We start from the raw sequence: 60,852 nt of genomic DNA, 5'->3' as shown, positions 1-60,852 counted from the left end.
TCTGATGTAAGCTCTTTGATTTCTCTTTTAAAACCTAGGAAAACACCTGAGCCTGACCATTTTACGCCCAAGATCCTGAAAGTCAATGCTTCCTCTTTTGGCAGCACTATTTATCCAATAAAGAGAATAAGTTGTTGAACTTCATCCTGAATACAAGCAACCCCTAATTATAAAAAAATATATAATTTTTTTAAAGCTTTGCCACAGCTTCTATGCAATATCCTTGTTCTCCAATAGAAACGTGTATTTCCTTGTTCCTTCATACTATCTTTTGTATTCCTAAAGTATGGTTACATCTCTTTTACACCTAGCAGCAGGAGAATGCAGAGCATGGACTTTGCCTGTTGAGTAAAACTGGCCAATAACAACCCTAGCAATGCGCATTACAATTCACTCTCTTATTCCAATTTTAACTATAATAGACATTATTTCTATAATCCATTTCAACTTAATAATCAAAATTCAAAACTATAGCTGCATTTTTTTCAATTACAAACAAAAAAAGCCAAAAGCAATTCTCTACCGAAGGAAAATTTTATACTAAATATTAACACACATTTCTATAGTCAATTTCACCTTCTCTGCCAAATCTACTTAATTTTATCTTATTGTTCCCCAGATACTACCTTCCATCGCTATACATAAAATATCTACAGTAACTCTTAATATATAAAAATACATATCAAACTATAATTTCAAACTAAATATTCAACAAACGAGGGATAAATTCTGTTATATATTCAGTTTAAAAATCTTTAGCATCACAATACATACCTTTCCCCAATTTCTAGGCGTTTCTTATAATAACCAACCAGTGAAGAAGCAATAGGAGAACTATGGGTCATTGACCTTTCTTGTAACTTTTAGAAATGGGGTGGACTGCTTTGGAATCTGTTTTCAGCTTCAGCACAGCTTAGGAAGAGATGACAACTCCGCCTCCCAGCAGATCACTGACCAGTCAATCGCGAAACACCATTTTGCGGTCTTCTGGCTGCAACCAGCCATCCAGAGAGCACATGGAGTGATTCCTGGGGTTCTCTTTAATCCGGAGAACACTTCTGGGCTCTAGGGAAACCTGCTTGCACCCAAAAAACAATCCGCTCTGACCAGTCTATCATGGAGATCGTGAAGACACAGCTCAAGGCACCATTCCCCCACCAGAAGTCCCTTTCTTGTAACTTTTATAGGGATGTGAGATTTAGATTTATTCTTTATTGGTTAAATACTCTTTTACAATAATCACAAAAATGTGGCTGAATCCATTGCTAACTTTTTGGCAATAGACATGTAAGAGAATAATTTATCACAGGGCTGAGCTGTAGAGTAGTTTTATGGGGGTCAATAAATTAGTAGCATCTTACACTATAACATTTGTAGTAACTGTTTATAAACTACAGGTCCTTGACCTACAATGATTTGTTCAGTGACTGAAGTTAGGATGGCGCTGAACAAATGGTTGTTACAACTGGTCCTTGGAGTTCCAGCTGTTCCAGCACCCCTGAGGTCACATGACTGCAATCCAGTGCTTGGTAACCCATTCGAACTTATGACTGGCTACAGTGCCCTGCAATCACATGATCACCATTTGGAACCTTCCCTGTCAGCTTTCCCAGAAAGTCAATGGGGAAGCCAGCAGGAAAGGTCGCAAGTTGCTGGGGTAAGCCTCCCCCACCCATACACCATTCCCCAACCCCTCTCTGCTTGCACTGCACCAACCACTTGTGCACATCCTTGCACCCCCTCCCCAGCCTGCACCTTGCCCATACACCCCCTTGCTCCCTCCCCCACTAAGCAGCAGCCACTTACCTGCCTGCCAGCCTGGGATTTGCAACTTCCTGTCGGCTTCTCCATTGACTTTGGTTGTGGGAAGCTGGCAGGAAGTTGCCTTGTTTAACAATTGTGGGATTCTGTTAATGACAGCAACCAGGACTGTAGGGATTGCCATTGCTAAGCGATGCAGCTGTGCTCTATGACCACAACTTACAATGGTTCCAATTGCCATTGTAAGTTGAGGACTATATGTATTAGTGGAGTTTAAAAGGAAAACGATTATGAATTAGCATATTAGTGTATTTGGGGTCTTATTTCTGTTTTATTACATGTTATAAAATGTACAGAACTAAAACTTTCTTATTTTAATTGGTTCATTATTATTTTTGTATAATCTTTTTGTGTGTGTCTGTGGCTGCAATGATGATATTCATGTCATGTTTTAAAATTAAATTAATAACAGTTAAATCCACTTACTTTCACATTAAAAAAATGTGCAATTGAACATCCAAACCAGTATAATAGTCTAAACTGCTAAATAATCCCCCAAAGAAAACTCCCAGTGGTAAAATGTTTGTTCTAATATGGAAAGAGAAGTGATTTCTTTAAAATGTTATATAATTGATAGAAAATTCAATGCTTCCAGCTTTATAACTACAATTATTTTGCAATCAGAAAAGTGCACAGTGTTCATTTCCACTGTACTTATCTTTGTTTCCAAACATTTAAAAGAATATAAGCATTTACAAAAATAATTACGGGACTGTGCAGAACTTATTTCACACATTAATTTTCAAGGCTGTGCGATGCACGCAAAAGAGATGCCTACTTTGCCAAATGCATCAGCAAGAATGAAATACCTCCCTTTGATGTGTTGCAGCAGCAACATCTTTTACAAGCAGCTGTCTCTGCATGTATGGGCATGTTCAGCCATTTCACTTTGTGGCAGTCCCTCTAGAAACATGGCCTGTCCATGCATGTACACATGAGGACAGCTTGCAGAGCAGGGAAGAGGGCAAGTAGACCGGCTCTTTGTAATTCCTCTCCAGACAAGGAGAGGACCGGAGATCACCTACAAGTGCTCTAGACAGTTACTCCTCATGACTGCAAGACAGCCATCTCCGGCAGGTTTAGAGCTCTGGGAAATGAGGGAATAGACATCTTGCTCAACCTAGAGTCGGAGCCTTTAAGGACACTGGGTTCGCATACTTCCTTTTCTTTTTTTTAATGTAAAGCTTTATTAATTTTTTCAACATATACTGTACATAAAACACATACAAACTAAAAAGAATGAAACGAAGAATACTACAAGAAAAAAGAAAGCTAAAAAAGTGTGAAAATACAGAGAAGACTATTACATGGTGGCTTCTGACTTTCTACAACAGGGATATATATAGCTCATTATCAATCCCTTACGCTAATTTAAACTAAGATAAACATTATTTCTACAAAGCATTTCCATCTCTATATGACATTCTCCTCTAAAACAAACTCTCTCTCCCTCTTAAAAAAATAAAAAAACCCTTTTCTAACATAATTATTCGCCTAGTAAGCAAATATTCAAATATTATCCTACTTCACTAAAATTTTACTCCTCTCTGCCTACCAAAATAAAAAAAAGTAAATTATCTACATTTGGTTAATGTCCTTTTACCCAAGGTAAAATCATTATCCCCAAAACAAAAGCATCAGTCTAAACTTTTAAGAGACCATCCTGATAAATGCATTTAAACAATTATCCGACTTCAAAATAGACTAAGGCATTTACGTATCTCAGTATTAGACCCAAAGCTTCCCCCTTAGTAGTCTCAGATTCAGCAGCCAGCCGTGATTCTTGGTCTCGAGGAACTCAGCCAGTCGTATCGCTCCCTTTGCACCCAAAACTCTTCTTCCTTCAGAATCAAAGCTAACTCTCCACAGTCCAATTTTCCTCCCTTCACTTTTTGACTTGGAAACGTTAATCCTCATTTCCTTCTTTCAAGAAGGAGCACTGCTCTCAAAGTAGTTTTCACTCTTGCCTTCTTTTCCAAGCTGTTGGTAGGCTTTCGACTCCACGGGTTCTAGGAGACGATCCGGGGCTCGGGTGACGTCAAGGTAAGAGTCCTTTAAAGACCGCTTTCATTTCCTCCATGTCTCTCCACAGCGTGTTGTCAGGAGAAAAAAGATGCAAACAAGAGCCGTTCTCACAGGAAAGCAGAGGCAGGTAGCTCAAAATCCAACTCCGCAGATTCAGCGAACGAGGTAAATCTTTTGTAATCCTCCAAACAGTAAGAAAATCTTTAAATCCCAATATTAGAATTTAAATATTAAAAAAGCCAACTTTCCAAATTAATAAATTACAAAAATAATGAAGATCACCAAGAGCTTTGCACTTCTTTGTTGCAAAAGGCCTCTCTTCGGTTAACAAATAACAACCAAAAAAACCCTTGGTGTTTAAGAAATGGGGTGGCAGGATTTAGTGTCCATTTTACGGCTTCAGTGTAGCCCCGAACTTGGTGACATCTGTGCCTCCCAGCATTCTCAACCACGGACTGATCTCAGGGACTCCGTTCTGCGACCCCCCCATGAGAGAATGCTCTCCGGAGAGCAAAAGGGAGGATCTCCTGGATTCTCCTTACCTGGAGAATTCTTCGGCTGCAGGGACCCAGCCCACGCCCAGAAAATGCTGCACTGTCAGCGCTGCTTAAAAGAGCAGTACCACTCAGTCTGCCATTCCCCACAGGAAGCCACATACTTCACTTTCTAATCATTTTAGGAAATTGCTTGTTAACTGTTTTTCAGTTATAAGGAGCCTTTGGATTGACAAGTTTTACAGCACCAGATGAGTTTCCTTCAATCCTTAGCAAAAGAAGTTTTAAATACAAGTTAAAGTTTAAAACTTTTTTTCTGGAATAAATAACAAAAGGGTGATTAAAACTTTGATTTTAGAAAGTTACAAAGGGACTAAGGGTCCAAATAAATTTGAAATAAGATTTTGGAATTCATTATAAGAATCCTTGCCATGGATAAATGCTTTGGTTTTGAATTCTTTAAATCAAATGATAGGATGAAACTTTGAAGGTTGGACACTAGAGGGAATTAGAAAGAACTAAAATTACAATTAAAGGAGAAGAACACTTACACTTGACCTACTCATAGAGAATGAAGCAAAATATTTTAATCTTTGACATATTGAAGGATATTTTTGAACAATGGACCCAGAAGTTAATTTTAAGGGTGTCTGCCTCTCTAGATAGACTGCATTTAAAAGATGTTATAGAAGAGCAACAAGTTTTACTGGACAAGACTGAGATTGATCTGAAAGTGGATTTAAAAATGACAAGTTACAAGAATAATAAGGAAAAAGATGCTATACTGGACATACAAAAGAAACTGGCTGATGCCCTAATAATTAAAAGGGATATACAAATAACAAACCAAGAAAGTGACCTGGATAATCTTCCTAAACTGGATTTACAAAAGAGGCTTGTTAAAGCTTTGAAGAATTTTGTTAGAAGGGAGAAAGAAAAAAAAAGGAAAAGAAATAAAAGTTTTAGGACATTATTTGAAGGGACTAAAGATCAACCCTGTTAAAAGTAAAAGGAAGGAATATAAAGTAGGTTTATTTGATCAAGATTAAAATAGATATGTTGTTATCTCTGGTAACCCTTAATGGACTTTTGCTGATCAGGGCTGAAATGACAAGGTTTTTAAGGATTGTTTACAAATAAGAGATGGGATATGGGAAGAAGAGATCATTTGTTGTATTTTAAGAGACGGTGATAAGTTACTAAAATTGTTTATACTTGTGATGAAGGGGGAAGTCACTTCTTTATATATTTCTTTTCTTTTTCTTTACTATATTATTTTTCTTTCTTTTCTATTACTTTTCTATTTTCTTTTACTTTTCTGCACTTATTTTTTCTTTTTTAGTTTGTATTATAGTTTTTTATCATTGTAGTTTTAATTTTATTTAAAAATTATAAGAAAAATAAATAAATAAAATGAACGAGCTATAATTTGGCAATTGGTGTAGAATTAAGAGAGAAATAGTGAGGAAAGTGATGTGTTAACTGATCCTTTCAGAATAAAACATGGTGATATATTCCATCCCTAATTTTTACATGGAGTTTTAAGTCTCCATGTTGTGTGTAGAGTTAGTCCTCAATCTACGACCATTCATTTAGAAACCATTCAAAGTTACAAGGGTGCTGACAAAAGTAACTTATGACCAGTCCTCGCACTTACAACTGTCACAGTGTCCCCGTGGTCACGTAATCAAAATTTGGGCGCTTGGCAACCAGCATGGATTTACAACAGTTGCAGTGTCCCGGGATCATGTGATCACCATTTGCGACCTTACCAGCCAGCTTCCAACAGGCTAAATCAATGGGGAACTGCATGATTCACTTAATGATCACATGATTCACTTAACAATTACATGCTTCACTTAATAACCGCCACAAAAATGTTGTAAAATCAGGTGCAGTCATGTGCTGCCTCGCTTAACGACCGCACTGCTTAACAATGAATTTTCCGGTCCCTACTGTAGTTCGTAAGCAGAGGACTTTGTTGTTTATTCGTTTAGTCGCTTCCGACTCTTCGTGACTTCATGGACCAGCCCACGCCAGAGCTTCCTGTCACTCAACACCCCCAGCTCCCCCAGGGACGAGTCCATCACCTCTAGAATACCATCTATCCATCTTGCCCTTGGTCGGCCCCTCTTCCTTTTGCCCTCCACTCCCCCTAGCATCAGCATCTTCTCCAGGGTGTCCTGTCTTCTCATTATGTGGCCAAAGTATTTCAGTTTTGCCTTTAATATCATTCCCTCAAGTGAGCAGTCTGGCTTTATTTCCTGGAGGATGAACTGGTTTGATCTTCTTGCAGTCTAAGGCACTCTCAGAATTTTCCTCCAGCACCACAGTTCCAAAGCATCTATCTTCCTTCTCTCAGCCTTCCTTATGATCCAGCTCTCGCAGCCATATGTTCCTACGGGGAACACCATTGCTTTAACTATGCGGACCTTTGTTGTCAGCGTGATGTCTCTGCTCTTAACTCTTTTATTGAGATTTGTCATTGCTCTTCTTCCAAGGATTAAGCGTCTTCTGATTTCCTGACTGCAGTCAGCATCTGCAGTAATCTTTGCACCTAGAAATACAAAGTCTTTCACTGCTTCTACATTTTCTCCCTCCATTTGCCTGTTATCAATCAAGCTGGTTGCCATAATCTTGGTTTTTTTGAGGTTTAGCTGCAAGCCAGCTTTTGCACTTTCTTCTTTCACCTTCATCATAAGGCTCCTCAGTTCCTCTTCGCTTTCAGCCATCCAAGTGGTATCATCTGCATATCTGAGATTGTTAATGTTTCTTCCAGTGATTTTAACTCCAGCCTTGGATTCCTCAAGCCCAGCATGTCGCATGATGTGTTCTGTGTACAAGTTGAATAGGTAGGGTGAGAGTATACAGCCCTGCCGTACTCCTTTCCCAATCTTAAACCAGTCCGTTGTTCTGTGGTCTGTTCTTACTGTTGCTACTTGGTCGTTATACAGATTCTTCAGGAGGCAGACAAGATGACTTGGTATCGCCATACCGCTAAGAACTTGCCACAATTTCTTATGGTCCACACAGTCAAAGGCTTTAGAATAGTCAATAAAACAGAAATAGATGTTTTTCTGAAACTCCCTGGCTTTTTCCATTATCCAGCGGATATTGGCAATTTGGTCCCGAGTTCCTCTGCCTTTTCTAAACCCAGCTTGTACATCTGGCAATTCTCGCTCCATGAATTGCTGAAGCCTGCCTTGCAGGATCTTGAGCATTACCTTACTGGCATGTGAAATGAGTGCCACTGTTCGATAGTTTGAACATTCTTTAGTGTTTCCCTTTTTTGGTATGGGGATATAAGTTGATTTTTTCCAATCTGATGGCCATTCTTGTGTTTTCCAAATTTGCTGGCATATAGCATGCATTACCTTGACAGCATCATCTGGCAAGATTTTGAACAGTTCAGCTGGGATGCCGTCATCTCCTGCTGCCTTATTAGCAATGCTTCTTAAGGCCCATTCAACCTCACTCTTCAGGATGTCTGGCTCTAGCTCACTGACCACACTGTCAAAGCTATCCCCAATATTGTTATCCTTCCTATACAGGTCTTCTGTATATTCTTGCCACCTTTTCTTGATCTCTTCTTCTTCTGTTAGGTCCTTGCCATCTTTGTTTTTGATCATACCCATTTTTGCCTGGAATTTACCTCCAATGTTTCTAATTTTCTGGAAGAGGTCTCTTGTCCTTCTTATTCTATTGTCTTCTTCCACTTCCACACATTGCTTGTTTAAAAATAATTCCTTATCTCTTCTGGCTAACCTCTGGAATTTTGCATTTAATTGGGCATATCTCCTGCTATCACTGTTGCCTTTTGCTTTCCTTCTTTCTTGGGCTACTTCTAGTGTCTGAGCAGACAGCCATTTTGCCTTCTTGGTTTTCTCTTTCTTTGGGATGTATTTTGTTGCCGCCTCCTGAACAATGTTGCAAACTTCTGTCCAGAGTTCTTCCGGGACCCTATCTCCTAAGTCCATTCCGTTAAATCTATTCTTCACCTCCACTGCATATTCCTTAGGAATATTAGTGAGCTCATATCTAGCTGATCTGTGGGACTTCCCTAATCTCTTTAGTCTGATCCTAAATTGTGCAAGAAGAAGTTCGTGATCTGAACTACAGTCAGCTCCAGGTCTTGTTTTTACCAACTGTATAGATGTCCGCCACCTTTGGCTGCAAAGGATGTAGTCAATCTGATTTCGGTGTTGTCCATCTGGGGAAGTCCATGTATAAAGCCGTCTCTTAGGTTGTTGGAAGAGAGTGTTTGTTATGCAGAGTGAGTTGTCTTGGCAAAATTCTATCCGCCTATGTCCTGCTTCGTTTTGTTCTCCCAGGCCATGCTTACCTGTAATTCCAGGTGTCATTTGACTGCCCACCTTAGTATTCCAGTCTCCCGTGATGAAAATAACATCTCTTTTAGGCATGTTGTCCAGTAGATGTTGCAGATCCTCATAGAACTGCTCTACTTCAGCTTCTTCAGCATCTGTGGTTGGGGCATATATTTGGATCACTGTGATGTTAGATGGCTTGCCCTGAATTCGAACTGAGATCATTCTGTCGTTTTTTGGATTGTATCCAAGCACTGCTTTAGCCACTTTACTATTAATTATGAAGGCTACTCCATTTCTTCTGTGGTCCTCTTGTCCACAGTAGTAGATCTGGTGGTCATCTTATGTGAAGTGGCCCATTCCAGTCCATTTCAGTTCACTGATGCCCAAAATGTCTATCTTTAATCTTGACATCTCACCAATAACCACATCCAATTTGCCCTGGCTCACAGATCTTACATTCCAGGTTCCAATGGTGTGTTGATCCTTAGAACATCGGATTCGCCGTTCACCACCAGCACCGTCGGCCGCTAGCCGTCCTTTCGGCTTTGAGCTAGCTGCGTCATCACGTCTGGGGCTAGTTGAACTCATCCTCTGTTCCTCCCCAGTAGCATTTTGACCATCTTCCGATCTGGGGGTCTCATCTTCCGATGGTATACCAACATATCTCTGGTTGTACTGATCCATTTAGTTTTCACGGCAAGAATACTGGGGTGGGTTGCCATTACCTTCCCCAGGGCTCGCGTTTAGTCTGACCTCTCTGTCATGACCTTCCCGTCTTGGGTGGCCCTTCACGGTTTAGCTCACGGCATCATTGAGGTGCTCAAGCTCCAGCACCACGACAAGGTAACGATCCTTTGCTGAAGAAGTAGAAGACTACCTATACTCAATTTTTTCACATCAACTACTGTACTACTGTCTAATAAAATACAGTACTGATGAAATTGAACCAGCTCACTGCTGTTAAAGCAGTTGAGTTACAAATAAAATAATTACTGGAAGAAATCAACTTAATTTTCAAATGAATTTATTCAGGATATGTGTAAAATTTATTTTCCCTGAGAACAAGGGAAAATTGGACTTGTCAATTTCACGCTGGTGAAATAAATAATTGTGACAGTTCTGTAGTTGTAAAGCTTTGAGCTGTGAAAATATCTGTGTTATAATACCTTGCATCCACTTGATGGCAGTGTGGACAGGCTAGGCCTGTTTCCTCTATTCAGGCTGGAAATTGTCAGGTAGAACACAAAGTGCTACTGGTCCAAAATTCTTGTTTAGATTACTGGAAATAACATGATTGCCACCCCTGATCTGTGAACTTGTGCAAATCCCATATATTATGTCATAATAGTTCCAGAATTCATATTACTTCAATATACCTGAAACATAATTTTAAAAAGTTAGGTTGAAAACAATAAAAGCAAGTTTAAATTTTTTAAAAATGGAACTTTTTGAAACTATTAACAAAGATAATATTTTATAGAGATATTAGCTCTATCTTCTTAGTTTTACAATCTATATTTTAGTGGTTTAATTGTGAGATCTGTTGACTGAATATATGGAGCTGAACATTTTCATTAATTCTACTTTACTATCAGTTAGTTAAAATTTATCCATGGTATACATCTCCCTCCTACTGAGCCAAGAGAGACAGAGCTATATTCATCCCTTATAAAGACAGCTTATATGGAATCATCTCAATCATATTCTTACAATAATCTTATCAGATAGGCATTATTTTGGGTTAAAAAAATCCTGTTGGATTCATAGCTAAACAGGAACCAGATACAGATTTCATACAAATTATCAGAATGCTGTAGTCACAGTCCAATAACCTCATTTACTAATTTTATATTTAAAAATGCACTAAATCAGCAAATGCAAATGAATCACAGCAAGTAAGGCAGTAATTACTAGAAGTCAGCATGAATAGGAGAGATATGTTAGATTAACCTTATCCCAGTTTTTGATTAGGTAACTTCCTTGGCATATTGTTTCAGTGCTGTAGACATAATATATCATAATTTCAGCAAACCATTTAATAAATAGCCCATGACATTCTGATTAGTATACTGGCTAAGTATAGGCTAGATAGCATGATAATTAAGTGGATACATAGCTGGCTAAAAATCACACCCAAAGAGTGCTTGCCTCATTATAATTTTTATTAACAAGATTCAATCCTGGGCCCTGTACTGTCCAATATATTTTAAGAATTTGAACAAAGAGGTAGAGGGGATTCTTGACAAATTTCCAGATGGTATGAAACTGGGTGGGAGTTAATACTCTAGAAAATGGAAACAAGATTCAAAATGAACTTGATAGGTTAGAAAAATGAATTGAGACTAACATAACAAAATTTAACAGAGATAAATGCAAAGTTCTTCACTTAGAAAAGAAGATTCAAATTAATAGGTACAGCTTGGGGATATGTAGCTTGGCAACAGTATTTGTGAAAAAGATATTGGAACAGTAACTGATAACAAACTTGGCAATAATGGCAAATGAAATTTTAGGCTGCATCAACGAACGTTAATTTCCAAAATCAAGGGAAGTGATACCCTGACTTTATTTTGAGATTGTCAAACATTCCTTGAGTATTGTGTCTACATTGAGCATCATTTTTAAAAAAAATCAGGGAAACTCCTTGTAGAACATCTTCAAAGCAGAGTACTGTAACAAGTGTGATCGAGAGACTAAAAATTCCTATTAAGAGAAATCAAGAGAAATGGAAGGTGCTGAAGTGTTTAGCCTTGTGCAGAAAAGCCTGAGGGGAATATGATAACATTCACTCTTTGAGTGAGATGGGTGGTGACGAAATTCAAAATATAAATATATATTTTTTTCAAATATCCATAACCATCCTTGGATATGATTTAGAAATTGGACATGTTTTGGATGCTGCCCAAATCTGACCATTCTATAAGATGACAAGATGACTACTTTAACTCAATTGCAGTATTATTATAGGAGACTTAAGGCGAGAATATTTGACTTTATATATTTTGATCATCAAACGGCAGAATTCCACATTTTACCCTAGGCCAATCTCTTTCATAGAGAACTTAAAGGGAGCATTTCACCTCAATGCATTTTAGCTTCTTGAAAAAGCCTACTTCCCTTATGCCAACTTCAAGAACTTGTAAATTTATGAAACCAATGCCAGCTCAGCATCTTTAAAACATACATAAACACCAAGCATCAAGTATTTATTTTTATTTATTCAAATTTATATCACCGCCCATCTCCCCCCCAAAATAGCTTTCTATTTAAATGTCCCAATTAAACATTATCCTGACACTAAGAAAGCACACATTTTTTAAAATGAAAAAATTGAGCAATAATAACACTATATTCTTTAACATACAACAGTGGATAACAGTGCTAGCCTGTGTCAGTATCATTAACGTTTTTCCCCCTCTTCATAAAGCCTTATTGCTGTGCGCCTAATAACTGATTTTGCATGTTTAATTTGTTTTAACTTTATATTACATCTTTCTTATTGTATATACACTATGTGTATTAAGACTCCAAGAAGTACTGAACCCTCAAAGAGGACAACCTCTTCAGAAAGGGATCTGTGCATGCAAGGTCGTTGCACAGCCTGTGGCTGGACACCAAGAAAATGTCCAGCCACCGAACTAGATTAGCTGGGCAGGGACCTATCACAGGGTATGAAGTCACATTGAACAAAGTCAAGATTTCTTCTCTACCGCTCCAGAGTGCAGGATATGGAATAATGAATTTAAATTACAGAAAGGGTGATTCTCATTAAACGTTAGAAAAAGCTTCCTGGCAGGATGAGCAATTTGACAGTAAAACCAATTAGCCAGAGAAATGATGAGTTTCCCTTCACTGAACGTATTCAAGCAGAGGTTGGTCAACCACCTGTCAGGATACATTTGCTTTTTATCGTCATAACAACAACTCTGTTAGGTAAGTCAGGCTGAGAGAGAATGACTGGTCCAAAATCACCCAGTGAGTTTCCCTGGTTGAGAGAGGATCTGAACTTGGGTTTCCCCAGGTCTAATCCAATACCAGCATGTCAAACCTGCTGAAGCTTTGCTGAATCTGATATCTGATTGCATTTCACTGTGCACAGTCCTGCATCTTGACCTATCTTCACCTTTATTCTCTTTGTCATTCATTTGCAAGGTTTGGTATACTAAGATTATGCCCAAAGTAGCTCACATCATATTAAAAAAAGAATATAACAAGTTAAATACTGTAATAATAACAATAAAAATATTATAGAACAACTCATGTAACTAAAACAATAAACAACCTGAATCCAGCAGTTTAGAGCTAAGCAGCAGAGAGAATAAAGCCTAACATAAATTTTAAAAACAAAACAAACAAGGACAGACTTCTGTTCCACAGGAGAAGCCCTCCAAAATTAACCTATGATTATTTCATTCTATATCCCAATTACCTAAAACAATCACTAACATTATCTCCCCCCACAACTTCTACCTGGCTCCTTCAGACCCCTCCCCAGTCTCTATCTCAGTCATGGAGCACAGACTTGGGAAGTAAGGGAGCTCAAATTTCAACTGCAGCATTTCTAATAGAAGTCACTATTCTGCGTCCCCAATCAAGTTATTAAAACCTGCCCATCTGGTTCCCACTATTCAATTAAAATTGCTCTTTTCAAATTAGGAACAGTGCTAGGAGGCATCTCTTCAAAGTCAACAAGCCAACAAGGACAGCCAAGAAATGCTATTTATGGGGAAGCTGTTTCATTCATCTCTCAGCCTTCAAGCAGAACATCCCAAAAGCTCATCAAGCAGCAAAGGCAACTTCATACTGTCCATAATGCAGGCCTAAGCTTGAAGGAACAATTATACCGTTGATATCAGTTCAGTTTTTACACAAAAAAATACTGAAGTGGCAAAACCTGCATAGCAAATTATTCTACTAGGTTTACTTATTCAATTTTGCAATTAATGTTGCTTGGCAGTAACACTAAACGGAAAACGAAAATCAGCCAGCATCAGCACAAAGCTCTGATGAAAGTTGCAGTAAGAATGGACAGGGCAGTCTCCTATAGCTGTAATGATGAAGCAGATACGCTGCAGAGCCACGGAAGGTGGAATCTGTTTATTACAGTCATGTAGCAGTTGCTACTTCCGTTCTCAGTGGCAACGGGTAACAAAAATACTTCACAGATCTTGGTGCTGTAATAATCTATAGCACACAACTTACCAGGAAAGAGGGAAGCAAGTACTAAAATAATTGCTATAAAATTGAGGCCCAAATCACCTTTAATAGCTTTCAAACTATCCAAAAGGACATATAGAATGTTATTTCTAACATTTATTGGACTTCCAGTTAATTTTTTGGCTTAATAGAACTTTACCCTGCCATACATTAAAAAGTCACCCAAATTGGAAACACGCAAATTTTGCAACAATTTGTTTGTTATTAAACCCAATAAAGAAAAGCAACATTTGCAGCAAAAAATGTAAAACATATAAATCAAGCTGATAGCAGCAAGCATAAAACAAGAGGAAGAAATGTGCCAACTGGAAAGAAAATCAACACAAATATTACACTGATTTTGTAAGTACAGACATATCCTGGCATCTGAATATCTTTTCCAAGGTCTTCATTGCTAACCTGCAGCATATTTCTTGACTCCTTATTCCTTTATTGTTGATCCTAAATCTACTCCTCCTCCACCACAGTCAGTCCTACGCCTGATTAATCTAAATTTAATTCATTCAGTTTAGGCACTGCCCAGCTCCAAACAGTGGTTGCTATACCTGCTGTCATTAGTTTGGTCTTTTTTATACGGAATCTTAGTCCTATTTTTTTACTGAGGTTCTTAACTTTCATTATTAGAGTGTCCTAACAGTCAGAAATCATGCTGAGATGAGGAGTAGGTCTCTAGTGTTTATTACTGCTACATAAGACAGAATCCTAACAAACTGAAGAAGTGTGGGAAAAACCCAGACAGATAAACCCCAAAGTTAAGGCGGGTCTGATCTGTGTCTCTTTGAATGGCTGCTTAATTCCTCAGCACTACGCATGCGTTTTCCCCCCTGGATAGAGGCCCCTTCCAGCTCACCATCAGTACTCATGACATAGAGCTTGCAAATTGTTTGCATGTTCAGCTATCAGAGTAGTGTAATCAGCATAGCAGGGGTTATTTATGTTTCTTCCTTCAATTTTAAAATCACACTCTTCTTCCATTCCAGCCTCCCTTAATATATATTCAGCATATTGGTTGAATAAATAAGGTGAGAATACACAGCCTTGTCTCACTCCTTTGCCAGCCTGGAACCAGTCTGTTTCACCATGTTCTGTCTGCACTGTGGCTTTTTCTAAGCACATTCCACAGTTTTACATGACTGACACAAACGCCTTTCTATAATCAATGAAGAACGTACTGACTTCTTTTTGGTATTCTTTGGTTTTCTCAATTATCCAGCATGCATCAACAATAATCCCCGTATTCCCAGTACCGTTTTAAAGCCAGCTTGAACAGCTGGCATCTCTTTTCCATGCAGGGCTCTAATCTGTGCTGGATGATCCTAAGCATTATTTTGCTGTTGTTGTTTATTCGTTTAGTCGCTTCCGACTCTTCGTGACTTCATGGACCAGCCCACACCAGAGCTTCCTGTCGGTCGTCAACACCCCCAGCTCCCCCAGGGACAAGTCCGTCACCTCTAGAATATCTTCCATACACCTTGCCCTTGGTCGGCCCCTGTTCCTTTTGCCCTCCACTCTCCCTAGCATCAGCATCTTCTCCAGGGTGTCCTGTCTTCTCATTATGTGGCCAAAGTACTTCAGTTTTGCCTTTAATATCATTCCCTCAAGTGAGCAGTCTGGCTTTATTTCCTGGAGGATGGACTGGTTTGATCTTCTTGCAGTCCAAGGCACCCTCAGAATTTTCCTCCAGCACCACAGTTCCAAAGCATCGATCTTCCTTCGCTCAGCCTTCCTTATGGTCCAGCTCTTGCAGCCATATGTTCCTACGGGGAACACCATTGCTTTAACTATGCGGACCTTTGTTGTCAGCGTGATGTCTCTGCTCTTAACTCTTTTATTGAGATTTGTCATTGCTCTTCTTCCAAGGATTAAGCGTCTTCTGATTTCCTGACTGCAGTCAGCATCTGCAGTAATCTTCGCACCTAGAAATACAAAGTCTTTCACTGCTTCTACATTTTCTCCCTCTATCTGCCAGTTATCAATCAAGCTGGTTGCCATAATCTTGGTTTTTTTGAGGTTCAGCTGCAAGCCAGCTTTTGCACTTTCTTCTTTCACCTTCATCATAAGGCTCCTCAGTTCCTCTTCGCTTTCAGCCATCAAAGTGGTATCATCTGCATATCTGAGATTGTTAATGTTTCTTCCAGAGATTTTAACTCCAGCCTTGGATTCCTCAAGCCCAGCACGTTGCATGATGTGTTCTGTGTACAAGTTGAATAGGTAGGGTGAGAGTATACAGCCCTGCCGTACTCCTTTCCCAATCTTAAACCAGTCCGTTGTTCCGTGGTCTGTTCTTACTGTTGCTACTTGGTCGTTATACAGATTCTTCAGGAGGCAGACAAGATGACTTGGTATCCCCATACCGCTAAGAACTTGCCACAATTTGTTATGGTCCACACAGTCAAAGGCTTTAGAATAGTCAATAAAACAGAAATAGATGTTTTTCTGAAACTCCCTGGCTTTTTCCATTATCCAGTGGATATTGGCAATTTGGTCCCTAGTTCCTCTGCCTTTTCTAAACCCAGCTTGTACATCTGGCAATTCTCGCTCCATGAATTGTTGAAGACTGCCTTGCAGGATCTTGAGCATTACCTTACTGGCATGTGAAATGAGTGCCACTGTTTGATAGTTTGAACATTCTTCAGTGTTTCCCTTTTTTGGTATGGGGATATACATTGATTTTTTTTCAATCTGATGGCCATTCCTGTGTTTTCCAAATTTGCTGGTGTATGAAATTAAAGATATTGTACAATAGTTTGCACACTCTGCTAAGTCTCCTTTTTTTGTTACTGAGAACTTCTTCCCATCTGTCGGCCACTGTGTCGTTCTTCAGATTTGCTGGCACAGCTTAGTTAATCTTTATTGATTCTTCTTCTGTTGCTTGCCATATTTCTGTGGGTATTCCATCAGCTCCTGTAGCTTTCTGACTTGGTAATGACGAGAGTGCTGATCCAACTTCATCTTCCAGTACTAGAGGTTCCTGTAGATAGGAATTATCTTCTAAGGCATGGGTGTCCAACCTTTTGGCTTCCCTGGGCCACACTGAGTGAAGAGGAATTGTCTTGGGCCACACATAAAATATATAATATAGTTAATGTATATAAGTAATAAAACTTCATTTATTTTTTTAATATTTTTATTATAAAATTTAAAAAAAGAGGGCAACATAAAACTAGTGGGATATTTGACTTTGTTTTTGTGAAACTAATGCATCAATGTCTGGTTCGATGAAAGTGGTTGCAATTCTCAGTGAGTTCTCAAGGTGCTCGTCAGAAATTTTAATTCTAATTTTACTCTTCATGTGCTTCATCCTTGGGGCCGCATTATTCAGGGCCACATGCGGCCCAGAGGCCGCAGGTTGGACACGCCTGTTCTAAGGTATTTTTATCCCTCCAGCTTCTAAAGACCAATTTGGAAGTGACATGCAGTTGGGTGCATCCAGTGGGGTTGGCCTATTTGAGAGAAGTAGTGGTTCCATCTGCATTGAAGGAGGTGGTGGTACAACCCCCTCTCAAATGCAGTCTCTAAGCTTCCCTTCTGGGGAAGGTTGTTGAAAAGGTAGTAGAGTTGCAGTTACAGAAGATCCTGGATGAAACTAATTATCTGTATCTCTTTCAGCTGGGCTTCAGGTTGGGACATAGTACTGAAACAGCATTGGTCACACTTGTTGATTCCCTTTTGTGGAACTGGGGTGATGTGGTGTAACAATCCTGACCCTCCTAGATCTATCAGAAGCTTTCAATACCATCAGCTTGGGGATAAGCTACCACTATTAGGGATAAGCTATCACTCTTCAAGGGTAAAATGGGAAAGATACAATGGCCCTCTGTCTCAGCCCTTCTCTCATAGAACAGGGCAGAAATAATTTTCTAATCCAGTTTTCAGGATAAATCTTCACAAAGTGGCATAGAAAATATTATGAGCAACCCTGATATGAGCAATGTCTCTCATTAACCTTGTATCTACAAATAGTATACCTACATTCACCTAGCATGGAAGATTAATAGACTGCCCTATAAGCTGAATGGATGGGACATGCACAAGCTACTCCATGAAGGATGTGATAAAAAATGGCTTACCTAACAATGAATAATTCAACATTCTTCCTAGCATGTATGTTACATTTCACTAATGTAAAAGAAAATTTGCACCCTTCTATCATTGGAGTAAGAGGTAAGGAATTAATTGCTTAATTTCCCTCCAACCTCAAAAATACTGATTATATGACAGACAAATTCAAAACAATTGTCACAGTTTGATAGTAACCAATATACATTACTATTTGCTTGGATGATATAACCAATAAATAATCAAATAGACAATAAGGTTGAAAGGCATTTCTCTTATAAAACCTTGTACCAACTATAGTTAACAGTGCTTCTGAACGTATCGATAGAATGTTTCAGAGTATAACATTAATTATCTTTTATAGTTGTAAACTGTGCAATATATTGCTATTTTTAATTAGCATATGTGACTATAAACAATGGCACACATTTATCTTTGATAATCCTAAACACATTAAAGCTTCAAAATTATTATGGCTGCAGTAATAAACATAATGCAAAGAAGTGGCTGCTTGGGAAGAAAATATCACAGGGAGCTTAATTGGCTTTCATTTTTATGCAAAGCAGCTTCTGAGTTGAGTGAACTTCATAAATTGGCAAACCAGCTGGACAATAGTTTTATTCTAGCTGACTAAATGGCAGTGCAAAGCTGACGCATCAGGTCTTACATTTTTTTTTCTACTCATCCGTTCCTAGCATGACCGTCAGAGAGAACTGAAATAGTCTATAAAGGCCACTGGAAAAAAGATCGTTCAAATTAAAGAATCAGCAAAACAGGCCAATTATGTTAATTAGTTAACAAAGCATACGCTTTATCCAGTGGAAATGTAGTTTAATGGAAAAATGCAGTCTTGAAAGTTAATCTGCCTATAAAACATGTTTAAGTACAGCATTCTAGAATTCATCCCATTTTTTCGTCTCCTTTAATACACACTAGATCAGATAAAATATGATTGGGATAACTAGAATTAAAATCTTCCAATTAATATAGCCATATTAACACTGCAGTGGAATTCCTTAGAGATCAGGCTGAAACCAGACATACGTTGTTATCATTACAATAAAAGTCTGATCTCCCTCAGTCTATCTGATGTGTGCTAGTGAAAAACTCGTATCAAAACAATAAGTTACCTTAATCCTGCTCAGGTTCATGTGCACCAGCAGCCACGTATGTTCTGTTAAATCAGCAAAATGAAGGAAGATAGATCCTTTTTTTCTTCCCACATTGAAAAGTCTGTTGTCAACATTACATTCATAAGGTTACAGCTGTTACTTAAAGTCTTCAAATCAAAAGTGAGTCAAATATCATTTTTATATTCTGACTTCTGTTCAAAATACTACTATGCTTTAAATTAGCCTCTCTAGAAGTCATATGTATATATGTAAATGTATATGTAAAATACTAAAATACTAAAATTATTCATTCCTATAGAAACTATGTCTTCTCCTGAAAACCACATGCATTATTACAAAGATTTCATATTTTTATTTATTAATAAGTACAATAATTTTCACCAGGGAAGTTCCTCTTATTTATTAAAAAAAACTTCAACTCAGTTTTTATTTCAATTTTTTCTTGTCAAATCAATTGATAGAAAAATGGTGCATCCTGAATAAAGACAGAAAAATATTATTCAAAGTTTGACCAATCTTCTCAGGGGCAAATACGTGAGTTCTAGTCCTGCCTTAGGCATGAAAGACAGCTGGTGACCTTGGGCTAGTCCCTCTCTCTCAGCCCAGCTCGGTGCAATGTAGTCTAGCCTCCTTGCTGTGCACCCTGGGAAATGTGACTTGTCACGGCTAAATAGTCTACACATCTGGCTGCTGGACCTCACGAGGATTTCCCAGGAAGAAAAAGCAGCATGAACACCGAACTGCTATGCCATACAATTAAAAAAACAAACAAACCAGTATTACTAAGCTGGGCATCAGCATGGTCAGATAATTTCACATGATTTAGTGTTAAGGTAAGTGGTACATTTGGCTACCTGTGTGTTTCATTTCCTCTGGCAATTAGGGCAAGTAAAAAAAAAAAAGACAGCGAGACCATTTTTTCCTTCCCCATATTCAACACAGGGCTGCAACTGGGGGGGGGGGGAAGTGGGGCATGTGCCCCGGGCACAGCGCTGGGGGGCACCAAAATGAGCACTGGGGGGGCGCCAAAATGGGCTTGGAATCCATGTTTGCCCTGGGTGACACAGACCCTAGTTGTGGGCCTGATCCAACATTAGTAAGAGAAGGCCCTGCCTTTTTTACAAGCTGGCTAGTTCCATTCCTCTAGTACCATTACAATGAGGTTCACAGTCTGGAAGCCCTTCAGCTTTCAATATATCTGCCACTAAGTGGTAATGGTGACAAAGAGCACATTTCTACAATTGCCTTTTATGTGCCAAATGTAACCACTCCTGAGCTGGTCAGATACTGTATGGGTACAGATAACCATCCCTTCGTTACCTTACACTACAAATAGATCATTTTTATGGGATTATACATGGATACAGATAGTCCTTGTTTAGTGACTACCTTGGATAGCAACTGTTCAGTTACAATGGTGATGAAAAAGTAACTTTGTGACCAATGTGCACATTTACAACCTTTGCAGTGTCCCTCTCAGTCACATGTTGGCCATTACAGTCAATTAGTATATGAAGACCTAGCTTTCTGGAGAAGGCTCTGATGCTGGGAAAAGTAGAAGAAAAGAGAAGAAGAGGATGACCAGCAGCAAGGTGGATGAACTCAGGTACAGTGGCAATGAGTCCACCATTGGAAGACCTGAAAGGCCAGGTTAGGGACAAGTCGTCATGGAGAAAATCTATATATGTAGTTGATCACAGTCAAAAACAACTTGATGGCACATAATCAAGAGAGGAAGTGAAACAAATGCTATAAAAGTTAGTGTAAAAAAAAAAACTGATGAAAAAGAGATCATCAGTGCTGTGAAGATTAAAAAAAAATTGTAAAGCTTTAGGTGTTGATGGTGCAACTGGAGAAATGTTTGGATATGGTTTGCTTAAGAAGTAGCATGTAACTTACCGTGTACAGAGTCCTCGGAGTTTGCAGTTACAATGGTGATGAAAAAGTAACTTTGCGACCAAGGCCCACATTTACAACCTTCTTAGTCACGTGTTGGCCATTACAGTCTATTAGTACACATTGTCCTATGCTTGACTTGTTCTTAGTCTCCCCCCCACACACACCCCTTGCAGGGCAGAGAGATTGCTTAAACAAGCTAACTCTTCCGGATCTGTTTTTCTCCACAGCGCAGTGTGTCCCTAAAAAGTGCTTGTATTTTTATAATGGTTTTGTATTTTCTTTTTCTCTTATTCTTGATATAGTCCAAAGGCTATAAATCAATAAAGTATGTATCTGTCTGTCTGTCTAAAAAGTTCAAGCAAGTTAATAAGCTCAGTTCTGTGACCTTAATTAGGCAGCTCAGGCTGCTGCCTGTAACTGACAAGATCCTAATCAGCTTCACCCTAAAGGCTTTCTTTTGCCTTCTAAGGGGCTCAGGGCCCCATGGGCGCTAAGCAAACAGCACATTCCTTTCAGTGTGTATTCCTCATTGTGTGTCTGCTTACTCTCTTGTAATCCCTTCCTCTCCAATGAATGTAAATACAAACATCAATTCTCTTCTTGCTAAATTATTCCAGCACTAGGGTGAGCGTTCCCAAGAACAGGGGGGTAGGGAAAAAGGGCTATAAGATTTGCTCTTTTAAACCAGCTGCCTCATGAGTCAAGTTCTGGAAACCTTCCCTGCTGTTTGGGCTCACTCAGGTGTTTGGGGGTTATATCCTGCTGTAAAGCAAAGGAAAGCTGAAGTAAAATTGTAAGCACAGTCACGGTCACATGATTTTTTACTGCAACTGCTTTGCTTAACGACTGAGTCGTGGGTCTGAATTGTAGTCGCTAAACGAAACTACCTGTATATCTGAAAGCTTAAGCTGCTGATAGATGAATAATACTAATGTCCTATTAAGTCTTTGTTGAAAGATCTGTACCTGTTACCAATTACTTTTAGGGCATGTCAACGGGTTACTATTAATCTTTTAAAAAGTAAATGGTTTAACGCCTGACTAGCTATGGGACCAATTCTTGTCATAAATCTGTCCAGAGAGTAAAATTTCCATAAGCAACTTTCTTAAACATTCACCCACTTTCAGAAATCCATCTGACAGATTCACAAAGAAAACGGTGTCACTCCTGAGCTTTCTCTCTTTTAGAAAAGAATTACGATTCATCTCTTGAATAGGGTCTTTTGAATTGTTTTTATAAGGTTTTAATATTTATATAGGCATATTCATTATGCTGGGTTTTTTACTTTTGTTAGCTTCTTTGATCATACTTGTGGGACAATCAATCAATCAATCAATAAATGCTTTACCTGGGCTTATTCACATCACAGAGCAAATTAGGGCATGATGAGATAGAATGCTCATCTGCTGGAGTTCCCTTATTATACAAAAATCTGTTTCAGTCTGAAGAGGGAAAGGAGGGAACATAGCAACAACCAAAACAGCCTGGAAAAAGGATAGGCAAGTGTTGTGTAATATTTCATCCTTTATATATTGGAAAACAGTTCAGGGTTGGGAGGGAGGGAGGAGAATTGCAGTAGCTAAAAGAAGCACTTCCAAAGGAAAACAGTTATTCTTTTAACAGCGTCTCTCTTACATATCTTAGTGCTAAAATAGAAGTGTGCCCAATTAATATGCAGTTATGTTGTTTTGAACAGAATGTGGAGTTCACCTGAGGAAAATTATACAGATCTACCTAACCCATTTTAAGGTCTAAGAATGGATCTAGCAATTATAAGAATGGAGAAGGAGTCCTGCTGGATTAGATATATGCTCTTCTAATTAAGCATCCTATTTTCCAGAATGGAGATGCACTCTCTCTCTCTCTCCCCACAATGAAAAATTTCTGTTCACCTACATAGCTGTAGCTGTACTTCAAAAAGTAATCTAAACTCCCTTTAAAGCTGTCTAACCCTATATCCATTTAAAGCAGTGGACTTCCATAAATTAATTATACACTAAGGAAGCAACTGCTTTCCTTTGTTCTGAATCAATTGTTCATCAATTTGATTAGGTTAATTTCTCTTACTATTAGAAAAGTAGTAATAAGGAATCTTTATCTATTTTCTTCTCATCATGAATAATTTTTAAATCATACTCGTTTTTTCAAAACCTCATTTGTCATTTTCTTTCTTTAACCAAAGTCTCCAAACAATTTAGCCTTTTTGCGTAGTGATCCCGATTTTAAGTTTCTGTCATTTACTTTCTTAAAAGCTTTATTTTTTCATGTGTCCTCATGGCCACTTGATCGCCATTTGGGTGCTTTGCAACCAGTTCTCATTTACGACGGTGGCAGTGTCCCACGGTCACATGATCGCCATTCGTGAGCTTCACAGCTGGCTTCTGACAAGCAAAGTCAATGAAGACAGTAGTAAGACACAAGTTGTTGTCATGTGATGACTGTGGGTGATTCGCTTAACGACCACAGTGGAACTGACATTGTAAATCCTGCAGGTCACGTGGTGTTTCACTTAAGAACCACATCTCTTAACAACAGAGTTTTATTTTTATTTATTTATTTATTTGATTTCTATAGCTGCCCATCTCAACAAGTAACTGCTGGGAGTTGCTGATCCCAATTGTGGTTGTTAAATAAGGGCTACCTGTATAGACTCCAGAAACAGGAAGGATGGGGAGTTCCATTTCTAAAATTATATTATCAAGTAGCAAATTTGGGACCTATTATTCCCTTTGTATTGGAAGATCCAAGAAGACAGTGGATATGGCTAGAAAACATATAGGAAGTAGATAGATCCAAATTTATAAAAATAGTTAATATAAACAGAATGTTTGCAAAATCTGTTTTAGGTTGGGGAAAAATAGCCATGCAGCATTGATAGAGGTATCTCCCTCAACATCTTTAATGGTATATTAAGGTGTCCTAACTTAGAGCAAAGAACCACACTGAGACAGTGACTTGGTCTCTAGTGTTTATTGAACTGCTCGAGTAGATAGAAAATCCTGCCAAACTGAAAGAGTGTGGGAAATCCACACAGATAAACCCAAAACTCAAGGTGGGTCTGCTCTGAGTTTCTTTGAAGGAAAGTTCAAAGCCTCTAAACTATGCATGCGTTTTCCCCCCTGGATAGGGGCCCCCACCTGCTCACCATCAGTACTCATGACATAAGGATTCTATAATCAAGATCAGTCAAGACAGTTGAAGCCTTGGCGAGATCTCAATTGGTACAGAGTCAGTAGCTTCTCTAAGAAAAAGACACTACATGATTAGAAATTGGATGCCATCTGTCTTTGCTAAAATGGCTGCTGGTGTTAGGCTACCTTTGACAAATGACTAACTAATTATCCTTCCCAAGCTAAAGGAACAATCCCAAAAATTTATAGATTATTACTGGAATTGGAATTAGGTGACCTCTACAGTAGGTTTAAACAAAATTTGTAATATCAATTTAGGAAAACAAATAGATGAAATGAAGTTATTTTATATCAGCATCCATACAAAAGATGCAGTGGAAGTGCATTGTTGGCATTTAACTTCAATTAGAATAGTACAAATATCTCATAATTATGTATCAAAATGTTGGAGGAGCTATAATCAGAAGGGAACATCTTTTCATATGCAGTGAACTTGTGAAGTGGTTGTTCCTTTCTGAAGAACGTATTTGAATTAGTCAGAATAATAACTAAACAAAGAGTTGTATGTGTTCCAGAATGGTGATTATTATATGTTTTCGAGGGAGCTAACAAAAAGCTCCTTGCTGCTAAAGCAATAATTACTCAGAAGTGGAAATTCATAGATAATTTATCATTTGATAGTTGGCATGTTAAAGTATGGCCAACTGTACTTCTTTAAAAAGTCACCAATAAAATTTGAATATTAAATTCACTGAGAGATGAGTCATATTTTTATTGGTTCTGAAAATATTACATATGTCATGTTAACAATAATTGTAGCTCTAATTTTGACTAATCTAGCAATATATGGGAAATATAACTGAATCTTGAGATATACTGTTCTTGGATGTTACCTTTTATTCTTTTCCTTGTCTTACAGAATGTTAAAAGCGAGAAAAAAAAATTAAAGATGTAAAAAAACCAACCATCAGCACAATTTTTTTTAAAGCCTTAATTTGTTGCAGAATGCTGGGAAAGCCGTTAGCCCAGGAGAGATCAGAAAAGTCACACACCAGGCATTTCTATAAAAATAATTTATTTACAAAAAGCAAAACAAAAGCAAAACATATTTAAAGGACTTAGCTCTCATTGAGAGCTACCTAGCTTGGCTACATATCGGCACAGAGAAAAAAAAGAGGAAGTGAAACAAGTCCGGGCAGGTTTCCTCCCCCCAGGCGATTTGCATCAAGCACGTGAAAGGAGACAATCAAATACAACCTCTTCACCCGGCCAAAATGATTAGGTACAATAGCAGTCTTAATCGTTAGTAGGAAAATATCAACATAATTTTCCACTCAAGAAACAAAAAACCAGAAGGATCTTTGCCTAAAAATTTGCTGATGAACAATCTCATCCTTGCTGTAAAAAGGTAAAATCTCTGACCTGAGCATAATTCCTAGTAACTTCATAAACATGACTTTCTCCCCTTAGCAACAGTAGTGACTTTCCATTGCCTTCTTCAATGATATTTTTTCAGCTTCCCAAACCAGCCTACAGCTTTGGGGTTCTCTGGCAGTCTCCCTCCAAATACTAACCCAGCTCAGTCCTGCTTAGCTTCTGAGCCCAGAGATCAGCCAGGTGCAGCCACCTGCAACATATCTGGTGAGGCAACATCCTTCACATACCCATTCCATAAATGTTGAAAACTGAACAGAGGCATTTATTCTAGCAGTTTTTAAAAAATATTTTCAGATATCAGCTAAACCATAAACTGTTCCTGGTGGAAGAAAGTAGGAATAATTTCAGGGACGACAGTTTTTCTCTGGAGTAACATGGTCAACTATGTGCTGTTACATCACAACTCAAGTAAGGCCATTCCACAGACAAAATGCAGTGGTGATATATACGTGTTCTTAACCAAAGAACTCATCACTCAATATTAAAACTCCTCCTATTTCCTTGTGAAAGTGATGTTAGTTCCTAAACAGGAATTTAATCTTCAAAATACTATATAATTGTTGACCTAATCAGCAATACTCGAGATTGAAGTTTATTATCTCCGCTTGTATTACTTAAGGAACACAGTTCTTCACAATGCTTTTCTCATTATACCAATTATTAGAAGAAAGTTCAACATCAGTAATATACTGTATAATAGGATTCTTTTTTACAATATGTTCTGCTTCCAGTACTAGCAATATTCAGAGGACTTCTAGATGAATGCTTTATTGTGCCACCAGAATAAATTTGTACATAATGAATTTTACACAGAGTTTATTGTTAGTTTATTCCTTCCATAATAGCAGAAAATCTGGTTTAATTCAGAAACAACTCCTCCTCCTCCATTTCATAATGCTATCTTCCTGTAGGCTAGTCCTTCTGTGAGGTCATGTCCAAGGAGTCAATTTGCTCCTTGGACGTGATATTCTGATCATGCCATTTCTCCCCTCCCACCTTGCCCTACAATTCAAATGTTAGGCACCATCTGAAGGGTTTTATTGTGATTCATTAGAGAAAAAGATGAACTGGACAGGATGAGAATAGAAACTACTTTCTTGGATTTCTATGGAGGGAAGTTTATGAGCTTCAGGGCCTGGAAATACTCAGATGCAACTGGTGAGATTTGCAGATACGTGGCAAAGGTAACAACTGTTTAGCTTGGATGACAGAAAGGAGAACCACTGAGTCAGTTTGATAAGCCAACATCCTAGCATTCCCACCCCTAAAGTGGATGGGACCTAGTGACAGACATAACAGGACATCAATAAAGGTACAAACATCCCAAACTAATGCAATAGCATTCAGTCCTGTGTCAGGATGGTAGCATGAACTAGTCATGTAGAATATATGGAAGTTTGAGAGCCAGAAAAAAGGGAGTCGCCAGCAGATGCCCTAAAAGCTCCTGATAGGGTTTATAAGGAAATGAGCAAGTTCCAGCTCACAAGGCTCTAAAGCTGGGGCAAACTATGTGGAGCCCAGATCGCATAGCTACACATCAACATCTAATCATTCTAATACTGGCCCTGGAATATAACCACAGGACATAATAGATTCTGGCATGAAGCAACTCCATTGACTCATTCACTACACACAAATATGTTCTCTGTACTCAACCTGTCCGTTCTGCTTTTATGGTTGAGACTACTGATAGCTGACATCTATGTTCGTCCCAATACAGGAAGCACTAAACCTTTACAATTCACAGCTGGCAACTATCAAGAGCTCCTATAACTTTATTCAGTTTTATATTTGCCAGTAGTCCTGGGAGAATATACTGGCTAAAAACTGACAATCAAGTTATTCAATGGAACCATGATATCACCTTCAAACTCCCAGGATACAAGACTTACAGCATGGAAGAACTGAGACCTACATGAGTTACTCTTTCACAAGAAATACATTTTCTGACCTTGCCTTCCAAATATTTGCAATGTGAAGTTCTGTTTGGAAAAGGAGAAGCACAGACCCTGTCCAGCTATTCCTGTGAAGTGCCAATACCCATCAAATACAGAGCTGAGCTGACTAAAAAAATTCATTGACAAGAACTTACAGAAAGGTTTACTATGCCACTCCTTCCCACTCCCAGTACACCCTCTTTTCTTTGTCAAGAAGACAGCTCTCTACAGGGAGTCCATAATGAGTGGCTCCTGAACCATCAGAGATGACTACCTTCTTCTCATCTTTGAACTCGAACATCTGCAGAATGCACACACATTTCCTGATTCGTATGAAAAAAGGGCACAAATATTTACAAGACTCTGATTCTCCCTATGGAAAGTTTGATAAGCCAGCATCCTAACATTCCCACCCACTAAGCCACCCATGTGCCTTTTGAACCGGTGAACATGGCGTCAGTTTTCCAAAATTACTTGCAAAAGTAAAGTAATTGCAAAACGCATTACTTTAACTCTAAAGGTATCCCCCTCCACTGCCACTGCAGCTTTTACTTTGCGCATTAGCATGATTCCCACTGCTGGGCTGGTGCTTCAGAAATGATGTGAAGCCACAAAAAGAACCATATTCACACTCTTATTATTCATTCCTTGAAGCACTTGAAAATGTTATGATGCAATTTGAAAGCAATGGTAATTCTTAACGATTTCATCCACCAGTATCACTGAAAACTAGGGCAAAGAGATTATAGGTAACAATCAAGTGAGGACACCTGACTGCACTACAATCTGAGAATGTTATAATTACAGTACAAATTACTGTGGCATGCTAAAAATGGAAAATCAATATCCCCTCCCCATTTTTCAGAGGCTCGCTCAGAACTTAATAACATCAAGTAATTACAGTCACTAGTTTTGCTTGGAACACTAGAAAAAAGCAACTCTGCTCCCTTGTTTACTGCTTGGTAACTCATTTAATCAATTTAGAAGATTAACCGTTCTTAATATTATCTTTAGTAAAGTGAAATTCTGTAAGAGCTATTTGTATGTGCGCTCAGTTTACAATTCCAAGACCTCCACATCCCACCTGTCTAAATCAAAAGTCCTTAAGGTATGGCTTTGGATATCTAAAATATTTTGGATACGTTGATATTTTGCACCACCTTTAACATCAGAGCATTTTAACAGGATTTCATGTTTAGAAAAATAAAGACATGAGGATTTAAAATTATTTACTAAAACTGATTCAAGCTGCAGTATATTACTTATATTGTTATTAGAAATGTGTTGTCTCAATCATTATTAAAGGGGCTATTGACAGTTTTGCTTGAGTATGCTGATAAATTATCAGGCACCTAGGAAAACAAACCAAGTAGGTTTTATCTGTCTTTTCCAATATTTGAAACATAACCTTTATCAGAATAGATAGCCAACTAAAGGGAGCTTTATATTTTGATTTTAGACAAAATGGAAGAAAGCTATAAATTATTTGAAGGTGATGAACTTGCAATTAAGCTAAGACTTATGAAACATTTGCAGGGGTGTGTGTGTGTGTGTTTGTTTGTCTAGGCCAGCCTTTCTCAACCTTTTGACCCTGGAGGAACCCTTGAAATATTTTTCAGGCCTAGGAAACCCCTGCATATAGACCAGAAGTTACAAAATTACTATATTTGTTTCATGTGTAGGCCTGTATAGATGCATTAACAGTGTTCTTAAACTAAAAATAAAGAATGAAACTTACCTCTTTAATGTGAAGTTGCCTAAATTTGAAATAATTTTTTAAATAAATTGTGATCTCCCAGGGAACCCCTAGTGACCTCTTGCACAACCCTGGTTGAGAAACTCTGATCTAGGTAGACTTCTAGGCAAACTACACATTTAAAACAATTAAACTTCTCACCTCACCAAAGCTGGGGTGTATACATTCGGGAGCAGGGACAAGGGTATACACTGAATATTAAGAATCAGAATGCCACTGAGTTTTATTCTGACCCCAGAAATTTCTTTTAGTATTACTGAGACTACTATATACATTTATCATCCTTCTCACTTTGTTCTGAGTGTTTCATCTTAGCTGCTTAATTTTTAATTTGTCATATATTTATTAATATGTTCATAGGCCATTTTTCAGGGTTACCTTACTAGAGGGCTCATGGGTCAGAACCTCTTGCCAAACATCTGCAAATTATTAAAATCTATCATTAAACCCTGATACAACTTTACAGCTTAGACCTACCTGGGAAAATCTACTCCCAAAATATTCCACTTGTATATTTGTAACTAATCAGTTACTACCAGGCTATGGCTCCAGTCCTGACTCATTTAAGGAAAACAGAAAGGTATAGCATTACCCTGGTTTTGTCACCATTCAAGAAAGTCAAAAGGCTCTCTATTTCATCAGTTCTTTTTTCTCTATCAAGGATTAGCAGTTTAGCTCAAAGCAGCATGTTATGGTTTTGCTGAAACCAGAACAAGTCATCACACAGCAAACAATCCCATTCCCTTCTTTGTCCCTCAACATCAATACAGGAAGAGAACTTCCCAGGGAGGTAAATATTCAGCTAGAAAGGGAATTTTTATTTCTTATTTTCCTCCCTCTAACATGCCCTAGCTCCAAGTATTACAGTTGGCACAGGAATGTTCAGCATTCAGTCAAAGCTTCAGTTTTCCAACAGCTGTGAGGAGAAGGCTATGTGAGAAGTGTGTTAGTGTCTGGTCTTCTCAGGCATGGGTTGGCAGTTACATAAATGCTCAGCAATCACTCACTGTGCACTCCAGAGACATATTTATTTTTTAAACTTGGTTTAAAATGTTTACAGATTCCTAATGGAGTTCTAAAAATCCATGCACCAGAGCCTGCAACTGAAATGCTACAGGATGCAAAAGGCATGTGACCTTGCATTCATCTTCTAAGTCTGCTACATTTATGATGTGATATAATAGTAGATATCTTAATCTCATGTTTAAAACACAATGAATATCTTGAATACATCCCACCTGCCAACTTAAAATTTGCATTTCAAAGAAATACTGCTACTATGGTCTTCACACAAAAAAATTCACTGAAGATTTGCCCCAAGTCGTCATCTTGGCAAGAAATGTGAAGTGTCCTATTTGCTATTTGTATTCTAACACTCATTATTTCTTCCCCAGTCTGGTAGGTGGGTTGTGCCCTAGTTACTATCAGCCACTAATGTTCATAGGGAAAATATCTTTTGTAAATTGTAAAATTTAAGCTAAAGGAAAGCATGTATTAAAAATGAGGTTCTTATAAAGCATTATGCTTGAGCCATATGAGCATCTAGTGCTCATGTATGAGAATCTGTGAGGTACACCCAACTGAATTGATTGGGAATTATCCTCAAATAAATGTGTATAGGGTGTACAGGATTGCAGCCTTCTATAACCCAGAAAATAGAGAAACTGGCACAGAAAGCCCAAACCATAAAATTCAAGATTATCAGTAAGCAACCACAAACCAATGTGACTCTACATATTGAATATGAACAGCATTTCACCCAACACTGCTAAATATTTGTCATTAAGAAGTTTCTTGTAAGACCTAAATGTATACATTTTGCTGTTATGTATTTCTACTTTTAAAAAATAATTCGTTTATGGTTGTAATGCTCTCACTACAACCATATTTAATTATTATTTCAAAAGGCAAATTAAATAGTATAAGAACATGTCTTAACTGATCTAAACAAAGGGGGAAAGAAATATGTGCAAAGAAATTAATGTATCCAAAGTTCACTGGTTTGTTTCCAAATTATGATTTCATTTCAAGAGGGCAAAGAAACCTACTGCTATCAAAGAACATAATAGTGATATCAGGAAAAGTGTTCAGTCATCATAAACATATCCATACTTTCAGCGGGATCTGGTTATCGATATTAATTAAGATGTTCATTAAGAAAATATATTCCTATCCAAGCACAATATACCATTAAAAAATTGAAATGTCTCAAAATTTCCATTTCTGATTCATTTTTATATATACAACCATTTTCATCTCTCTTTTTTAATAATATCATTCCCTGGATCAAATGTTGAATATATCCAAACATCAGGACATATAGCTTGAAACCCTTGAAGCCCATTGACCTAGATACCCTTGGGTATACACTTTAAAATCCCACCAAAAATTATTCCTGAATTGTAAATTTAAATTATATAAATGTAACATTATAAAAAGTAAAAGTGATTACTTAACCTGTGGCTGCTGTTGCCACTGCTATCTCCATCCAGAAAACTGTTTCACTTGCTCTGGTTTACCATTTTGGGGGTGATAAGCCAAGAGGTACATTGGTTGTTGGCTAATTTAGATAATACCTCTAGAAAAACAGCTTATTGAGTGACTATTTGTAAATGTTGTCTTTATTTAATAAAACAGAACAGAAAAAGAAAAAAGAAAAGAATGGGAAAAGAAAAAAGAAAGCAAAACAACAAAAATGTATATACGAAGGCCTCTTATACATGTATATAAAATTTTACACAACATGTTCAATAAAGGGTGATCATATTTTATTATAATCATTCATACATAATCTATGTGCATAAAGAACACTAATAGCATTAGTATTTGTTAATGAATAAAACAATTTCAACAAATAAGTGATCTAACTGCTGGCTATTAAATAATTTAATTTAATTTAATTTTAATTTAATGTATTATCCCAATTTTGAGGCTGCCTGACTCTGCAATGACTTTGAGCAACTTACAATGAAATAAAATTTAAAAATAACATTTATCAAAGAATGAAGTGAACCAGGAGACTACCCCGTAACAGGAAAAAATACCTAAACCAAAATACCAAAAGGGTTCAGCCAGCCATCCTACCCCAAGACCTGGGAGAACAACCAGGTTTTCAGCAATTTGTGAAAAATCAAATTAAATAATGTAGTGCAATATTAATATCCTATGGAAAAATAATGCTTTATTATACAAAAAGAGATACTTCCCTGCATACATATTTGAGAGAAGAACTATGAGGTCTTTTCCATATTATCAAACAGAGAGGTGAGAAAATCTTACTTTTTCATCATCATCAGTGAAGGGAATACCTCCAGGAGTTTTATTTATCACTTGTGCAACTCCAATGATTTCACCCTCGCTGTTTCCTATAGGCATGCAGAGCAATGACTTGGTCTTGTATCCTGTCAGTTTGTCAATCTTGTCATTAAAGCGGTGGTCCTACCAAAACGGAGAAGGAAAACATTAAGATTAAACTTACAAGCTTTTGAAATGTTCTTCTCTACATTCAATATATTGGATCACTTTTGTCAGGAATTTCTTAGGTTGACCCACAATCTGGCACTGATTACTCTCATATACTTGATTACTGAAAAATGGTAACTAGAAGATAGGTAGGTAGGTAGGTAGGTAGGTAGATATTTTTGCATGTTATTTTATGTTATATACATTAGGTTGATATACATTTTGTAATATTTCTATTTGCTTCTTCTTTTTGCTTGACATGTGGGAGCAAACTTTTCTGCTTTTTCATATGTTCTTTGGCTATTTTAATGGATCTTTGAACTGACTTTAACAGACTTTTAAAAATAATATTTTAAGTAGTTTGCTTGGACTCCCCATCCGTCTCTTATCCACATTGGTATCTATGATCACTGTACAAGACTGCCCCACCCAATTCTGGAAATCAATTCTACTGTCTAAAACTCATGACAGCAAGATACTACAATAACAGCTATCCTTTAAAATGTAGTTGTAAGAAGGCACAAAGACTGAGCCCAGCTACTTCTCAAGCTCATCCTTTCATTCTTAGCCTACAACTTCATTGGTTGTCTTCAGCTCTTAACATCCTGGATCACTTGACAGGAACAGCTAGTGGTAGCATACTCATCTGCATTGTACACCGCATGGTGCTGAATAGACATTTTAGAACACACAAGTATTTCTTAGCTTTGTGTGCAAAACAATCATTTCTTGAGATGGACCTCTCTGATATGGAACTGGACACAGAACATTTTTGTTTTATCACCCTAATGGAGAAAAAACAGCATAAGCAGATTATATACCCCAAAATGGGTTCTATGAAAGTGCAAAAATACTTAACAAATCAATAAGGTGAAAAGAGGAAGCAGGAGGCTAACTCTACACATATTATTCTCCTTTTTCTATTATATGAGATGAATGGATACAAAGCTGCCATCCCATTTGGCACTGTCACACCTTCCATCATCTTTTCCTCATTTGAGAATGTGAGAAGCTTAGTTGTATTTTCTCCTTTCTTCCAAGTTGTAAAAGATGTTATCTTTCAAGTGAGTAAGTAATGAACAAAACAATATTGGTTGTTAATAATACCATTCAGTCATTAAAACAAAGAGCCCATGTAGCAGCCCCACCGGCAGGAAGCTTCACCACTGTTTGAAGCAGACTTCCATAGGGGCATCTCACTTTCTTCCGATTTAAGGAGATTTATAACATTCTTAAGACCAATGGGATGACCTCACAGGGATCATTGGATGGCACCCAAAATTTGAGATTTGGGAGTTTAGGATGATTTGTCCAAGTTTTTCCTTCCATTCCACTCTCTTCACTTACCCTTTTTCCACAGTATCAAAAATAGATGCATGCAAAACAATTAACTCTTATAAATCAATCATTATTGTTCCTCAGGAAGATCCTTAAGTTATATGTTTCTATAGAGAATGCTATGTTGTAAACAATGAGATTAAAAATCCCCTGTCAGTTCTACATCTAGAGAGCTACTAGTAGACAGTAATTATCTTCTTAATTTGTTTGATGAATTAGATATAAGATTTGGGGAACACTCAGAAAAAGCACACTCAGCAGGTCCTGCACTATGGCCTAGAAGTTTCTAATGCTAATTCTAAATTTTTGGTGCTCCACCCAAAAGGAATGTAAAGGGTTAGGGTTACTTAGTCACTGTAGGGACTTCAAATGAACCTGGAACCTAGAACTCTGTGAGTCATACAGAGAAAGGGCATCAAGTAATCTATTGATTCAAATTATATGAGGCAGGTGTGGTATGTGTATGTGTGAAAGAGACAATTTCCTCTGGGAGGGAACATATAGTGGGAGAAGTTCATGTAGGATGGCTGTAACACAAACATCTGATCAAATATCCGTACACACTTCTGGAGTTTTCTGTTACCTCTAAATGCACCTACAATTCACTCTGAACCAAACCTTTCTACCTGTAAGTTTAATGGGACTGGTTGGATAAATCCCCAAGCAAGAAGCATTCTCCTCCCCTTGAAGTTAAATAGAAGGGAAGTAGTTTGCAGGAGCTTTCTTTTCTTTAGAATTTTCTCCAGGAACAGCAGTTGGCTGAGAGAAACAAAAGAAACAGATCTAAGCCCCCACAAGTTATGAGGCGAAATCTTTAGCACTCCAGAAGGGATCAAATCCACAGAGACTCTTAGGTGCAGTGAGAAACTTGATAATGAGAGGACTGAAGCTGGCAAGGCCGGGTCCAACAATTCCCAGGCTAAAGAGAACCATTTCAGAGGTATCTGTTAATTCAAAAGAGGGGAGGAGGAGTCCAGCCCTCGAGCTATGTAAGTTTCTGGCCTCTCTGCACTGCAGTGGACAATCAACTGTTGTGTTTGAGGTTCCATTCTTGTCTGCAAAAAAGTTTCTAATCTTGTTGACTCTTGTCTGGAAGTCTTTTGCCAAGTCTGGCTGAGAACTGAATTAAGGGTTAAGTGTTTGGCAATCTGTGATTTACTGCCCAAGTCTGGGTGTGACACTTGACATCTTGAGTGGGATTAGGGTTTGGATTTATTTCAATTAAAGCAGTCTGGTTTCCTGTAAACTAATCTTTCCTTGAGGCCTAATCTCCATCCTTTACCCACACTTCCTCTTTAGAAGGCTAATCCTTTCCTTGAAGTCTGACTTCTATAATCCTGGTTGAGGGGAGATAAAAACAGAGGTGCCAGCAAATACCAGGGAAAGGAAGAACTGCTGAATAATCCCAGGCTGCCTTGTTCGGGTGTGGCGACCCACTACTAAAAAGATCCATACAGTAGCAAATAATGAATGTGAAATTAAAAAGAAGCTAACCAAGGAGAGCAAATTGTAACTGATAAGCTGTTATGTTTGGCTAATATAAAGATGTCCAATAAAAAACGGAAAAATAAGTTCTAAAGAAAATAGCTGGAATGAATGCAGTCATTTAGAATTCATTTGCTCATAATGGGTGTCATTTTATAAAACAAGATTCTCCAACAGTCATACAGAATGCAAAATAAGATTAAAACAATAAAAGACAATTGACTCCAATATAAAAGGAAGTGCTAGTACTGTATTAATAAAAGTCAATAACATAACAAAGCTAAACAAGGTCTCTAAAAATGAAAAACAACCAATTATCATCATTTAAAGTTAATAATTGGATTATATTAATATGGTGTTTAAAATACATCACGGTCTAGAACTGAAAGGAGCAAGCATCAGATTAAGCTTTCTCAAAAGAGCTTCTATAAATGAGAAATACTACCAAAAAACCTGTCCACTGTGGCTACTTCCCAAAGTGCAGGTTGAGGGATATCTGGACAACCTTAAAGCAGAAGTAGTTATAAGGAAAAAGCTGTTTTTATTTTTTAATTTTACTTATTGCTCACATTTATATGGTCGTCCAACCCTGGGCAGCGTACAACCATGTTCCTCTAAGGTCCCAGGTAGGATATTATAGGTCAAAATTAAGACCTTATTCTAAGCCTCAAAACAAACTATAAGCAAGTGAAGAAATGAAAAACGACCTGAGACACAAACTCACTGCCATATTGTGCATCAACTATAATTTATAAATTACAATAGCCCATATATAAATTCAAGTTCTGAGTTCTCAAAACTTAAACCACTCTAAGCTAAGGATTCTAATCTGGTCTCAGTAAAGATGATTCTTAAGAACTGGACAGACCTGAATATCTGTTTTACAATAAAAATAACACAAATACAGGTAAAAAAGTAGCAGTGGTTACGCCAAAGAAAGCAACATGAAAACCAACCCTACCACTAGATAAGCTGAGGGAATGTTCTTACATATCAAATATTGTGATAAAAGGACAGATTTTTTTTATTAAGTAATGTATATTTGCGCTCTCAGAAACAGAACTTGCACTCAGAAATAACCTGAGCTTTCTTAATTACTATGCATTAGACTTGGAGAAGCAGCAAAATGCCAAAAGTCAGACTTCCATGGTCCCTCCAAGAACAGAAAAGTGTCTGTTCCTCTTATTACAGCCTTAACTCAGTCTCAATGCCTGTATATAACTTGAACTGCCCATCTGTTTTCTTGAAGTTGTTCACATTGCCCTCTTAGCATATTATCAAGATTACTGATCACTGTTGTTCAAGAAATTCTATGGACAAAGGAAAATGTTCCATTGCTTCCTCATTTGAAGAATCATAGACTTCTGAACTTTAGGATACAAGTGCAGAAAGAGTATTCAGTAACATGTTTGATCTATAACTTAGTTACAATAAAATGGACTTAAAAGGACTGTCTCCCAAAGGAAAAAAAAGAGGAATGATTATCAACTTAATTAAGATAAGTGACTACAATGGGGAGACCAGGTTCAAGACCAGCCTTTGCAATCAACATTCATGGGTGGCTATCTCTCAACTCAATCTACCTTTTAACCTTATTGTTATGGGTAAAGACAGAAGAAGTGCTGTGTATGCCACCTTGAGCTCCTAGAGGAAAGGTGGGATATAACCTGAATGAATAAATAAATACACAAATAAATAACAGAATTTTGCTACAAATAACCTATACACACTTCGAAAATTGTTTCAAGTAAATGCTTTGGATCTCAAGCTATTCACTTGTGAGGGACTATGGGAAAGAAGAATTTAGATTATATGAGAAGAGACAACTGAGCCCAGATGTAGGAGATACAGCAAAAAGTGTTTCAAAGGGATTCCATCTTAACTGACTCATTATAACTATGGCTAGGAATTTAGTCTCACTGTTTTCAAGATTATGTTTTTACCCGACTAGCAATAAAGATGCCTTTCTGAAATCCATGTGGTTCTCACTTCTTACATTGGCCAGCTATGCGGGGCATCATTAAAGAAGCCTGACTTTTTTTCAAGTTTCTGTGCAAGTCTAAAAAACAAGACATGTGTGTTTGGACACATACTTTTTGAGTCAATACCTTAAAGCAGCCACATCTTTTTTCAGGCTTGCACAGAACACTGAAAAAAATTGGACTGATTTAACAAATAGCAGAGAGGTGTTATGCTCAAGCAAGATAGGGTAAGTATTTTTTTCCAAATAATGTTTGAGGAGTGGACAGCTATGAAAGACAGTTCTCATATGGGCATAAGCAAACAGCCTGATATTAGATCAGTCTGTTACTGAAACAAGAGCCTAATGGAAATTGTACTCTTGTCCCCAAAGGAATGGCTTCTGGTCTGTTGTACTGCACAGGTAAGAAAAAGAGGTGAACCTTTCCTCTAGGACTTGCATTTGATATACATCAGTCAACAAAATTCTTTCATAAAGACTTTTCTACAATAAATCTACTTAATAACATTTTGTGCCCTTGGAAGTCTCTTTCTGCGGTTTCTTGACTAGCTGATCAGTAGAAGCCTGACATTGGTTCTAATAACTATATTTACCTATATATTTACCTTATTATCTATAAATTCTTTTGTTCACATCAGTATTAATTAATATTATTGTCTACTTAAATATTCTGAATACAGGTAATCCTCACTGAGCAACTGCCTTGTACAGTGACCGTTCAAAGTTATGATGGTGATGAAAAAGTCACTTTATGACCAATGCATGTACAACCTTTGCAGTCTATGAAGCAAATGAAAGCTGAAGGAAGATCATAAGCACAATCGCAGTTTCACTTAGTGATTGCTTTGTTTAACAACCGAGTTGCCGGTCCCAATTGTGGTCACCAAACGAGGACTACCTGTAATCTTAGAACAAGTGCAAGATCTTTTACCAGCAGGTCTTTCAGCACGACTACCAATTGCTCATTTGTAATTGAAGAAACGTTCTTAATAGTTCCAGTAAGAAACAGTGCTTCTAGAAAAGGCTTTTATGTGGAGGCCCACTGACTCATTAATGGAATGTAATGCAATGCGCCAAATGATGTTTTCCATTTTTAATTCTCCTGTGTTTTTCCACTACTTATTTCATTCTTTTTTCTTATGATTGAAATCCATTAAGGAGAGCGTGTTGGAATAGCTGCATAATATCTTTTGTTTAGGGTAGCTGGAAAGAACTTATCTTGTTTATTCTGCTGAGAGGGGGCAAAATAATCACACAGCAACTGAGAAGGATTTTCCCAGCTTCCAGGAACACGATTTAGCAGGCTGCCAAAAATTGTGTGAAGTATCCAAACCTATATGGTATACTGCATGCCGAGTGTTTGCATCCTACCTAGTATAGTATTGCTCTTTCAACTAAAAGGACATCTTCTTCAAATGCCAGAGCCTTAGTTCTAGGAGATGGTTGGTCTATATCTCCTTTTCTGAAGACAACCATTGTAAACACAGATCAAGAAAAACATGTCTGTCGCCTATTAATGAGAGGTACTGAAATGTTTATTCATATATTGAGACAAAGACTTTGATGCTGACAAGGCCTGATTTAATGGTTAAGCTGAAGTTTGAGAAACCAGTGTTTCCTCTTGTCCAACTGGAGGCTGAGAGTGAGCATCGGTCATATCAGAATGGACTTAGGACAGCCAACAGTCTTTAATTTTTGCTTCATTTCAGCAAGACGTTAAGTCGGCTTTTAAGGATTCCATAATCGCATTTAAAGAATGTGGATCATCCAAATTAATATCCAAATTTGCAGCTGACAAAGGCTGCGGTAATTTCTGGTTGGAATGCAGTTGGATTTAGTGTAGCCTTACCAGAGTAGCTGTCTTACTATTTAGGAGCAGATCTAACTCTAAAGCAGCATACGTTAGCCATTTCAATGGAGTCCAATGTACTACATTTTCAAGTGTAGAGAACTACTTGTCAATCTTGGGTTGCCTTGGAAACATTTGTAGGATAAACACTTGGGCTATTTCTTAATCTCTTTTTGTTTCTCATATTTGCAAGGGAGTTCAACTATTATTAAAATTCTACGAAGTCAGGAATCAGTATGGAGCTCAGCACAGGAGATATTGCCAACTTTTCTCTTCATTTAACTTGGGTTCAAACACCTATAGAACATTTGGCAAACTATGCTTCACTTGGTATTCATCAACCAACACATACCTGCATATTGATTTTAGGAGCTCAGTTCAATATTGACGGCAAATCCAGTACCTAAACTTTGCTCAAGCAGAGGATGAGATCTTTTAAAGGATGAATAATTTTAAGTGCAGAAACGGCAGCATTAGAGCAAACTTTAGCTGCCCATAGAGCTTTTCCTAAAGCAAAGCCTGTAAATTAGAGAAATAATTGTGGCAAATCTGTTTAATGACAGCTTGGCAGTGAAGGCAAAATTGAGCTGCATGTTCCTTGCCCAAATGAATCAAGCATAAAGGGTTTTTATCTATTTGAGGAAGTTTACTGCTTACTTTACAGAGTTTCCAAGGCTATAAACACCATGGCAGTGAAAGCTGAGCAGGTGACAGGGCAATAAGCTCAGAATAAAAAAAATAAACTGAACTAAAATAAAAGAGCAATATTTCATAGTGCCTTAAAGAGAGCACATGCTGAGAAACATTTCTGAAGTATTACTGCTGTGGCAATTAAAGAACTGAGGAGAACAGACTGGACCTTTGTTGAACAAAGGCACAAGGGCAGGGTTCTGGTCAGAATGCTCAGCTCTAGAACATTCTGATAGCAATTCCAGGAAAGTACCCCAAATTCCCATCTGTAAGAATCCTAAACCATGAGGAAGCATCAAAACAAAGCAACTTTAAAATAATGTATAGTATGTTTTCAGTATTAACTATGAAGTCCTGAATCTGTAGTATTTCTGCCAGTCCAAGATGATACATTCTGTTTTAGTTTTAAGGGAATAAAAATGAATATTATCATAACATGTTCAATAAATAAATTAGGAATTGAAATGTATTTTATGGAACTTATCTTTGGTAGGTAGGTAGGTAGGTAGGTAGGTAGGTAGATACTGTAGATTCATTATGTTCAAATAATTACTTATCTTTTGATATTGTTGATAATTCATTCCATAAAAACTTTACAGGCCCATTAATAATGCTAATAATGAATAATATGCTGATTATATATGTTGATAATTTTTTGGAAAATAATTATCAACAAAATGCATGATGTCGTAGAGGAGAAAAAAAGTTTCTATCAAGTAACAAAAACAATATTTAAAAATATGACAAAACCATTCTAAGCACAATTACACAGCCTTCATTTATTTCCCATGTTTCCAAAAAGATATGTAGACCTGTAACATTCTGGCCCTTAATTTCCCAAATGATGGCAGCACTTTAGCTAATTTATCTTAATTGTATTAAATACACCAAGTGATATAGAAGAGAAACAATGTAACTTGTATTCATATTTTGATTAATAATACAGTTATTGAATCAGGATTGACTTAGTGTATTAAAAAAAATAGAAGAAAATAATTTATCATAAAACAAATTAAGCTAAGCAAGATGCATGTGAAGGATTTAAATAAAAGCTCCCTGAAAAACAAAGAAAATGCTTTCAAATGAATGTGGGTTATCTTCTTCTAAACAATGTACATTACATTTATGTTTATCCTCAAACAATCCTAGGAGGTATTTAATCTGATAAATTGTGAATGAGTTTGTTTAATCAGGATTCACTGAACAAACGACAGTTGGATGGGGTTTTGGAGAGTGTCAGTGTCAGAAAGCAAGCCATTCTGGTTAATGAATGTTTTCTAACTGGTCACACCCACATTACCCTTTGTGAGAGTGCCCATATACACTTTCAGAATCTCAAATGAGGTAGTCCTTGTTTTATGTCCATTCGATTCAGCAACTGTTCAAAGTTATGGTGGCGCTGGAAAAAATGGACATATGAATGGACCTTGAAGTTCTGGCCATCACAGCATCACCACAGTCACACAATTGCAATCCGGGTGCTCAGGTGCCCAGCTCTCAGTTATGATGTTGCAGGGAACCAGAGTCACATGATTGCCATTTGCGACCTTCCCTGCCAGCTTCTCACAAGCAAAGTCAATGGGGAAGCCGGCAGGGAAGGCTGCAAGTCACTCTGGTAAGTTGCTCCTGCTTTTTCTCCCACCCGCAGCACACCTGACTATGCACAACCTCCATCAGCCCTCCCAGGCCCTCCCTCAGCCTTACAAACCCCCTGTGGCACCCCCGAGCTCCTTACCTGGGACTCCTGCCTCTTTCCGCTTAATGACGCATGCATCTTGGGGTTACGACAGCAACCGGGACTGCCCAAGATTGCCATTGCTAAGTGATGCTGTCACTTGACATTCCACTTTAGAACCACATCTCTTAAATAATATTTTTTTAAAAGTAAAGCTGAGGTTATACCCTGTTCAAAGAAATCTTGTGGTAGAGGAACACAAAGATGGCCTCGAAGAAAATACATGGCAACCTTTAGTAAAACATGAGCTTAGTTCAGGAAAACAACTCAATATTGCTCCACCTTGACTTTGTTTGGTATAAGAGGGAAGGAAGGGAAAATGCTGTCAGGCTTTCAAGTTTATGTTGTTATATGGTCTATACCAATAAATTGGAGTGCTAATATTTCTTGGGCTATTTGTTTCCTGACCTGGCTTATCTTGAAGAACTTAACATCAATCTAAATAGGGTGTTGATTGCACAGCCCCTCAGGATATGCATGCTGCTTGGGGAGGAACAGCATGTTTTATCTACTGTGGATAAGCATTTATAGAAGAGTGTCTTTTTTGTCCCTAGTTTTCAAAAGCTACTTCCTATGGAGTGCTGTTTTTTTCCCCTAGTTTCTTGCTCTCTCCGTCTAAAATTAAAGCCATTCTGGTTTAAGTTCTAACTGATACAAATATAATTTAAAAAGCAGCTAACACTCTGTTCAACGAAGAACACCTTTTAAACAACCTTCCCCAATCAGGAACTCTTTAGATATCTTTAGATCAGTTCCCATAATTTCAAGTCACCATGACCAAATTGGTTGGGGAAGACCAATCTAAAAAATGTAAATCTGCTTCTGAATCACTGCATATCAAAGACTGTCTTTTGTCAAGATTTCAAAGGTACCCTCAGCCTGTGTCCATAATTAGAAGAATGCAACTAGGAATAAGATGAGCTATTATGAAACATCCATGTAAGTAACAAGCTCTGCAAGAATATTTTTAAATGGAGGAGAGGAGCCACAACAACTCCATTTGGAGGTGCCTTACTCCAATAGTAATTCAGTTCAACACTTCTAGGCTTCAAAAAATAAGTGGAACAGCAGCCATAATTCATCACCCCTTCCAAGACAGTAAACTGGATCAGCCATTTTGGTTTAACCCCAAAAACTACAGGCTTAATTGCCAATGTTACTATAAAGCACAGCTGCTAAGATGAAAATAAAAAATAGTAACACAATATTAATTTCATGGCTTCATATAGTGAAACTGATTATAGAAAATATAATCTAGCTTTATCCTTGGCTAAAACAATATTGTATCTCATAAGCATCAGCAACAAGCAGGACAAATTGAATCCACTTAAGCCTACTGGCAATAAAAGCAACAGAGGTGTATACATCCACACACGTGTGTGTGAAGGATTGTGACACAATTTAGTGGTAGTCATTCAAACACCACTATTTGAAATTCCATGAGTAGAAAGGAGGGATGATGATATTTGGAAGAAAAGGACCAATAACACAAAAAACAGTATTTTCTGCCCCCTACCAATGACACCAAAAACAATTAATATTCTCTGCCCCCTATTCTAAAGCAAGTTTTTTAGCAAAAAGGGGGTGAGTGGGAGGAAGGTTTATAATTATTTTAAATACAATTGCTCCTAATGCACGGTCTGTAGTCCAATCCATCTTAGAAATCCAGAGAGATGCGTATTCTTTACCTACACTATGTATGAAATGTCTAGCTAATCCAACAGTTTAGGCCAGTGGTTCTTAAACCGGGGGTAAGTCCTCCCGGGGGTATAATTTGGGCATACCCTGGCAGTAATGGAGCAATTTGTAATTCCTTGTCTGTGAGTCAAGGATCTAGTTTGGGACTGCTGCCATCAAGACACTTGTGTGAAACAAGAGTCTGGGTTTTTTTGTGTGACATTATTTGAGACCAGGAAAAGAGTATTTGGGTCAGTTTAAGAAACACTGACTTAGGCTGTATATATGTAGCTTGTAAATTTAAGCTCCTAAAGGAGAGAAACACCACGCACAGGATTCCAGCTTCCTTTAGGGGGGTTATGCAGCTTATTACGAGGTCGAGATCAGAATGCATAGTTTCCAGGGAGTTTTCTCTTTATTGATTCCAGTCTTACTAATTGTGTTTACTAATACTTCAACAATCTGGAATCAACTGATATGTATACTGATACACAGACGAACTGCCTTTTAGCAATTAAAGACATAAAACATTTCAATATATAAATAAAGACATGCTTTCACCATGAATTAATATTTTTATATACTTTATTTCACCTGACTCTGAAGCAATTTCATATGCCAGCAAAAATACAATCCAAATCAAACTGAATCAAGGGTAAAGCCTGTGATGATTTCAGTGCCAAGCTCCTCAGGATTCAAGGAAGGAAAACAGATGGTTTAAAAAATAGTGAAACATGTCCAATCCTGTCCATTTTTCTATGGAATACTGAATATTCAGTGTTAATACTTATCATCCTAAAACATATCTATGTTCTGAGGCATGTTTAAGTTTAAATTATCTTGGGAAGAAGATAGGGTTTGGGCTTTGGGGGGGGGTTGTTTTGTTTTTTTGCCAACATGCCTTTAGGTTTCAGCAATGCTGAAATGTTTCTCCTTTCAAAACATTTGAACTTTATTTTTAGTGTTGTTATTCTTCTGTACATCATGCAAAATAGATGAAAATACAAAGCATTTTTCTCCGTACCTATGCGTCATTCTGATTATATGTTCACTTCATGGATAATCAATTAGCTGTGTTCAGTACCAAAGGACATTTAAAAAAATAACAATTGCTATTAATTTTTAAGTAGTATATTATGAGTATTAACAATTATCTGAATGGCAACATCTGTTGCTCACTTGTGTTTGTTCAGTACCAAAGAGTCCTTCTAAGCCCGTTCATTCTTTGTACACAATACTTCCTCTTGTTTAGATAACAGTCAATTGTAATATATCTATAATAGACTAAAATATCTTCAGCAAAGGATCACTACCTTGTCATGGTGCTGGAGCTTGAGCACCTCAATGATGCCATGAGCTAAACCGTGAAGGGCCACCAAAAACGGGAAGGTCATGAGAGAGGGGTCAGACTAAATGCGATCCCTGGGGAAGGTAATGGCAACCCACCCCAGTATTCTTGCCGTGAAAACTAAATGGATCAGTACAACCAGAGATATGTCGGTATACCATTGGAAGATGAGACCCCCAGGTCAGAAGATGGTCAAAAGGCTACTGGGGAGGAACAGAGGATGAGTTCAACTAGCCCCAGACCTGATGACGCAGCTAGCTCAAAGCCAAAAGGATAGCTAGCGGCCGACGGTGCTGGTGGTGAACGGCAAATCCGATGTTCTAAGGATCAACACACCATTGGAACCTGGAATGTAAGATCTGTGAGCCAGGGCAAATTGGATGTGGTTATTGGTGAGATGTCAAGATTAAAGATAGACTTTTTGGGCGTCAGTGAACTGAAATGAACTGGAATGGGCCACTTCACATCAGATGACCACCAGATCTACTACTGTGGACAAGAGGACCACAGAAGAAATGGAGTAGCCTTCATAATTAATAGTAAAGTGGCTAAAGCAGTGCTTGGATACAATCCAAAAAACGACAGAATGATCTCAGTTCGAATTCAGGGCAAGCCATCTAACATCACAGTGATCCAAATATACGCCCCAACCACAGATGCTGAAGAAGCTGAAGTAGAGCAGTTCTATGAGGATCTGCAACACCTACTGGACAACACGCCTAAAAGAGATGTTATTTTCATCACAGGAGACTGGAATGCTATGGTGGGCAGTCAAATGACACCTCGAATTACAGGTAAGCATGGCCTGGGAGAACAAAATGAAGCAGGACATAGGCTGATAGAATTTTGCCAAGACAATTCACTCTGCATAACAAACACTCTCTTCCAACAACCTAAGAGACGGCTTTATACATGGACTTCACCAGATGGACAACACCGAAATCAGATTGATTACATCCTTTGCAGCCAAAGGTGGCGGACATCTGTACAGTCAGTAAAAACAAGACCTGGAGCTGACTGTAGTTCACATCACGAACTTCTTCTTGCACAATTTAGGATCAGACTAAAGAGATTAGGGAAGACCCACAGATCAGCTAGATATGAGCTCACTAATATTCCTAAGGAATATGCAGTGGAGGTGAAGAATAGATTTAAGGAACTGGACTTAGTAGATAGGGTCCCGGAAGAACTCTGGACAGAAGTTGGCAGCATTGTTCAGGAGGCGGCAACAAAATACATCCCAAAGAAAGAGAAAACCAAGAAGGCAAAATGGCTGTCTGCTGAGACACTAGAAGTAGCCCAAGAAAGAAGGAAAGCAAAAGGCAACAGTGATGGGGGGAGATATGCCCAATTAAATGCAAAATTCCAGAGGTTAGCCAGAAGAGATAAGGAATTATTTTTAAACAAGCAATGCACGGAAGTGGAAGAAGACAATAGAATAGGAAGGACAAGAGACCTCTTCCAGACAATTAGAAACATTGGAGGTAAATTCCAGGCAAAAATGTGTATGATCAAAAACAAAGATGGCAAGGACCTAACAGAAGAAGACGAGATCAAGAAAAGGTGGCAAGAATATACAGAAGACCTGTATAGGAAGGATAACAATATCGGGGATAGCTTTGACGGTGTGGTCAGTGAGCTAGCTAATAACAAGGCAGCAGGAGACGACGGCATCCCAGCTGAACTGTTCAAAAACTTGCAAGATGATGCTGTCAAGGTAATGCATGCTATATGCCAGCAAATTTCGAAAACACAAGAATGGCCATCCGATTGGAAAAAATCAACTTATATCCCCATACCAAAAAAGGGAAACACTAAAGAATGATCAAACTATCGAACAGTGGCACTCATTTCACATGCCAGTAAGGTAATGCTCAAGATCCTGCAAGGTAGACTTCAGCAATTCATGGAGCGAGAATTGCCAGATGTACAAGCTGGGTTTAGAAAAGGCAGAGGAACTAGGGACCAAATTGCCAATATCCGCTGGATAATGGAAAAAGCCAGGGAGTTTCAGAAAAACATCTATTTCTGTTTTATTGACTATTCTAAAGCCTTTGACTGTGTGGACCATAAAAATTGTGGCAAGTTCTTAATGGTATGGGGATACCAAGTCATCTTGTCTGCCTCCTGAAGAATCTGTATAACGACCAAGTAGCAACAGTAAGAACAGACCACAGAACAACGGACTGGTTTAAGATTGGGAAAGGAGTACGGCAGGGCTGTATACTCTCACCCTACCTATTCAACCTGTACACAGAACACATCATGCAACATGCTGGGCTTGAGGAATCCAAGGCTGGAGTTAAAATCGCTGGAGGAAACATTAACAATCTCAGATATGCAGATGATACCACTTTGATGGCTGAAAGCGAAGAGGAACTGAGGAGCCTTATGATGAAGGTGAAAGAAGAAAGTGCAAAAGCTGGCTTGCAGCTGAACCTCAAAAAAACCAAGATTATGGCAACCAGCATGATTGATAACTGGCAAATAGATGGAGAAAATGTAGAAGCAGTGAAAGACTTTGTATTCCTAGGTGCAAAGATTACTGCAGATGCTGACTGCAGTCAGGAAATCAGAAGACGCTTAATCCTTGGGAGAAGAGCAATGACAAATCTCGATAAAATAGTTAAGAGCAGAGACATCACACTGACAACAAAGGTCTGCATAGTTAAAGCAATGGTGTTCCCTGTAGTAACATATGGCTGCAAGAGCTGGACCATAAGGAAGGCTGAGAGAAGGTAGATAGATGCTTTTGAACTGTGGCACTGGAGGAAACTTCTGAGAGTGCCTTGGACTGCCAGAAGATCAAACCGGTCCATACTCCAGGAAATAAAGCCAGACTGCTCACTTGAGGGAATGATATTAAAGGCAAAACTGAAATACTTTGGCCACATAATGAGAAGACAGGACACCCTGGAGAAGATGCTGATGCTAGGAAGAGTGGAGGGCAAAAGGAAGAGGGGCCGACCAAGGGCAAGATGGATGGATGATATTCTAGAGGTGACGGACTCGTCCCTGGGGGAGCTGGGGGTGTTGACGACCGACAGGAAGCTCTGGCGTGGGCTGGTCCATGAATCACGAAGAGTCGGAAGCGACTAAACGAGTAAACAAAACAGACTACAATATACAATTGCGGCATACTAAAAATTGCTGGCTTACAAAAAATAAAGCTTTTTGTTTGATCATTTAAAAACAACACTCGTATTTGAGATGCAGAGCATATCAGAAATATTGGCCTTTCCAGGAGCACATTTGATCAAATGAAAGTTACTACAATAAGCAAGGGCAACAAGCATGAAGGTTTTTAATAATTATTTAAACAAAGAGCAGAACTGTGTTAGACAAAGACTAAGGCAGCCTTTCTCTGGTTCACTAGAGGTTCTGCGAGAGTTTGTGAAAAAAAACATTGTTTTTTAAACTTAATGCACTGTGCAATGCTAGCTGTAGATATATTTTATGCAGGGATTCTTTGAGACTTTAAAATTATTTCAAGGGTTCCTACAGGGTAAAAAGGTTGAGAAAGTCTGGACAAAGGTGCGTTCTGATGTAATAGTTTCTGCTCTCTTGATCTTGAATCTTTATGTGCTCAATCTAGCCCTCCTTCTTCTGTCTTTTCTAGCACTTAATACAATATTAGGCTGATGTACCATGTGCTTCATAGTGCCTTGAGCCTCACATTATCTATCACTGTGATGGGCAGAGCCTGTCAAGAATATATGAAAAGCTGAGTTAGGAATTTGTAATGCAGTGGAAAAAATCAGACTGACCCTCAAATGAAACAGTGCATAACATTCTGCATGGAATAGAGAAGAGAAATTCATCTCAAAGGGAGGATTATATACAATGCTGGCTGCTATTTAAAAAAGGAAGTACAGCGAAGACAAGGAAAAAACAAGAATAGCCTCCCTGGAGAAGGCAACTTATTTGCCAGTGCAGCTCTGTAATGGTTGCCTAATCCCAAATACTCAGTCTCACAAGCTCGGGCTTAAAGATAACTGATTTATTAAAGGAATAGTATGCAAATACAGAGAAAGCTGAGAATGAGCAAAAGCGCGCCAAATACAAACTTAAAAGCCTTGCCTTCAATCCAGTCCCGCCCTAAGCACCCGTCAGCACGCACCCCCTCCCAGGTGCTAGCAACCGTTACACGCGCCTGGGAAAGTAACCTTGAAGAGGATTGCAAACTCAAACATACATTCCAAAGTTCCAAAACAAAGCAGAGCGCCCGAATGGAAAATACCAGCAATGAGCAAGCCGGGCATACACGGAAAAACGGTTTGACATGTGAAACGTTACGATGTTAACAGAACATTGAAATGGGGAACATGACAAGCTCAAGCAGTAGTGGTGCTATTTGGGCATACTGAGGTACACTCATAACTACTCATGCTGCTGTATCCTGGACCAGTCATAGCTTCTGAGTTGTCCTCAAGGGCAACCCCAAGAGCGTGCAAGAGGTGCAAGCAAGAGGTCACCAAGGTATGGATGACAGTGAGCAAGGCCTCCAGATCCAGGAAGGCATACTTGACGCACAAGGAGGATATGTGCAGAGGCCCTCTTAGCCATGACTGTCACCTACCCATCCAGCAGGAACTGAATCCAGGAGGACCCCCAGATTGCGCACCTTTTCTGATTAGGGAGTATGGCCACATCCAGAATTAGAGATGAAAAATCTCTGGGACTGGGTGGTCCCAAAACTCATAGCTACTCAGTCTCATCAGGATTATGACTGAGCCTCTAAATCAAACCATTCAATCATCAAAACCTAAAATCAAGACTTCATTCTTTTGCATTACAAGCAACATTACTAAATGTTTAATTAATAGTAAGAGATCAACTTTTATGTACTTTTATACCTGTGTTGGAAAAGGTCAGAAGCCACTGGTCTGATATGCTTTTTTGCTTATTCCTGCACCGTTTTAGCTTTTCCTGTTTCTTTTTTAGACTTGTATTCTATCCATCTTCTATTCTACATTATGTGTCTTGAAAAATTAATAAATAAATTTTAAAAAAAGAAAAAAAGGATTATAACTGAGCCTATTCCTCCCTTTCTAGATCCCCACAGCCTCCGGATATTGAGACAAAACACTGACAGCATCACTTGGGTGACCAGGGCCTGAAATGTATCACCATATTGATGATACCTAAACCCAAGTGTCATGACCCCCGTTGCGATGCAATCATGCATCACAACGGGGAACATGCCTTTCAGGAAAAGGGGAAGGAAGGAGGAAGGAATCATCCTAATCCCTTAAACACTCAAACACAAGCGCAATCACAAGGACAAAGGAGACATACCTTTGCCCTGACCAGAGAAGCCATCAGCATATCGCCCGGACACCCATGCATTATCCCGGGGGACACACCTGCGCCAGACACGGGAAGGAGACAGAGGAGACCAGCGATAATCATCCTGATCGCCCATCAAGACCCCAGTATCGCACCCCGATCGCCCATCAAGAAACCAGATCCGGACTGTGGGACAATGGGGGGTGGAGAAGGGCCAGGTCCGCACCGGGGGTATTTACGGGGTACCCCGCACGCCATGTGCTCATTCCCGTCTTTTTGCGTGTATGCACTCTGTTCTCATTAAACTGGATATCCTTAGCCCTATCTAAGTGAGTCCGTGTCTTTTTGAGAGCAAGGCAACCATTACACCAAGTCACTGGATGAACGTTCCCAGCAGTTTCCTGTAGATGTTAAATAGGAGCGGAAAGAGTGTCAAATCTTGTAACTCCCTATAAAGTAAAGGCCTAGGGTTAGATCCATAAAAATATTCAAAAGTACACTTAGTAGTCAAAACAAAGAATACTTGGTTTCCTTCACTGACCACTCTGAGGTTTTGCAGACTTCTTCAAATCTATGACTATTCTAATATTTCATTTATCCCTAAGTGTATTGAGAGTAGGTGTGAGCTGGCTAATAACTACCTACAAGGTAAAGGGTTACTCCTTATTCTTATAAAAACCCCTAGGTGCTTTCAGATAGAGAATTCCTAATATCTCCATACAGCCCTACACAACTATTCTGTCATTTAACTGGTTTCATTTCTGGAAAAAAAGATGTTAAAACTATCATTTTCAGCTGCAAATCTGCAGGTGACTATTAGATGGCAGCAGAGAGGTACCATCTCTAGCCATCCAGATTTTTGCAGCCTGGTTATGGCAGATCAACAGTAGTAGTAGTACGGAAAAAGGAGTTAAACTGAATTAAAAAGGAAAACTAAATTCACAGAATTAAACAATTTGAAGGAGTCCATTTAGGCCATCAAATCCAACTGCCTATTGAGTGTAGAATTTAAAAAAAAAGCATCTATGAGAGACAGTTGTCTAGCTCCATCTGACTACACCTAGTAAAGGAGACCCCACTACCTCTCTGGATAATTGTTTCATTTACTGCTTTTTCTTTCATTAACCGCTCTAAATGTATGGATTCCACACACACCCAACATTCATCAGAATCTACTTTTCTGTAACTTAAGTCTATTATTTCACTTCCTGTACTAGAGAATAGGTCTTTATATTTTTCTATGATGCCATATTCATAGGCCTCTGTAGGAGATAAGGGGCAAGTGACAAAATGTGTATCACAACATAAACTGCCTCTTGAGTACTTGATAGTGATGCTGTGATGCAAATACATAAGGGTGAAGCTTGTGGGATGACTTCACGACACGTTTTTATCATTTTGACCTAACAGTGGTTAGGAACAGATGCCTATGGTAATTTTTCCTAGTTTTCTCTTCTCAAAAGAAAATGTTCCTAAGTTGTTCAATTTCTCTTATAAAAACTGAGACTAGGTTTCTAGTTTCCTGATCATACTTGTTGCCCTTTCACTATTATCACCAGATCAGGTACATCCCATCCTATACTTCTGCATTAGATTCCTGGGGACTAAGTAAAGAATTCTGCATTTGTCTGTTACATTTAGTTATTTTCAATCTTTTAGGATATTAGTTATTCCACTCAATCTTGTGCCATTACCTAGAAGTGACCCACGTTAGAAACTTGCTAATGTCACTAATTCAGTCTTCCGCATGTGTTGGGCAACAACTCCCCCCATTGTATCCATTGGTCGTGCTGAAAAGAGTTCTGGTTCAATGCACTGAGTGGTACTAAGCTGGGGTAGATTTTTGCAATCCAGGCACTGTCTGGCTACTTGCAAGGTAGTAATACTTACACTAATCGCAATAGAGAGGTAGTGTGACATAGAAGACGAAGTGAATACACTGATGAATGGATAGAAACAATGAAGATCCAAACTTTGTCTTTCTTTTGCCATTGTAACCAATATGATACTACTGGAACTCAGCTATTTTCAATGGAAAGGAAATAGAAAATTTTTGACCAGAATTCCTTTCCCCGATGTAAAGTAATTCCTTGGATGAAGTAGCTCGTATTTGCTTGACTTTATAAATGAGCAGTATTTATCCTTCTTATTCAAAGTGAACGTTTTTTTATAAACATAATGTAACTTGTTGCATACAACAGGCACAGAAGTTAATCCACAGGTTTATTTCTAGAGAGGAGGAGAAAAAAGCTGTAAAATTGATCAAGGGGTCAGCTTGCAGGAGCAGAAAGCAGTTTGATAAAGTATCATATACTGTACAGTGTTTTCCTTCCACAGTGAACCCCTGATTAACATCAAAGTCCATAGCTCTTTGTGTTAGAAGCAGATGAATCATTAGACAGAAATGAGCCTTGAAATAGTTCCAAAATCAGAGTGACATACAGGGTTAGGCTAAATCAGTGACCTTACTCTATCAGATGAAAAGCCAAGACCTAAAGATTAAACTTGTAAGGGATGAACATGTTGCAGAACAGATTTAATAAATATTGTAACTTGCCCCAGATCTTATTCGCAGGCATTTTGTAATCTATCTGTCCCTTCTGCCTCTTAAAGCAAGGCCTCCCACATTCACAGTGAGACTATCAAAGTCAATAAATCTATGTGTTAAGTTTCATATAGCTTTCCACAATCTGATCTTTCACAGACTAGCCAGCCTTCTAACTAATCATTTAATTCTAAATTTATAACTGCAGCCATGAAAAGAAATAAATGGATCATCAAACAACCCAGAGTTCTCGCTTAAGGAACAAATGACCAGGCTCAAATGATCCTACTTTGGACACACTGGGCAAAGACCTAGCTCTCTGGAGAAGGCTCTAATGCTGGGAGAGGTAGAAGGAAAAAGAAGAGGACAACCATCAGCAAGATGGATGGACTCAGTTATAACGGCAATGAGTGCAGCACTGGAAGACCTGAAAGACCAGGTTAGAGATAGATCATCATGGAGAATATCTATGTGATCGCTAAGAGTCAACAACAACTTAATAGCACACAATCAATCATATTTACACTATCTGTATTTATGAAATATGGATGAAAACACACTATATTTAGGAGTGAAAATGACTTACTATGGGTTACTAAACAGTAAGAAGCCAAAAATAAAACAGCATGTTCTGGATGATTTACAGAAAAATCAAGATGTATCCCCTCCACTCCCACTAGTATAAAGGTAATCTACATAGAAGCCATTTATTCTATATAACAATCTTACCACTATCTTGTCCATTCCACATAAAATAGTGTTTTCATTTGCCAAATGTAATATATTGCCATATATATTCTACAGGGGAGGTGTAATAATAACCCTTTACAAGATAGCCTTTGTCCCTGCTAAGAAGGGTCAAGTGAGTCAGCTTCTCATGTTTAGCAGCACTGTCCTATATACTAACCTTGGCACTTCTACCTAATAACGCCCGTTAGTTAGTATTTGTGCCAACCACATGAAGGAAACCTGTTATTTCTACAAGTGGATTTGTCTATCCAAATAACCAGGAGGGTTATTAAATTCTGGCAGTAACTAATCTGGTAAGAATTCATGGGGTCAATGAAAACATCTACATAATGTGCAGTAGCAGTTAAAAAGTTAAATGCCATGTTAAGAGGTGTTAGAACAAGAACTAAAAATTAGGTCTGTGCACTGTTTTGGACTTAATTTCAAAAAGGGGATGTGAATCTAAGATCTGCGACTCTTTAAAGCAGTCAAAACTTTTCCCAGGGTCAAATTTTAGCTGCACAGAGTAGCCATGTGATCCTGGGAAAAGAAATGGCTGCTTTAAAAAGTTGCAGTCAAGAACATTGGTATCTGTTGCTGATCATGTTGATGAGAACAACTACCTGTGCATTGTGACATCAAGATATGAGCTCCACCCTTTTATATTTGCATCATGAAGTTGCACATAAATGTGTAAGGGTAGAGTTTAAGTTGCAACTGACATTTTGTCACTTGCTTCCCATGGATGCCTACAAACAAGAGTTCTATATTTATACTTCCATATTTACCAATGTATGTATTCCAAATTCTTCTGGAGTGACACATAGTAATATAAAAAATAAAACAGCCAGAATTAAAATACTTTTATATAAATCCATGATGTGCCCTTTAAATTCTGTATACTGTTCTTACTGTCCCATCCCTATAGCTAGAATACATACAAATGAGTGCAATCAGAAAAGACTTGGCAAATTGAGCATTTTATTTTTAAGAGGAAAGGGATGACTGAAGTGAATAGATTTAGACTCAGGATAGATTTAGAACTTATGTATGATATTGAAAATGTACACTGTTTTTCTCCATTCTTCTTCCTAACCAAACTTGAGTCATCCAGTAAAATTATATAGTACATAATGGTTGCATTCACATAATAGTTACCATTACACGCATCATTTTGGCATCATTGTGGTTTGCTATGGATACACTGATAGGCACCTTCCTGTGTCCAACCCTACTACCCCTTGGGAACCAACTGGACTTAAACAAATGATCAGAAATACATTTACTTATCTGAGGGATGATAAGCTATCATGGCTACTAATCAAGACACCTATTAATAAACCTCCTAATATTAATTGCTGAAGAATAAAATGGAATGCTCATGTCTTGCTTCAGCCAGAAAGGTTTTGCATGGGCCTCTGGTTGGCCATTGTGGGAAAATAATGCATGACTAGATGAGCCTTTAGTTGAATCTGCAGGATTCTTTGTCCATAAATTATTACTAAATGCTGCCATCCATCTCCCACTCATCTGAATCCTTTAAGCACAAATCACACACAAAGGGATCGGTGATCCTCTTTTGGCAACTCTAATTGTAAACACCGTTCTCTGATAGCAATTTGTATTTATATTTAACATATTTAAACATAAATACGAAATATCTCCCCTCCCCCGAAACTCGCCACAGAACATATACAATGGCTTCTAGATACCCAGCACCCGAGGGAGATCCCCTGAATTTCTGCAAGGTATTATGCCTTTCCTTCAGCAAAGGATCATTACCTTGTCGTGGTGCTGGAGCTTGAGCACCTCAATGATGCCATGAGCTAAACTGTGAAGGGCCACCCAAGATGGGAAGGTCATGACAGAGAGGTCAGACTAAATGCGATCCCTGGGGAAGGTAATGGCAACCCAACCCAGTATTCTTGCCGTGAAAACTAAATGGATCAGTACAACCAGAGATATGTCGGTATACCATCAGAAGATGAGACCCCCAGGTCGGAAGATGGTCAAAATGCTACTGGGGAGGAACAGAGGATGAGCTCAACTAGCCCCAGATGTGATGACGCAGCTAGCTCAAAGCCGAAAGGACGGCTAGCCGCCGACGGTGCTGATGGTGAACGGCGAATCCGATGTTCTAAGGATCAACACACCATTGGAACCTGGAATGTAAGATCTGTGAGCCAGGGCAAATTGGATGTGGTTATTGGTGAGACGTCAAGATTAAAGATAGACATTCTGGGCATCAGTGAACTGAAATGAACTGGAATGGGCCACTTCACATCAAATGACCACCAGATCTACTACTGTGGACAAGAGGACCACAGAAGAAATGGCGTAGCCTTCATAATTAATAGTAAAGTGGCTAAAGCAGTGCTTGGATACAATCCAAAAAACGACAGAATGATCTCAGTTCGAATTCAGGGCAAGCCATCTAACATCACAGTGATCCAAATATACGCCCCAACCACAGATGCTGAAGAAGCTGAAGTAGAGCAGTTCTATGAGGATCTGCAACACCTACTGGACAACACGCCTAAAAGAGATGTTATTTTCATCACAGGAGACTGGAATGCTATGGTGGGCAGTCAAATGACACCTCGAATTACAGGTAAGCATGGCCTGGGAGAACAAAATGAAGCAGGATATAGGCTGATAGAATTTTGCCAAGACAATTCACTCTGCATAACAAACACTCTCTTCCAACAACCTAAGAGACGGCTTTATACATGGACTTCACCAGATGGACAACACCGAAATCAGATTGATTACATCCTTTGCAGCCAAAGGTGACGGACATCTGTACAGTCGGTAAAAACAAGGCTTGGAGCTGACTGTAGTTCACATCACGAACTTCTTCTTGCACAGTTTAGGATCAGACTAAAGAGATTAGGGAAGACCCACACATCAGCTAGATATGAGCTCACTAATATTCCTAAGGAATATGCAGTGGAGGTGAAGAATAGATTTAAGGAACTGGACTTAGTAGATAGGGTCCCGGAAGAACTCTGGACAGAAGTTGGCAGCATTGTTCAGGAGGCGGCAACAAAATACATCCCAAAGAAAGAGAAAACCAAGAAGGCAAAATGGCTGTCTGCTCAGACACTAGAAGTAGCCCAAGAAAGAAGGAAAGCAAAAGGCAACAGTGATAGGGGGAGATATGCCCAATTAAATGCAAAATTCCAGAGGTTAGCCAGAAGAGATAAGGAATTATTTTTAAACAAGCAATGCGCGGAAGTGGAAGAAGACAATAGAATAGGAAGGACAAGAGACCTCTTCCAGAAAATTAGAAACATTGGAGGTAAATTCCAGGCAAAAATGGGCATGATCAAAAACAAAGATGGCAAGGACCTAACAGAAGAAGAAGAGATCAAGAAAAGGTGGTAAGAATATACAGAAGACCTGTATAGGAAGGATAACAATATCGGGGATAGCTTTGACAGTGTGGTCAGTGAGCTAGAGCCAGACATCCTGAAGAGTGAGGTTGAGTGGGCCTTAAGAAGCATTGCTAATAACAAGGCAGCAGGAGACAACGCATCCCAGCTGAACTGTTCAAAATCTTGCCAGATGATGCTGTCAAGGTAATGCATGCTATATGCCAGCAAATTTCGAAAACACAAGAATGGCCATCCGATTGGAAAAAATCAACTTATATCCCCATACCAAAAAAGGGAAACTCTAAAGAATGATCAAACTATCGAACAGTGGCACTCATTTCACATGCCAGTAAGGTAATGCTCAAGATCCTGCAAGGTAGACTTCAGCAATTCATGGAGCGAGAATTGCCAGAGGTACAAGCTGGGTTTAGAAAAGGCAGAGGAACTAGGGACCAAATTGCCAATATCCACTGGATAATGGAAAAAGCCAGGGAGTTTCAGAAAAACATCTATTTCTGTTTTATTGACTATTCTAAAGCCTTTGACTGTGTGGACCATAAAAATTGTGGCAAGTCCTTAGCGGTATGGGGATACCAAGTCATCTTGTATGCCTCCTGAAGAATCTGTATAACGACCAAGTAGCAACAGTAAGAACAGACCACGGAACAACGGACTGGTTTAAGATTGGAAAAGGAGTACGGCAGGGCTGTATACTCTCACCCTACCTATTCAACTTGTATGCAGAACACATCATGCGACAAGCTGGGCTTGAGGAATCCAAGGCTGGAGTTAAAATCTCTGGAAGAAACATTAACAATCTCAGATATGCAGATGATACCACTTTGATGGCTGAAAGCGAAGAGGAACTGAGGAGCCTTATGATGAAGGTGAAAGAAGAAAGTGCCAAAGCTGGTTTGCAGCTAAACCTCAAAAAAACCAAGATTATGGCAACCAGCTTGATTGATAACTGGCAAATAGAGGGAGAAAATGTAGAAGCAGTGAAAGACTTTGTATTCCTAGGTGCAAAGATTACTGCAGATGCTGACTGCAGTCAGGAAATCAGAAGACACTTAATCCTTGGGAGAAGAGCAATGACAAATCTCGATAAAATAGTTAAGAGCAGAGACATCACACTGACAACAAAGGCCCGCATAGTTAAAGCAATGGTGTTCCCCGTAGTAACATATGGCTGCGAGAGCATAAGGAAGGCTGAGAGAAGGAAGATCGATGCTTTTGAACTGTGGTGTTGGAGGAAAATTCTGAGAGTGCCTTGGACTGCAAGAAGATCAAACCAGTTCATCCTCCAGGAAATAAAGCGAGACTGCTCACTTGAGGGAATGATATTAAAGGCAAAACTGAAATACTTTGGCCACATAATGAGAAGACAGGACACCCTGGAGAAGATGCTGATGCTAGGGAGAGTGGAAGGCAAAAGGAAGAGGGGCCGACCAAGGGCAAGATGGATGGATGATATTCTAGAGGTGACGGACTCGTCCCTGGGGGAGCTGGGGGTGTTGACGACCGACAGGAAGCTCTGGCGTGGGCTGGTCCATGAAGTCACGAAGAGTCGGAAGCGACTAAACGAATAAACAACAACAAAATTATGCCTTTCACTTAAACAGATCTCTTCCCATGCTGCCGTTCTGGGTAGGTATGAATTTGTAGCAGGATTTTGTTTCTTTTTTTTAAACCGTCTAAATTGAGACCTTAGTTTTGTGAAGTTATTCTGTTCTCCTTAAGACCGCGTGCGTGCAGTCAGTCGCCACAGGGGCTGCCGAACGCAAGCCGTACCTGGTAAGCGTCGGGGATGTTCACGGTCTCGCCGCGCTCGGCTACGTAGCCGATGATGCCTTTGCCCCAGAGCAGCTGCATCTCGTTGTAGTTCTCCGTGCTGTAGCAAGGCAGGACGGGGGTGCCGCCGTGCACGTCGAAGACCTTAGAGACCAAGCTCTTCTTCCCGCCGCCTTCCACCAGGAAAAGAGAGCCCCTCTCGGCGTCCGCTATAAGGCAGACGAAGATGAGGATCTTGTAGCTGAGCGCGCTGAGGTCCAACTCGTTGGAAATGTCCTTGACGAGCTCCAGGAAGAACTGCCGCTCGTTGTGCTGCTTCAGGTGGCGCTTGTAGTCCAGGGCGGTGGGCGGGTACTGGGGCAGGTTGACCCGGGACTCGAGCAGAGCGCTGAGCAGGTGCGCCGTGGTGGGCGGCAGCGAGCTGGCCTTTCTCAGCAGCGCCCTTCTCCTCGCGCTGCTCAGCGGCTCCTGAGCCCTGGCGTGGAGGTGCTCGTCGTAGGTCAGGTTCACGTGGATGGCCTTGGAGCGCGCGAAACTTTTCCTCAGCTCTTTCTGGGACGCTCGGCGCTGCAGCTCGCCGGCCGCCGGCTCCAGGCCCGGCGGGACTGTGGACGAGGGGCTGCTCCGCGGCGACAGGCCGTTGTGGCGGCTACTTGGCTGCCTTTCCGCCCCACCGTCGCTGAGGTCAAGCGCTCCCGTGGGAGCTGCTTTGCTAAGGAGGGCGGTTCTCCTCTTCAGCCACTTCTCCACCAGCTCCGGGTGTCTGTCTAAGAAGCCTTCCACTGCAGCAAAGTCCAAGCCGGCGGGGTTTGCCATGATCCCTGTAGTTCTGCCTCGCCTTCCCGCAAAGGAACTTTTGGCGCTACTTATGCCTCATGCCGCAATCTCCGTTTATCATAAAGGCGGCGGGAACTCTTAAGTCACCGGTTCCCACGTCTCAAAAAGGCACCCAAACTGGTTACAAGGCGTTCACCCCTCACACGGTACATCTGAATGGCGTTCCGCTGAATGGAGAAACTCAGAGCTGAGCTCTGCGTCTTACTGGCAAATGCCCCGCTTTTTCGCTCCGTTTCCTGTTATTTTGCTAGTGATCTCCCTCTTCCCTCCCCTCCCCTCCCCAAGCTCGTCGCCTTTTTCGATTTTACTTTGGCATGTCAATATTCCCCTCAAGCGCGCAAGCAGACACCCCGTTTGCTTCCTGAGTCCCGGTGTTTCCCGCGGACTTCTGCCGTCCCTCCGCTCCCAATTACCCAACCGGAGTTGCCGCGGATTCTCTGGGGACGGGTGTCAGGTCCTCCTTGCTAACTACTGCTCCTGCTGGCGACGGCTGCTGCGGAACCCGGCTGCCACAGCACTGAAAAAATCAGGGCGGGGAGAGGAAGAGATGCAAAGCAGAAGCCGGCGGCGAGAGAGGCAGCGTCTTCCCTTCTGCCTGGAAGCGATTTGTGCTGGAATTCGTGCAGCAGAATGAATGAAGGCGTTAAAGGGGAGGGGCGGATGTCGATCGCCGTTCTCCCTCCAGCCCCCTTCTCATAAAGCCGAAAGAGAGAGAAATTGCACCACTGTGGTATTGGCTAATGGCTCACAAATGGCTCTCAACCTATTCCAGGTCTTCCATTAAGACAGGCAAGCTGGGTGATAGATGCTGTTGAGTAGCGTCTATCGTGGGATGCATAATTAGATTGTGCAGTTGTACGTGTGCAAGAGGGGAAACCTTTTCAAAACAGGTAAAAGAATATTGACAGATGTTAGCGCTGTGTATGCGCGTGTGTCATTTGTAACTAGGCGCGTTTTTGTTTGAGGCTGTGAGTTCTATCTGTGCATAAGTTTGTTAGGGGAGAGAGAGCAGACGATTTCCAGAACTGTCGGACCTTTTAAGCCTACACACACACACACCCATTTTAAATACAATTATGAAGACGTGGACCTTGTGGACCTTGCTGATTTTAATGGAATGGTTCCAAATAGGATGTCAACTCTCGCCATTATGTTTGAGTTAATATTTAAAATTCTCTCTGTATGAAGGATATTTCGAGCTTTGGTGATAGGTGGGTTAACAGCTGTAGTTTGTTGCTGTCTTCTTACTTTCCTGTAATGGTGTATAAGTCCATACTTCAGTACAATCACTCATAAGAAAGGAATACTTCTGCAGCAGGATCCCTAGGTATGTCAGCTCAAAAATACTTCCACTAAATGAAATGGAATTCCATTCAAGAAGGCATGCGTGGGCTTCCATTCTGATTTTTGTGGAATAATTTTTTCTTACCCATTAGAATGAATGTCTCCTGCACAAAAGAGAACACAGTGGCAAAATCCAGG

General features: G+C 39.1%; 1 protein-coding gene across 1 annotated transcript; it reads right to left on the bottom strand.

Moving 5' to 3' along the window:
• Positions 1-27,647: 27,647 nt before the first annotated feature.
• Positions 27,648-59,476, bottom strand: LOC134488586 (dual 3',5'-cyclic-AMP and -GMP phosphodiesterase 11A-like). The gene is made up of 3 exons (XM_063291054.1): positions 58,534-59,476; positions 32,517-32,675; positions 27,648-27,782 (listed from the first exon to the last, which is right to left on the bottom strand). The coding sequence occupies exons 1-3, from the start codon at positions 59,347-59,349 to the stop codon at positions 27,648-27,650; spliced, it is 1,110 nt and encodes a 369-aa protein (XP_063147124.1). The 5' UTR covers positions 59,350-59,476.
• Between the last annotated feature and the right edge of the window lie 1,376 nt (positions 59,477-60,852).

The sequence above is a fragment of the Candoia aspera genome, chromosome 1 (genome assembly GCF_035149785.1).
Source record: "Candoia aspera isolate rCanAsp1 chromosome 1, rCanAsp1.hap2, whole genome shotgun sequence".
Taxonomy (NCBI): domain Eukaryota; kingdom Metazoa; phylum Chordata; class Lepidosauria; order Squamata; family Boidae; genus Candoia; species Candoia aspera.
The sequence above is the reverse complement of the archived record's forward strand: the minus strand, read 5'-3'. Positions and strand labels throughout refer to the sequence as shown.

Coding starts and splice junctions, on each gene's coding strand:
- LOC134488586 (XM_063291054.1), bottom strand. CDS start 59,349: ATGGCAAACCCCGCCGGCTTGGACTTTGCTGCAGTGGAAGGCTTCTTA. Junction 32,676..58,533: donor ACATCCCCGACGCTTACCAG/GTACGGCTTGCG, acceptor CCGTTTTGGTAG/GACCACCGCTTTAATGACAA. Junction 27,783..32,516: donor TCACTGATGATGATGAAAAA/GTAAGATTTTCT, acceptor TGCATTCTGCAG/ATGTTCGAGTTCAAAGATGA.